The 63,792-nt window shown below is 42.1% G+C and overlaps 4 protein-coding genes across 4 annotated transcripts in view; 3 read left to right on the top strand and 1 right to left on the bottom strand.

Annotated features, from left to right (window-relative positions):
- The window catches only part of fen1 (flap structure-specific endonuclease 1), a 9,428-nt gene extending 9,179 nt beyond the window's left edge, over positions 1–249 (top strand). Inside the window, exon 12 of the mRNA XM_080751585.1 lies at positions 1–249. This exon is cut by the window's left edge and continues 22 nt beyond it. Coding sequence (XP_080607711.1) covers positions 1–59 — 59 coding nt within the window. The 3' untranslated portion in view covers positions 60–249.
- Positions 250–3,072: 2,823 nt separating this feature from the next.
- On the top strand, positions 3,073–8,970 carry LOC308306761 (sialic acid-binding Ig-like lectin 7; the record flags this gene model as incomplete). The annotated part of the gene is made up of 4 exons (XM_080751806.1): positions 3,073–3,394; positions 6,274–6,606; positions 7,153–7,391; positions 8,752–8,970. The coding sequence occupies 4 exons, from the start codon at positions 3,073–3,075 to the stop codon at positions 8,968–8,970; spliced, it is 1,113 nt and encodes a 370-aa protein (XP_080607932.1).
- Positions 8,971–12,056: 3,086 nt separating this feature from the next.
- Positions 12,057–35,183, bottom strand: pck2 (phosphoenolpyruvate carboxykinase 2 (mitochondrial)). Its single transcript, XM_080751479.1, has 11 exons — positions 34,822–35,183; positions 25,854–26,066; positions 22,893–23,077; positions 21,858–21,928; positions 20,302–20,437; positions 19,383–19,570; positions 17,811–17,973; positions 17,132–17,347; positions 16,458–16,595; positions 15,815–15,910; positions 12,057–14,048 (listed from the first exon to the last, which is right to left on the bottom strand). Exons 1-11 carry the CDS (start codon positions 34,851–34,853, stop codon positions 13,579–13,581), a joined length of 1,908 nt encoding a protein of 635 aa, XP_080607605.1. The 5' UTR covers positions 34,854–35,183; the 3' UTR covers positions 12,057–13,578.
- An 8,376-nt stretch (positions 35,184–43,559) lies between these two features.
- On the top strand, positions 43,560–59,645 carry psme1 (proteasome activator subunit 1). Its single transcript, XM_080752141.1, has 11 exons — positions 43,560–43,788; positions 44,444–44,476; positions 44,627–44,689; positions 45,091–45,192; positions 51,075–51,132; positions 51,763–51,860; positions 53,249–53,317; positions 54,768–54,835; positions 57,344–57,398; positions 57,944–58,030; positions 59,395–59,645. Exons 1-11 carry the CDS (start codon positions 43,750–43,752, stop codon positions 59,473–59,475), a joined length of 753 nt encoding a protein of 250 aa, XP_080608267.1. The 5' UTR covers positions 43,560–43,749; the 3' UTR covers positions 59,476–59,645.
- Positions 59,646–63,792: the final 4,147 nt, after the last annotated feature.

Here is a 63,792-nt window from a genome sequence, read left to right as displayed (position 1 = left end):
CAAAGAAGAAGCAAAAGACTGGAGCCACACCAGGAAAATTCAAGGGCAAGGGCAGATAGATGAGAGAAGAGAACGTTTAGAAAGATATTCCAGACAAAAGAGTTGGCTCAGTTTGGCTCTTCGGTGCTCTCCTGTACATGACCACGGGTCTTTGCTTTGTTTTGATTCATGTTGTGTAAAAACAGCAAGACGTCTGTTTATTTGTTTTTATTAATTCAATTGAATTAACTTTTTTTTTGTAAAACATTTGTCTCCATTATCTGCTAAGGAATAAATAAAAGTTGTAAAATTGTAGTCAAAAGCTTATCTGCTCATTTTTAATTGGTACCTGCAATGTCATCAATTAATTGCTATTATTTACTTTCTTTCTATGTTAAACAAAAATCTCTATACAAACAAAAGCCTCAACAGTACATGCACAGCAATTAACATGGACCATCTATACTATAATTTTGCGAATGTCTGAGTGTCTGAGTGTCTGTCACAGCGTTTCTCCTCAGTGGCTGGAGCAATTGATCTGAAATCGCATCACCATTAGCATATGAACACACCTGACATAACTGTGAAGCCCGTTTGTCACTTTCACAAATCATATGCTGTATATTAGCAGCTGGGGGGGAGGGGGGGGAACAGTATCTCTGTAGCCATTAAACGAAACGGGTTTCTTACATTGATGCTCCTACATCATGCAAGCACCAGTTAAAGTTACTTTCCATCCCTCATATACTGTGTGCACAGTGCACATCCCATAACCCACACACTGCACATCATTTTGGAGCTCATATCTTTGAACGGGTAAGGGCTAGTATACTATAATTTTGCGAATGTCTGAGTGTCTGTCACAGCGTTTCTCCTCAGTGGCTGGAGCAATTGATCTGAAATCGCATCACCATTAGCATATGAACACACCTGACATAACTGTGAAGCCCGTTTGTCACTTTCACAAATCATATGCTGTATATTAGCATTTTTATGGTGTAACTACTATCTATTCTGCATCTAGCATGAGGCATATCTATTCTGCATCTAGCATGGGGCAACATGTTTAACCAGCTCTGTGTGTGTGCGTGCGTGCGTGCGTGTGTGTGTGTGTGTGGGGGGGGGGGGGGGTGTTGGCTGGCCCTCTTTCAGATGTTGTCATGTAGGTACACAGTATCTCTGTAGCCTTTAAACGAAACGGGTATTTCTTACATTGATGCTCCTACATATTATCATGCAAGCACCAGAAAGTTACTTTCCATCCCTCATATACTGTGTGTACAGTGCACACCCCATAACCCACACACTGCACATCATTTCGGAGCTCATATCTTTGAACGGGTAAGGACTAGTAAATATAACCTTTTAGATTTACGTTTTATCGGACCGTAGTGGGGGGAAACTGTCTAGTTGGGAAACCGGTTTGGGTTTCAAATCTCATTCAAAAACTCAGTAGTCAGTTTAAAGTTAGTTGTCTTTCTAAAGTCTCACTTCATGAATTCTTTGTGTAGACCTACCATAGCAAACTGATTTGGTTAAAAGCAAGTTATGGGGGGGGGGGGGTTATTAAATGTAAAAACATCCTCACATGGACATGGCTGTTGGTGTGTGGTGATGGTGTAAGTTGAGTTTTAACCTACATCACCGTGGGAAAGTGGAATTTATTCAATGCCACAGGATGTCTTCATTCACAACAGCATTACCAATCTGGTTGGTACATATCCTGTCAGCAGTTTGTGGTGTTTTTCAACAGTTAAAGGTAGGGAAAGTGATTTTCTCTGGTTAAAATACGTGTAAAATAAGTGTTAAAGGCAATATACAAATGTGCCATTTACCATTTACATTGGCTCCATGGCATGCCCTGATCTATTGGGCCTCTCATGGCAAAAGGTGAAAGCTTTCCATATACAGAGTACAATTACCTAATTGTGGGAATATTTGGCCAAGCTTAATCATTTACCCCAAGATCGACTGGTGCATAATTTTCTAAAGTGTGATTCACACACAGCTCTGTCTTCTTCCCCCTGGGTGTTGCCAAAACGGGAAGTTGGTCATCTGGATGTCGCACTCCTGTTGTATTTGAAGCGTTGCATCATTTTCTTATTTGTACTGTAAATCAGTGCTTGCCAAACAAGGCTTTATTTTTAAGTGTTTCTGCTTCATTCTTTTAGTGACAGTGAGAGGCAGGAAAGCCTTGAACTCTATTATTTAGCCTTATTTATGTGGTATTATACACTCTTACCAGGTGAGTTCTGTTCTCTTCTTTAAAGCAATTATTGTAATCCCAGGCTCAAAGCCCGGTCATGATTCAGTAAATATAACATAAATACTGTAACTAACATAAAAACTATAAGATAAATAACAAGTATTATGTTAATTTTCAGGTTTATGGCAGCACTGTATGTGAAAGCCTGTACAGGCTTGTTAATCGTATTCTTTCTGTCCGGTGAGTTTTACATTTTAAATTAAAATTGAAATAGGCTATGTAATACTGATCTTTTACATTTCAACATGATCCTTGCAGCAGCATACTAACAATGTTTCAGTGGTTTTCAGGGGTTCCCAACCCTTGTCGTCAGGGTCACCCCTAGTAGGATGAAATACCAGCATTATGTTTGTAATAAATATAATCTCAACAATATAATCTGTATACAGATCCATCTAAAGAAAATAGAATGTGTGAAAGTTAATTTTCTTCTCTAATATAACTAAAAAATGTAAACTTTCATATATTCTAGGTACATTGCGCATGCAGTAAAATATTAAATACCTTTTTGCTTTAATTTTGAATTTGTATGGCATACAACTCATTTAAAGTGTTAAGTTTCCGCAGTCAGTGATGAACTGCTACTTTTTTATATTCAATTTCCTTTAGAAGGATCTGTATATCCTATTAGCAGTATTGTGTATCGTGGTACACATTTCCAGACTCCTTGTGTTGTACTTTTCATTTTACTTAAAATGATGTCACCCGTTTTTGAGACATAGCTTTATTTTTTACTTCTTTTATTCTGCCACTGAATTTCTCCCACAGGTATACATCTTATCTCATCTCAACAACAGGCTGACCTATTCATTACTACACCAAAGAAGATGGAAGCATTAAGCGGCTCATGTGTCCAAATTCCATGTAACTTCAGCGCCAGAGGGGACGTGATGTTCAACGGCACAGAAAACCCTGTTGGAGTGTGGTTGAAGAATGATCATCCATTGCTTCCACAAAATGTGATCTTCAACGGCAGTCTAACTGATAATCTCTACCAAGGGGAGATTCCTGGAGACCTCCGCCAGAAGAACTGCACCACTATCTTTTACAACTTGACCACCGATCATGCAGATCGTTACTTCTTCAGAGTGGAGAGTAGCCAATTCAGAGCAACAGCAATTGATGATCCTTTTGAGATAACAATTACTGGTAAGAGATTATTTATTACAATTTTATACAATGTTATAACAATACTGGAAAGGCTTTGTTCTATACGTACAGTGCAGATCAAAATATGTATAAGAAAAACAGTTGATAACACTAGTTAGAGAAAGCGTTTTGACCAAAAAAGCACCTTGAAATTTATTTTGGCCAGAAAGCTGAACCTGCTAGAAGAGGAAGTGAACCACTTCATTAACCGCAAACTGTTTCAGTGGAGTTCACCAAAATGTCCCAACAGTTGTACTGTAAAGTGTGGTAATTTAATTAACTCAGAGAGTGTAAAACTTGACCCTTTGACACTTTGTTGTGTGGAAACTCATTGCATTGAATGTTTGAAACAACTTCATGTGAGCATGAAGCAATGGGAGTAATACCATGATGTTACTTGTTACTTTATAAGAGGTTAAACTTAAGACCAGTGCTATGTATTACACGTTTTCTAGAAAGTCTATCATCCAAATACTCAGGCTTGGGCATAACACCATGGGATTGAGTCGGCCAGTGACCTGTAGTGTAAAATCATCTATTCTTAAAGGACACTAGTTCACCCTCAAAATGACCTTTTATCTATTGATTACTCATCCCATGGAGACTTGAATTCATGGATATTATCTAGTTTTTGTCACTTTCCTAAGCCAATAATTTGAGGAGCCTCTTGTCTCGCCCTAGGGAACAAAGCAGGCTCTTTGTGTCTCCATAGGGAACCACTGATGGTCGTCAAATTATTGGCTTAGGGATGCGGAGACAAAAATAAAAGAATATCCATGAATTAAAGTCTCCATGGGTTGAGTAATCGATAGGGATAAAAAGTAATTTTTGGGGGGAACTGTCCCTTTAAACAACACTCTTCCACCTTGTCTTTTGCAGGGGTATTTTATATTTTTTAGCATTCGTCGCATTCCTAAGACAAAAACAAGAATCGACACACAGTCAATTTAAAATCTGGTGGATTGGTGTGTTGAAGTTAGTGTTGGTGTTCTTTCTCATGTATATTTCATAATATTCTAACTTACTGTAGGCTATATGTCTAGGGATGGCCAAATGGAGATTTTTTCTTAACCGATAACCGTCACGCCTTATCAGTTAATTAACCGTTAACCGTTAAGGAAATGTGTTCAAAAATGTGCTATTTTAGCGATTTAAAAAAGGAAAATAGGCCTACACACGTTTTTCCCCATAATAAAGTGCTATATTTACACATTAAAAACCATAACACTGGGAGAAACAAGAATACAAATGTTTTCTAAAAGAAATGTGTTTTTGCAAAGAAACGGATTGAAATGATAAGTCTGTAATGTGATGCGCTGGTCGCCAGGCACGTGCGCACATACAGCAAAAGGGGCTTGAGCCCTTAACTTTTATCCGTATGAAAAGGCCCTTTTAGAAATGTCAGCCCATGCCTCTCTAAAATTCTGTGCACTCCCTGGACCCTGGCTGTTGCCTGACAAAACAGCAGCAACAGCGAGACGCATGTAGCCGCATGTAGCAATAACTTCCAATCGTATGACTTTTGGAATCGTTGAATCGGCTAAACGTGATGTCCATTTCATTCATTTACTTCTCTCACGCCCGTGTTTTGTGTGTGCTGATGCAGCGATCATTGAATTTGCGACTCTGAGCTTTGTTATTTTCGCATAGCCTACTATGTAACCAAGACGACTTTAGCGTTCCTCACGTCATCAATGTAACATTAGAAAGTTGTGTTTTAAGCTCTTCTTAAACAGGATTCAATGTGACGACGCGGGTCTGTTTTGTAAAATCCAATCGACGAGGGAGCATGTTTCCTGATGAACAAGTCAGCGTGTACAGCCAAATCAAGCAAGCAGCGGCAGACTCGCAGTTGTATGAATGCATGGATGTTACACAGGCATTGGTGTCCAGAAATGTGTGACCACAGGGCCTGGCCTGTGAAGTGTGAAGGAATGGTGCTCCCTGCTGGACAAAATATTTCATTACACCAGTCCAGGATTCCATAGTCTGGAGGAGAGGTAAAGTCCCCTGCTATTGGCCCTAATGCAGTACTGTCCACCCATCGTCTGGAGGGCCGCTCCCAATCATGAAACTAGCTCGGTTACCATGTGACATGGACAGCCAATGGGCAAATAGGTCGCCTGAAAGTCTCGCCACAAACTCATCTCTTTAAAGATCTGGTTTCCACCAGATAAAAATGATTATAGTAAATTTACCCCATTGATTCCTGAATGGGGACCCAAATGCATGGGCCTGGATGGGGACCCAAATGCATTTGGGTCAGAATCAATGGGGGTAAATTTAGGGTCAAGGGTCAAGTACATTTACCCCCATTGATTCTCACACAAATGCATTTGGGTCCCCATCCAGGGCCTTGTATTTGGGTCCCCATCCAGGGCCTTGTATTTGGGTCCTCATCCAGCCCATGCATTTGGGTCCCCATTCAGAATCAATGGGGGTAAATTTACTATAATACGTTTTTTGTCTGCGACACAATACAAAAAAATATTATTGAACTCGAGACTCCATGGTGTGACTAATTAATAGACAAAAAGTCATTTTGGGGGTGAACTACTCCTTTAAGGGGTCTTTGCAAATAAAACACTTAGTACTAGTAGACTAGTACTAGTTGGACTCCTAATATGCCTAGTCGTCAAGGTAAATAAGTGTCCTACATATTCTGAAGAAAACCATGGAGACTTGACATTCAGTAATTGGTTCTTATGATCAAACTAAGAATTAGATAATGGTGTGTAAAAAAAAGAAAAGGTTTCCAAGCACAAGATCAAGTCTTTCCCACGGGCACATTTGTCCGTTGACCCCTGGTCTGTTGAAATTATGTTTACTGACTATACAAATCATTGCAACGCATGTACATGTTTTTAAACTTGCCACAGATTCTCCTCCAACCCCCATCACCAACAACAACAACATCTCGACACCACAGCAGAAGGAAGGTGACGTTGCTACCTTCACCTGTTCAGCCATCGCTCCTTGTCCCGCCTACCCACCTGTCCTGCGGTGGAGCCCCCCATGGGATGCTGGCACGCAGACACAGTTAGAGGTGAATAGCACAGACCGCACCGTCACAGCTAGATCGCAGGTGACGCTCACACTCGCAGAAGAGCACGATGGTGTCAACGTCAGCTGTTCAGTTAGCTACCCTGTCAACGGAACGGAAAGCAACTTCAAAACGACAAATAAGACGTTGCTGCGTCTTAATGTTACATGTAAGATATTTTATGATTCTCTTTCTGTCAACACTTAATAATATGTTAATTCAGGGGTCTTCAACAGGGGGTCCGGGACCCTTAGTTGGTCCTCAGAGTTACTACAGGGGGCCCCTCAAATCTTTTGAGTGATAACAACTTTTTTTCTCCTTTTTTTATATTAACCACTTGAACCCTAATGTCCAAAATTTGAGAACTTTAGCCAGATCTACAAGCTCACAACGCCTCGCAGCAGCTATTTTCGGCAAAGAGGTTTGGTGCAGATGGGAAAAAGAGCAGGCTAAGTACAGAATGAAAGGTCAAGTTTATTAAGTGTGGACGATTGAAGTGGTTAAATATCTGAAAACACAAATTTACATGAATCCAAAATACACTGATGATTGTGCTGTCAAACAATGAAACTATATGGACTCTATGATAAGGTTGTGGGGGTCCTTGCTTCATCTCTCTCAACTAAGGGGTCCTTGGCCTGAAAACGTTGAAGACCCCTGTGTTAATTCTATAACCATGTTATCATATTTTTGTTGTGTGGAATAATTCATCTCCCATTCAGCAGAAAATGCCATTTATTCGACTCACATTCCTCTCTCACATCTTCCACAGACTCCCCCAAGCGGACCTCAGCCTCCATCAGTCCTGCTGATGGTCTGGTGTCAGTAGGTAGCTGGGTGAACTTTACCTGCACCAGCACGGCCAAACCACCTGTCCACAGCTTCATCTGGTTCAAGACCAGCAACGACGGACCCACCACCAATGTGTCCGTTGGAGATTTCTACAGCTTAAATGTGAGCTCTGCGGATGACGGCGGTGCTTATCACTGTGAAGCCACGAATGATCTCGGCACTCAGGCTTCAGCAAAGGTTCTTCTGCACATTAAAGGTAAAACCTTGGAGATAGAAGTAGTCTTTGTGAAATGATGGATGAGATTCGGGTTCTATTGTTGGATACAATATGGACAGTATTGGATACAATATGGACAGTATTATATACTGTTTAAAATAGCCTATACAGAAATTGCCATATTGCAGTAAGGTAGGGAAAGGGTTACAAATGTGGCATGGTCTGGTCACAGGACATTTCTCTCCCCATGTCTGTCCATTCAGCAATGCATCATCACAAAGAATGACTCTTTGCTACTCACTTTTTCAGTAACCCACCCGGATGATTACATGTTATCATCTCAAGCTATTATTGGAGGGATCACTGGGATTACTTTAGTGATCTGCCTGGTTGTCTTCATCACCTGGTGAGTGCTTAACATGTTACAATCGGCTCAGAGCCTCAGACTACACATTTCAAATAGAAAGTCCACTTACGTATGTACCAAATGTCCATTCCAGGGCTTGAAAATAAATCATGTAATTATGTTTAAATTTACCCTGGGACTAAATCTTGTCACCAACTTTAAACATAATCAACCAAGAAACACCCTTCATTTAAAAACATACAAAAATGTTCAAAAAGTCTATTTTGGACTAAATCAGTCCTAAATCAGTCCAAATCACTCCTAATACGTGAGCTGGCCATGTTTTTATATAAATAAAAATAATGGGTGTTTCTAATGAATCTAAGGGAAATTCATGATCTTGGTAATGGTTGGGAATAGGATTACATAAATTTCACTGCATGTCGACTCATCCTCTCTCTTTCTGTCCACTCTTTAATCTCAAATGTTTTGTTGTTTTTCCCCCACCTACCGTATAATGTCTTTCAGGTGGTTGCATTCAAGACGTTCAGCTGTACCACAGACACAGGTTAGTAATATATAACAATAATCTGAATAAAACACTTTGCATAAAGAGCATTTATCTAAATAAAGTGTGCTGTGTGACTGTTGAAGTGTGTACAAACTAGTAAGACGCCTCAGGGCGATAAGCGACCTCGTCCTAAAGGAGCGAGGTCGCACCATGTCTTGGCCGTCTGGCCAGTGTATCGGACCAGTTACCCATATATGGAGACTCCTGGTACCATTTATGAAGATACATACTGTATATGGTCAAGAAATAGCAGTTCTACAAGCTCACAACGCGACACGTTTTGAGCTTGTAGATCGGCTAGTTTTTGGCAAAGAGATTTGGTAGAGAGTGAAAAAAAAGACATCAAGTACATACTCACTGCTTTTTTCCTCTTTATGTGTTTCAACAGAGCCAAGTGGTCGGGGAGCCAGCCAATCAGAACACGGATGAGGAGATCCACTACGGCGAGATCGACTTCTCCAAGATGCAGCCTGGCTCACTGCAGGTCAAGCAACCAGAACCTGACACAGAGTACGCAGAGGTCAAAGCAGGACAGCTTGCACCCGCCAGCTCCAGCGTCACAGCTAACGTGCCAAATGATGACTTATATTCCCAAGTCAAGTACTAAGTGAAGATAACATTGTCCGTTATAAAAGTGGTAGACTAATCCAGTGGTTCCCAAATGTTTTACCTCAAGACCCAAAAGAGTACTTGAAAGTTTCCCCAGGACACAAATCAGTGTAAATAGCAGATCTACAAGCTCACAACGCGCCGCTTCGTGTCGTGCGGTGAGCATGTAGATCTGCTATTTTCACTACTTCTTTAAAAATCTTCTTACTTATTTATGGAAATGATTTGATTTTTCTATTTTATTTATGAAATACTTTTGGAAAATGTAGGTATTGTTTTTCACGATTGGTTGGTTAGGTGTGGACGGTATAACACTTAATTAAGCTGTGAAATGTATATTGTATGAAATAATTTAACTGTGTCTGGGTAGGAAGTGACCCTTATCACTTCTGTATACTCAGGGTTTACAGAGATAAGATAACTGAGATCTGAACTTCCGCATCACTTTGCCTGTGAGAGCATCTGAATGGAGTCATGTTCAAAAGAGTTAACTTTTGGGTACCATATCTCATACCCCTGGTCAGGTTTTTAAAACCCATCTGTTTTCTCTGGCTTTAATTGCATTCAGTTGCATCTCATTGCATCGAGTTTACCTAGTTTGTTTTTAACTTTGACATTTTTCTACGTGGTAATGCATATTGTTGGTTGATGTTTTCTTTTGTTTCGTTGTTTTGAATTGTTTTGTTTCATGAATTGTTCAGTTGTTTTACATTTGCTTTCATGCTTTGAAATCGCTTGTGTTTATGTACAGCATGTACACATTTTCTATATAATAATATATTATAATAATAATATATAATTTGATATATTTTGGAACCTATATCCATCTATTTGTATTATTTCAAACCTGAATTATGAAGAACCAACCAACACTGTGTCTGAATTGGAGGTTATTTATTCATTGAACTGTAATAAAATATCTCGACCTCCACGTTATCTCTGTTCAGTCTGCCTTATTGGTCCAGGGACGTGCAGAGAATGTTAAAGAGGCAGGGGCTGACATTTCTAAAAGGGCCTTTTCGGAAATGGCAGACCAACAAGCTCACAACGCGTCACAGCTTGGAGATCGGCTATTTTCAACCCTTGATACCACACTGAACTAAGGATAATCAAGTCAATATTGGAGATGTGGTGTCCAGCATGGATTTCTACACGGAGAGGGCAGAGAGGGAGAGTTTGGATAAGGCAATTCTCTTCAATGATGCCTTCAGGTATGCCATGGAAAGAGGGCATTTGCATTTCTTTCACCATAGTAAAAACTGCATTCATGGTCTGTAGAGGGCACTTTTTTACAGATGGATAAAAGGGCATGGGCTCACGCCCCCTTTGTGGTCTATGTGTGCATGCAGGTGCCTGTATTGGTCCAACATTTTACACATGAGTTGTGTACCAGAATGTTGTGTTTATATCAGAGGTCAATATACTGTGAAAAACATTTATTACCTTTCAGGGGACATATTCTGTCAGTTGTATGGTGTTTATGGTGTTTTTCAACAGTTTGATGCCTCGTGCCAGAAGCAGAATATTCCAGGAATAATACCACAATAAGCCGGCCTTCTCCAGGTCTCTCTCAACACTACTGTTTTGAGATAGTGACTTAGAGCAGTGGTTCTCAACCTGTGGGTCGGGACCCCCAGGGGGGTCCCCAAATTATTTGGGGGGGGTCCCCAGTTGATTAACTTAGTGTGCAACATTGTTTTCTCACTCAACAGTAAACAAAACAATATAACGTTTAAGTGTACAGAGGGTATCTTCACATTTCTAAAGTGACAATTTAAGGCCAAATTAAACATTGGCCAAATTGTCAAATATTAGAGGCAGAAATTGTGAAAATAGACGATCTACTGTAGATTTGCTATTTTCACAATAGGACCTTGTTATAGAATATGTAATGCCTCGACTCTTAGTGCTCGTCAGGATGAGGGGGATCCCCAGTAAAAATGTGATTATTTTGGGGGTCGCAGCCTAAAAGGGTTGAGAACCACTGAGTTAAAGCAGAGATCTAGCGGCCTATCAGCCAATGAGTCACAAAACAGTGGAAAGGAAATTGCAGTCAGCAGGTGTCAACATCCCTGAACACCCCTACAGTCTGCTCCGGTGGCACAACCAGGCCTGTCACAATTGTTACATATAATCTCAATTGCAATTGTTTTGAATAATCATAATCGTTTCCACGTTGATTTTTTTTTTTTACGATTTTCTGATTTGTTTTTTAAAATGGTGGAAATAGACAATCTGCATGCAAGCTCACAACGCCTCGCAACGGTTTGAATTTCTGAACCATTTAGTTGTTTGAGAAAAAGAGGAAATGGAACTTCAAACCCAACCTGTCCCACAGGAGTCCGTTTGTAACAACTGTTGGGACACACACCCAGCTGCACAGTAACATCCTGAGTGTTCATTTAACTCAGAGGTTTTAAAAATCTACCGTAATATATTTCATTTTATTTTCTGTTGAGTTGTAAATTAAAATGTAATTAATTTCATTTCCAACATTATGTGGCGACCAAAAAAAATCTGCGATTCATTTTTCATATAGAAATTTACAAATATATTTATGTAAGTTATTTTAAGCCTAGAATCAAACCATCCAGGATCCTGGTGAATCATGACCATAAAACCTTTGATTCTGTGAAAAAAAGAACACACAGAACCAATACGGTTTTATGGTCATGGATCTCTAGGATCCTGGATGGCTTGATTCTAGGTTTAAAATATTATTATAAATATTCTTGTAAATCTCTATGGGAAATATGAATTCCCGATTTTTTAGTGGCACCAGTAAACCATGCTCACTGCTATGCCCTATAGTAAAGAGAGAGAGCGAGAGATTAACAGCTCTATTTTCGTTCATGCCTCACCCCTTATCCTTAAACTCTTTTGCATTTTTTTTTTACTATTTTGAAAAACATTTTAAAATATTTAAAATAGCTGATCTACAAGCATAACATAAAATGTATAATAAATATATCTCAAAGTGTGTGTGTGTGTGTGTGTGTGTGTGTGTGTGTGTGTGTGTGTGTGCGCGTGCGTGCCTGTTTGTATTAATTCAAACCTTAATATGTATTAAGACCCAACACTGTCTCAATTGGAGGTTATTTATTCATTGCACTGTAATAAAAATCTCGACATTCACATTATCTGCGCTAATGTCAGTCTGCCTTATTGGTCCAACATTTTACCTATGACTCATGTAAACTTTACCAGAAATCATGTGTTTATATCAGAGGTCAATATAAAAAGTGGCAAAAAAAATAATAATTACATGACCATCAACAACGATGGGATTCATCTAAAATATTTTTTAGTGTATTTCCACAACAGAACACTGATAAAATGTTCTTACAGTATTAAGTTGACCAAGCTGAATTCATCGTGAAACAACGAGCACTTCAGAAGACTCCCATCAAATGAATGTTCACAGAACTGTCTGGAGCTTTAATTATTATTAAAGAATCTATCGACAGGTTAAAATATGAAAACAACAGAACTTGGCTGAGAAGACTTTGGGGTGAATCTTGTAAACATTAGGAGCCTAGAGACTGAATAAAGGTCCGTAAGGCACTATTGGACTACATTGATTGTGCTTTAATCCCCTTAGTCATCATGCCAGGTGACAGGTCGTGCTGTTATTATCACTGACCATAGTATAATATAGAGTTCTGCATTCAGTCTGCATTGCAGCAAGGAATAAGACAGGAATCATGTTGGATAATTATCATTTAGCTTAATATAAATCTTGAAATTCATCTTGAAATCTGTTTGGTGCAACAGCTCTGTGGGTTTTGAACAGTTCGTTCATTCATTCCTTCCCTACTACCCCCCGAAACGCCACCTAGATCTATTCCTGCAGTATTGCAGTATCAATGCAAAGTGATGTCTTCATTCCAGATTCACCCACCCTACCCGTTCAGCCTTCCTGGCGTCTGTCAAACACATTAGATAAGTCAGAGCAATCCAGATCAGAGGACTTTGCTACTGTCTTAGAACTGTCTTATGTGAAGTGACAAAAATGTTGTATATGGATATGAATTACTTATACTGATAAAAAGACATCTTAAGTTTAACTTAGGCTTCATCATGCGGTGCTGTTGCTCGCCAAAAAGAACAGATTTTCAATCGAAAAACAGTTATTTTTGTCAAGAGACACCGTTGTGCAACGAAGCATAATTTATGCTTTAGTCCTGGAAGGATTATAGTTCACCCCCCCCAAAAAAATCTTTTACTCACCACATGGAGACTTGAATTCATGGATATTTTTTATTTTTTGTCGCATTCCTAAGCCAATAATTTGAGGACACTCCATGTGTCTCCATAGGGATCAAAGCAGGCTCTTTTTGTGTCTCCATAGGGAACAAAGCAGGCCTCCATAGGGAACCACTGTTGGTCATCAAATTATTGGCTTAGGAGTGCTACAAAACGAGTTCAAGTCTCCATGGGGTGAGTAAAAGTAAAAGCTTTTTTTTGGGAGAACTATCCCTTTAACATTGCATCAGCAGTAGAATCTGGCCTTTCTATCTATCAGTGGTTGCGTTTGTACTTCCTACTTGCTTAACCCTGCATCATTAATGACCCCACTAGACCCTGACGCTCGGTTCAGGTTCTTCTAATCCCGCACCCTGTCCTCCAGTGCCTTGAGCTCAGCCTCCACCGGCGCGGGCAGGTCGGCTCCCACCTGCTGGGTGAAGTACGCCCTCAGCTCCTGGGTCTCTTTCTGCCAGAAGGGCTTGGGCAGGTCGAACAGGGCACCCATATCCACCTTGCCACCCAGGCCCGACGTGTCGATGGCGCCCTCTTGTGGCAGCCAGCCGATCATGCTCTTCTTGGCCGCCTCGTCCTCGCTCTGGGCCCCGCAGCGCTTGAAGATCCACTCCAGCACGCGGGCGTTGTCGCCGAAGCCGGGCCAGAGGAAAGAGCCCGAGGCCGGGTCCTTCCGGAACCAGTTGACGTGGAAGATCTTGGGCAGCTGGGTGGGCGCCTTGCGGTGCTCCATGCTCAGCCAGTGGGCCAGGTAGTCGCCGAAGTTGTAGCCGAAGAACGGGCGCATGGCGAAGGGGTCGTGCATGATCGACTTGCCTGGATGGAAAAGAAACAAGCCTGTGTTATACTAAATAAATAACATATAGAACATACCCTTATGATACAACAAATGCTTATGAAAGGAGACATATCACATTACACAAATAGATGTATTTTGTTAGTGTGGTTGCTATAGGCAACACACTATTGTTCCCCGGTACGAGAATTTGTTAACTTTTGCACGACAGAAAAGTGAAGCTTTTGGTCATGTTTCACACACTGTTGCCACTGTTGTCATGCTTCACATGACATCACAATATATAGTATAAACGATAAGACAGAATTCACTTGCAATTTCCCCAGAATTGCACCTTTCTAGTTGCCTTTAATTTATTTCTTCATGTTTAGCTTATTGCAATTCACTCTATTCAGGCAGTGAATACAGCAGGGCAGGTATTTCAGGGAGGCCACGAAGGCCATGGCTGCCAGACTCATTGCCCCTCCGTTTGGCCTTGTGCCCCTCAGAAAGATGACATGCCCTGAGGCCACAGTGGCCTTAATGCCTCAACTGACTTTACCACTTTCCTCCTCTGTCTCTTACTTGTTAATACAGTATGTAGACACCAGTGTCTTTCCGAGTCTCCATCTTTAAACCAATCCAGTAACTTTGTTTGGTGCAAAAACTTTGTTTTTAAAATAATAACAAAAAAAGGAAGGTTTTGGACAGGAAGGAAGGTTTCCAGTTCCACCCGACAACGACAATATATTACATTTAAAATCATCTTTAAATTCAATTCATTCTTTCAATGGATTCAATGGTGTTTTATTTGATGGCCTTCCTGCCCTGGCATTTGGCCTTTGTGCCTTCAAGAAATGGACAACACCAAAAGACAAGTGGCCTGGAAAACATTCCAGGCCTAACTGTACCCCATTAATAAGATGTGTGAATAACACAGATGAATCAAGATCATCATTTCAGACTCTTAAGCAAAATATCCAGAGTGTACAAAATTGTCTGACAGCTCTGAATATCCGATCTAGACACAATGTATGTCACCAGAAGGAAACTGTGAAAAATAGCTAAAACAGCAGATCTACAATACATTTCATGGTGTGAAGCATTGTGAGCTTGCTCTACTATTTTTTGCTATTTGTCGTATGAAGAAGTATATAAGTAGGTGCCCTGGTGGTGCCTACAGTGCCTGCCCACCACCACGGAGGCTGGGGGTTCCAACTTTGTCGAGCCTCTCTAATTGGCCTGTGTTCCGGGTGAGGGTGATATTTGTCAATACACGTACTCATATGGGCTGGGGCGGTGTGTTTTTGCGGGAGGAGGAGTAGGACTGAGGCTCTACGTCCTCCCAGTGGGGGCTCCTCACTGGCACATTATTATGGATCCCACATCAGTTCTAGGCAAACCCTGCTGTGATTGGCCAGAAGTCGATTTGATTGACAGTTGTCGTTTTTGCAACTATGCCTAAACCTAACCTTAACTCTAACCCTAACCTCAGTAAAACTATACCTGCCAGGGAGCCAATCAAGACACTGAGATGGATCTATCCTAGAACTGATGTGGAATTCATAATCACGCCTCACTGGCTGGTGAGCTAGTAGGTGGCAACACACGTGCTTGAGGGAGGGAGGGGGGGGATTCATTGGCATAATGACTAAATTGGGGGAGAAAAGGGGAGAAAAAAGGGAAACGGAAAAAATCCCTGTATAGGGCTTAAGTGGTTAGGAAAATGTCTCCTTCTGTTTTTGTTTGCAAATCAAACCCTGCTAATAGTCATTTGAACATGACGTAAGTGTGTGTTAGTGTGTACCTTTGTGCTCAGCAGCTGCTGTGGACTCCGACCTCATGGCTGCACCGACAAACACGCCGTGACGCCAGTTAAATGTCTCGTACACCAGAGGGACTCCTGGAAGATAAATGTGTTAGCTATACATATATCATACATCTTCACTGTGTCATTCAGTCACAGCTCGTGTTGTTATAGTTGTGTTACAACATTTACTCTCTAGAACAGAATCAGTAAATCTGAGGGGAAAAACAACCCATTTCTTTCCCACTGCGGCGAGGACTCTGGACACCAGGACCAGGTCACATTTGTCAATATGTGAACTCTGTCTTGTGACGGCGAATACTGATGTCAGTCCATGTTTGACCTCGCTGGTGTTGTCATTGCACTGAGCTTACCCACCATGCTGTACCGAAAGCATATTCTACCGACTGCGGTCGTGCAGTTGTTTAAGTGAACTGAAATGAACTTAACAGTGAAGCAGAGCTTTTAGATCAAGATTTTCCATAGCATGTGGGCAATACACGGTTGAGTGCTCTTCTTGCAGGTTTGTATGATATTCCATCATAGCTACTCACAAGTATATAAGTAATTTTCAAAAATCTCAAAAGATTTCCCCACATTTCCACACAAAGTTTGTTCCACACAAAAATAATTCTCAATTCACCTTCTGGTCTCCTGCCACCAAAGATGATGGCGTCGATGGGAACACCTTCTTCGCTTTCCCACAGGGGGTCGATGATGGGGCACTGGGAGGCCGGGGTGCAAAACCGGGAGTTGGGGTGGGCACATGAGGTAGAGCTGCCTGTGGTAAACCATAGGAAATGAAGGCTTTGTTTATTCTTTGATGGAAAACTCTGTTGCTCAGCTAATATGTGACATTTTCAACACTGAATACTGAAAGCTTCAGTTAATAATATAAAACATTTTGTCAAGCAACATGTCAAAGCGGCAAAGTGAGCAAATACCTCAGCCGTAAGCAAACACTGAGCAATATAACTCTAACTATAAGAAGGGTGGCAGTGTTCACACCAACTATATACAAAAATACAATATTGAAAGATATAGGCCTAGTTATTTTTATATGTATATTTATCGTGCCCAGTGGGAATGCAGCTTAGAGCAGGGATTCTCATAGTGCGTTCCAGGGACTCCTTTGAAAAAGGTGTGGAACAATTATGAAACTTTTAACAACATGTTGGTAAAACATCTTTTGGATGGGGATCCACGGCCAAATAATGTAGGGGCCCTTAATGGAAAAGGTTTGAGAATCACTGGCCTATTGAGCATCAGGGTTCATAATACAGAATACAGTCTACAATCTCTAGAGCCTAAGTTTACCTGGCTTCCATGATTTGCCATGCCAGTCTGTGAGGGTGACTCCACCGCTGGGGAGGTCCAGACCCTCCCACCACACCCCTCCGTCACTGGTCTCGCCAACGTTGGTGAACACTGTGTTTTTCTGGATGGTGGCCATGGCGTACGGGTTGGTCTTGTCGGAGGTTCCCGGGGCGACGCCGAAGAAACCGTTCTCTGGGTTGATGGCCCTCAGTTTTCCTGGAGAAAGGAAACCAATGGCCATAAAGAGAGACGCATTTAGACCTGAGGCCGATTCTCAAAAATGCCTTCTGAATCCAGTTATCTGAAAAACGTATGTTGCTATGTAGCTAAAATCAAACATGACAGATGCTTTCCTGGATTGAATGGGTTAATGGGCCACTGTATGGAACAGTATGAAATGAGTCTTTCCAAATGAGCAATCCTGCACTTCAGTGAAAGAAGGTATTAGGCATATTATGCATAATGAACTTAATAGACTTCAAAGTTCAAACTAACAAAGACCATTATAAACAGGTGTCAAACACTATTTTACTGTGATATACACAATATGAATTGGACAGGGGCATGTCACCAATAATGGACTCTGCCATGATTATGTAAATGTATTTGACGCGACCAGCATGTGTGTGTTTATGTTCATGCTTGTGATCATACAACATGTGTTCCTCTGGCCTCTCACCCTGGCTGTCGAACTTCATCCATGCGATGTCGTCTCCCACGCACTCGACCTTCCAGCCCGGTAGGGAGGGTTTCATCATGGCCAGGTTGGTCTTACCACAGGCGCTGGGGAAGGCCGCTGCTACGTAGCGCTTCACTCCCTGAGGGTTGGTGATGCCTAGGATCTGAGAGAGGACGAGGTGGCGGTGGGAAGAGAATGAGAGGAAATGAAGTTAAGGTGAGAGGGGAGGTTGTGCAAGAAAGAGCAAAAGATCAGAGAGGGCAAGTGAGGAAAAGAGAGCAGAGAGAGATATATGGTGGTGAGTTGTAATAGGTGTGTGGTCCAAAACAACACTATGGTATTAGTTGAAAACTAGACAGAATACATCTACAACCCCGTCTGTACAGAGGCAGAGCTAGCCAATTCCTATATATATACACCACCCATGCCCAACTCTAGGTCTGCGGAGTGTGTAGACAACCACATGCCTGCTCTGAGTGTAATAATGCACAAGTATATTCATGCCATCTACATATTCACTCCAAACAGAACAGGCGCCTCAACCAACCAGCAGATGTCGCTAGAACAGTGACAAGGACACAATCCCCTGTCAGCTTCCAGCTTGTTTGCTGGAACATCCGGCCAAACCGGAGTCTGTGGGTGAGTGCTTTACACTACCTCCACGACACCCAGATGCACTGAAATCTTATCTCATCAGACCAAAACATGACTGAGGGACGTTTCACTTCACTTTGGCTATTTATTACCTCAGCCAAGGAGGAAATGTTTACGCCCCTCTCTCTCCAGCCACATTAGCAGGATATCTTGAGCAGTAATAAAGGGAATTGCAAAACATTTGGTCGAAAGGATGGTCTGAGGCCAAGGAATAACTGATGAACTTTTCACACACTGGACAAAAGGTCGCAGACAGCCGGCCACAAAAATGCTCATAACTTCTGAAGAGATAATGGGACCACCAGGGCTGACTAACTATTCACATAGTTAGAGAATTTATATTCGCCAGAAGGGGACGTGACACCACAAGCTTTGCAACACCTTACAAACTGATACCTTGCCCAGAGGCCTGTGTTTTACTGAGCACATTTTCTAGTAACCGGTATTTATTTTAAGCTTTACAGTAAATGTAGGAAATTGATTGCTGAATTTTTTGTCCAGTAGCTATTACTCTGATGGGAGAGTGCGCCCTGTAATAATCACAAATTACATTACCAGACCTCCCCAGTAATACACTAATCTCACCTGTATCTGTTGATATTATCAAAATACAAAATGCTCTGTAATCAGAACTGACATAAAAAGTACAGAATCGTTGTTCATTCTGCAGTAATGTACAATAATTGCATGCAACATCCTGCACAATTGGTCTTTCATTTGTAGTTAAAATCATGTATTCATTGTAAACATTTCTGACATCATTCCAACATGGAGGGAGGGGGAGTGGTAGTAAAATAGGTATTTTAGATGAATGCATAAGAGCTAATACATGTCCATGAAACAGATTAAATTCTGAAAATGAAAACCACAGAAATATCCACACAGTGAACCTCTCCTCTCCGTCAAACTCATTCTCACCAGCATGTGCTCAGCCAGCCAGCCCTCATCCCTGGCGATGCGGGAGGCGATGCGGAGAGCAAAGCACTTCTTCCCCAAGAGAGAGTTTCCTCCATAGCCACTGCCGAAGGACACGATCTGCCTGGTGTCTGGCAGATGGGAGATGAGCACCTTCTCTGGGTTACAGGGCCAAGAGTTGACCAGGGGAGCTGGGGAGGAGGAGGAGGAGAGAGAGAGAGAGAGAGAGAGAGAGAGAGAGAGAGAGAGAGAGAGAGAGAGAGAGACAGAGAGAGAGAGAGAGAGAGAGAGAGAGAGAGAGAGAGAGAAGTCTGTCATTAACCACCTGAACCTTAGCATTCTTATTCTGGGGGCGAGCCTTAGGCACAAATAGACGAACTACGAGTGCTGTGACGCATTGTGAGCTTGCAGACCAGCTAGTTTCACTGAAGAGGAGGGGACCTAATATAAAACCTTGTATGGGTTAGTCTTTGTAAACAAAAATTGCACAGGGCGGCAGTGGCTCTGGAGGTAGAGCGGCCGCTTGGGAACTGGAAGGTTTCCCAGTTCGATCCCAGGCCCCCCCAGAGTTAATGTCGATTCATATAGCGCCTTGGATAAAGGTACTATATAAATGCACCATTTACCAGGGCAGATATGACAAATAACTTAAATATACACAGAAATAAATGACAATGACCGGTACCAATAATCAAAAGAAATAATATTCTATAGCCAAACTAAACTGTCTAAAAGGTCAGCCACCAGTCTTCGCATCTGGACGAGTTTTGGGCTTTGTAGGCGTACAAAAAATATGAACAGATGAATTTCTAGTCTACAGATGAATGGGAAACGATTCTGACGATTATGCAAAATGATTGCGATTGTCTCAAATAATTGTGACCAGGCCATGATGTAATAATTGTGACAGGCTGAGTGATACCTTTGAGTGGCAGGGGGCTTCCAAGGGAGTGCTGGCAACGGACAAACTCCTCTCCTTCAGCCAGTTTGTTGAGGACGGGAGTACCCATGCGCGTCATGATGCCCATACTGGCCACCACGTACGGAGAGTCTGTCACCTACCAGGAGAAGAACACTACTTTAGAGCCACAAATATCTATTACTTTCCATTTATTTAACCACTTAAAGGGATATTCCACAAACGTAAAAAAGAAAAGAAAGTTTGGTAATTTTATCGTCTACTCATTTTGTGAACACCCTGGACAGATTTTAATTTGCTTGATTCAATCATTTAGATATGTGATATTCATTTTATCAGACACTCCCCATCCAGGGCCCATTCCTATACAAACCCATAACTTCAAACTCCATATTAATCATGATAGATTCATCAAAAACACCCGTCCATTTTTCTGGTGACTCTACACTCCTAATATGTGAGCTGGCCGTGTTTTTTTCGATAACTTTTTTCATTTATTTTTAATAATTCTTTTGGGAAAATGAGAAAAAAATTAATACAATAAAATACATTTTAAAAATAAATGAAAAATGTTATCGAAAAAACACGGCCAGCTCACGTATAAGGAGAGTAGTATGAGTCACCAGAAAAAAGACGCGTGTTTTTGATGAATCTATCATGGTTAAAATGGAGTTTGACATTACAATGGGTTTGTATAGGAAGGGTGAGGGTGTGTGTCTGATAACATGAATATCACATATCTGAACATTGAATCAAGCAAATTAAAATCTCCCCTTAAAGGAGTAGTTCACCACTTTTCAACCTGTCTTCATATAATAGGTCCTCACTAATGTTCATGATAAAATATCACAATTTTTTTCTACTCAGTCCAAGTCTCCTAGGAGAGCTGTGGGAAGTTCAGAATCCATCGTCTTGTGACATCATCATTTTCCAAAAAAAAATGTAATCAATATTTTTGAAAAAAATATTTAGATTTTTATTATCGCGAGAACAATGGCTTCCAGTTTAAAATTGCAACTTTTCAGGAATAGAAAGCCTGCAGTTTCTATAAGCTGGATCGATGATGTCACAAGACGATGGGTTTCTGACCTGCCCACAGCCCTCCTCTGAGAAAAAAAGAAAAGAAAAAAAAGAAAAGAAAAGCTATTTTTGAGTGAGGACCAATTATATGAACATAGGTTGAAAAGTGGTGGAGTGCCCCTTTAACTAGGAACACGCATAGATGTAAAGTATACATTGTACATGTGGCAGAGGAGTAAGTTAGAAATGATCATTTAACATTTTCAATTCAAAAACAATTCACAGTGTTATGGATTATTGTGCAAGTTTATCCACGTTCAACCCGGTGTCTCTATCTTAGGCATGTCATTATCGTCAGCGTTTTTCAAAGATTTCCACACATTTTCAAAAATGTTCAAAATGTTTTGAAAACAGCAAACATTACTATTTTCAGGTGTTGTTATTTTTTTAAGCAATTTCACAATTAGGCAGCCACAGCTAGAAGATATGGCTATTTGGGGGTCACAACATTAATGCAAAGTGATGAGGGCAGCTCTCACCTGGACACCATATTTAGATAGTGTAGAGCCTACAGGACCCATGCTGAAGGGGATGACGTACATGGTCCGACCTGGAGACAGGGTAAAGAGCAGAGGGTCATTAGTGGTTTTCAATCTTTTTCATATGCCAATTCATAGGTACATTATTTATTGAGCATTTGAGCCGTAGACCACCATTTGATGAGCTTTATCCTCTCAGACCCAAAACGTAGAAGATTTTGTTGTCGTTGGATAGGATTTTGTCCGTGATTCCATGCTGTATTGATGTGGTACCATAAGAGAGATAACAGGCTAATGTTGACCAAAATAAAATAAAAAATATAAATTCTCTAATTATTGTGTCTTGTTGTAAATTAAGTAATGCAGATGTTTAAAAATGATTTAACTCTTGAGAGGGTAAAAAGCTCTCAAGAGTTAAAGATATATAAGGGTCCATTTGGTTACCAGCGCTCCATCATTTGGCTGGGCACCACCTGGAACCCCCTCAAGGACCACTGGTGGTCCCGGCAAATGGTGAAAATATATAAATATAAGTGTTGACCCTGATTGTCATTGTGATACCGAAAGAGAAAATAGAGGGGAAATATTGGAATCCTAAAGCACACATCACCTAACGTTCACCTTTTTTTTCTTATGAGGTTTAAGTTTAATACGTTTTTTCTTGTTTTTTTTTTTCTATAAAAAAAGAAAAGCCTGACAGCTGGCCTCACCTATGTATAATTAACCCTTCTCCTACTATGTACATTACAACCTCTATGAGTCTCGGATCTCCATAATCATTATCAAACAGCTGAATATTTGAAAAGTTTAAATTGCCCAAGAGCAGTATTGGTTTTTACTGCATAATATTGCTATTATAAGACTGCATGACACCTGTTGGCTGTGTTCTTCCGGGACTTTTACGAGTGTTAACACCTTATCGACTGAACAGCCAGTGAGTCACAAACAGAAAAAGAGACACTTGATACCCAACTCAGTTGAGGTGATTATGGAAAAACAACATTAAGGCTGTACAGTATGTGTAATCCCCCCCACCTGCCATACAGCCAGGGAAGCGGTCAGCTCTGGCCTTCTGCCAGTCGCTCTCGCTCATCCAGCTGCCCAGCTGGCTTTTCACTCCTCCACTGGGGATGGGGACGGTGTCCCGCTGGTTCTTGGTCACGATCACCGTCTTGCTCTCCACTCGGGCCACGTCTTTGGGGTCTGTGCGGGCCAGCCAGCTGTCAACAAGGAGGGACCATTAAGAATCAGGACAGCAGGCATAGAGACACCCGTGGAGACTACAACTACGACTACTACTAGCTCTTATTTATATGGATGACTTCTGTATTGTACTGTATATGGATATGTCATTTTAGTCTGTTAGTCCTTATTTACAAGCATAACTTCACTATGTTGTTTAGCTCTTAGTGATACTCAAACTCAGGCCACGTCGATCGATCAATCAATAAAAACCTTTAAAAAACGAAAAAAGTTATTATCTTATCTTGAATTACATTACTATAGCATGAATAATCATCCAGGAAGGCAAAATGAGTGCACTCATTTAACGCAGCAGAACCATGGAGCGGAACGCCAAGTCACATGATGGGACTCACCTGCCTGAACCCACTCAGAGCAGCAGAAAAGGTGAGCCTCAGCAAGCCCGAAAAGTCGATACAGAGAACCGGCACTTTAACCCAAAATGGACAGATGCTTTCACTTTCATTTTACCATCTAATGCAAATTCATTAGCACTATGTTTAAAAACAGTGTCAATTGTTCAGATCGACAATATAAGGCACCAATGAAAGACAGAAGTTATCAAGTATCATTAATGTTGTCATTTTATTAACTGACCATTTGCCATTTCTTTAATGTAGCCCACAGGGTCAGCTATTTGAGTATCCCTGCTCTATATCAGCTATTGCCCTCATTAGCCCTTATTTATATGGATGACCTTTCTAGATTTTACAGCTCTATTTACCGCCAGTCCCGTCCCCTCAATGATTTCATTTCTGACCGGCTGCTCCCTCCCGCATAGTACCGCTGTTTATGTGTGAGGAGGAGTTGCTCACAGATAGAGGGACAGTGTTTATATTGCCACAGGAGTCAAGGGACATAATATTATATTATAGGTAGGCTATAGGTTATAATACCAGTAAGACTCCCTAATCGGGAGATAAGCGACCGTAGGTCGCTTATCTCCACAAATAGGGCAAAAATTTGTTTTTCCAAAATCTTCCTGATCCATGTTGATGACATGAGTGTAGACATGCTGTGTAGTGATTTTCGTGATTTTAGGGCAAAATCTGTAGGAGCAGTGTCCAAAAATGTGTTTTAAAAAATCGGCCTGAAGGTGGCGCTATATGGGACAGATTCATGTTGATGGGATGAGTGTAGACATACTGTGTAGCGATTTGCGTGATTTTAGGGCAAAAACTGTAGGAGCAGTGTCCAAAAATGTGTTTTAAAAATCGGCCTGAAGGTGGCGCTAGAAGAGGGCCATGTGAGAAATGAGGGGTGGGGTCTCCGCGTTGCCTTGGCGGACGAATAGGTACCGGCCCCGGCTCTCCCGGACGCTCCTAGCCCGAGTTACGGCATTTTATGTGAGCTGCAGTGGAGGGGGTCCTCCACTGGGGGCGCCACCACTTTTGCATCCGTTCTGGAGCACAGGAGTGGGTGGTCCCCAGGAATTCCCCGTGAGCAGCCCCGTTGGGGTGGTCATTTGGTCATTTTTGCACATTTGGTCATTTTTTACACCTGGGGGTCCCCCAGGGACCTGGGGGTCCCTGAAGCTCCAGGGGTCCTTGGAGGTTGTAGTTTGGCAGGTAAGGAGTGTGTGTGCAAAATTTGGCATGGATGGGGGCAACGGTTGTGGAGATATGAGCAGGGCAAAAGTGTGACGTGTGACGTGTGACGGACGGACGGAGAGACAGACAGACAGACAGACAGACAGACAGACAGACAGTAGTAAATGGTAGTAAATGCGACCTACGGTCGCAATAATATATATTGTGAGTCTCTCTCTCTCTCTCTCTCTCTCTCTCTCTCTCTCTCTCTCTCTCTCTCTTTCGCTCTCTCTCTGCGCCCTGTGCATAATTTTACGCACAGGGCGCACAGAGAGAGAGAGAGAAAGAGAGAGAGAGACGTTTTCCTCTGCATGTAGACATCATAGCTTGCTAAAATATATAAGCTCTATTTATCTGGTTTATTGCAGGATTGTGTGTGTCCTGCCGCTGGTTTTATTTTGCCGGCACATTCCCTGGCTCTACATTGTGGGTTGATGAATTTGTAAACACATGGGGGAGAAGGAGGACGCAGCAGATAGATGTCCTTTGGACAGACGTGGTCTAATGCGATTCCTTGTTGTGGTTGACAACCTGCAGTGTGAGTATGCGGTCTAAAAGTAATTGTCAGGTGTGACAGCTTCGGAACAGCATCTGCATTGCTACTGTAACACAGGAGTGTCCCAGAAAGAGGACTTTCATTAATCTACAAGTTAACCACGGCCATAAACTGAGGTAAATATGTCCCGACAATAAAGATCACCAATAATGATAGCTACAGTAAATACATCTATAATCCTCTCTGGGATGAAAGTTCATTTAATAATACACTTTATGAATTATTCCTTCTTATCTATGTTTTATGACAGCAAGCGTCTGGCACGCCGCAGTCATCTCTGTGTTCACGATGTGAGAGCGTGACAGAGAGGTCGATTGATGTCTGTGTCCTTAACAGGTACTAATAGATGCATGTGCATGGAGATAGGTGGCTGGTGAGAGTCTCGCAAAGCACAGGGTGAAAGTAGAATTGAGTTTATCGTGATTGATACTAGAGTGTATTGTGAATGCCCCAGAAGATTTTATATAATTTTTCTTTTGTTATTATTATTTTTTGTGGTGCTTTATAAATCATGTTGTAAAAAGAGAAGACGGCTTAGTAGGGAGAGAAACTGTAATACAAATGTACAGCGCAAATATAAACTTGATTCTGATTAATTACAGTATTTACCAGTTCTCATATTTGGGCAGCCTCTTGACCATCCCTTCCTTCTCCAGGCCAGCCAGGATGTTTGCCGCTTCCTCCGGCGTCCCCGTCACCACGTGCACACCGGCGGGCTTGCACTCGTCCACCGCCCCCTTGACAAACTCAGCAACAGCAGGGGGCAGAGAGGGGATGGAGGCCAGGGACCGAACCCCGATGCTGGCCCCAACACCACCCCGCCTGGAAGAGAAGAGAAAAGGGTCGATTGTTTAGAACAGTGGTTTTCAAACCTTTTAATTTCAAGTACCCCAATAGACTTTGGGGCGGCCACAGCTGAGTGGTTTGTGAGCCCGCCTGGGGAGTCAGAGCCCCTGGTTGTCCCAAGTACGATGCCAGGCCAGGCCAGTAATGCCGAGGTGTGTCCCTGAGCAAGACTCTTAACCCCTAATTGCTCCCTGAGCGCCGTAGAATCCAATGGCTGCTCACTGCTCCTGGTTGTTAACGATGGGTTAAATGCAGAGGACGAATTTCACCTATGTGTATATATAGGCCAGGGGTTTTCAAAGTGGGTGACGGGGCACCCTTGGGTGCCGCGACGGCAGTCCAGGGGTGCCGCAAGATCATTTGATAATATTTGGAATTCATTTGGACACTTAAAAAAAATATTTTGTATAATTTTAAACTTGAAGTACAAAGTTATTTTCAGTCAGTTCTAACCAAAATGGCTATTATCTCAACGTTTTCCTCGCAACATAATCACTAAAATATTGTCACTGTCAGGCAGAAACCTCGTATCTCCAAGTTTCAAATGTGTACGTGTTTTGGTAAAGCAAAGCCCTGCTTCATCATACAAGACTGTCGCACAAAACTACTGAAAACAGCCGATCTACAAGCACACAAGATCGGCTGTTTTCACTAGTTTAGTACATTTTATAGATGATAAATACAAAACGAACGGTTTTGGACATACAAGGTATGCTATAAGGTGCTGGGAGTGAAAATTATAATGTAGTGGTGCCTCGGAGTAAAAACATATTTATGGGGTGCCCTGAGACAAAAAAGTTTGGGAACCCCTGATATAGGCTACTTATACATAATGTGACAAAAAACACCCCAAGGAGTGCTGGGGATTATTCTAAAAAACCCAATGAGTGGGGACTATTGTATTTTTTAACTCTGAGGGTGTACAAATGGACCCATATGTGTCTATTTGGATTGGAACCCCCTCATTCAAGGACTCTTGAGGGTCCCTGGACCCCACTGAGAACCACAGGGTTAGAAGAATGGTGTGTTCTCATTGTGGGCAACGGCTATACACACTCTGAGGAAATCAGCAGGTATAAAACTTTGTCCTGGGTTTGTGAATAATCCTAAATCACAGATGAAGAAAGAAGGTGCAGAGGAGGAGTATTTTTCTTTGTCTGCAGTTGGGTACCAACATTGGGTGTAGTTCAATTAATTAAGTACAGCAATACATCTGGGATTATGGTCATCAATTATTTCGTCAACATTATGTATTACATATAATTCATGCAACCTAACAATCAAAGTAGCATGGGAACAGAAGATAAAATATCAGAATGATGTATTGGCCTTAGCTGCTATATATATCAGATGCCCGATACTTAACACAACAAAACTAGTAGCATCTTGCAACCAGTTGCAAGAAATTGAAGCGGTCTGAGCTCTGAGTTGACCCGTTGCAGGTCAGAGCAGTTTGGGAATACTGTTGCAAGAGGATGTGAATGGTTGCAAGTAGTTGCAAGTTGCAACTAGTTGCTTTGAGAATCATTGGTGGACTGGGCTTTAAACTACAATAACCATAAAGGGGTCTTCAACGTTTTCAGGCCAAGGACCCCTTAGTTGAGAGAGAGATGAAGCAGGGAACACAACCTTTTCATAGATTTCAGATTTCATAGTTAGTTTCATCATTTGACAGCACAATCATCAGTGTATTTTGGATTCATGTCAGTGTGTTTTCAGATATTTAACCACTTGAACTTAAAGGGGAAGACCACCCATTTTCAATATTGAACTATGTCATTAATATAACTTAGAGGAGTTGGGTGGAAATAGAAAAAAGGTCCCCCTACCTTCTGTGTTGCCTAGAACTGGAGGATTGATTTTGGGGTTTGTATTGTAAAGTACAGCGGTGTGATGTCATCAAGTTGTACTTTACAATACAAACCCCAAAATCAATCCTCCAGTTCTAGGCAACACAGTCAGAAGGGGGGGAACTTTTTTTCTATTTCCACACAACTCCTCTAAGGTATATTAATGACATAGTTCAATATTGAAAATGGGTGGTCTTCCCCTTTAATAAACTTGACCTTTCACTCTGTAATTGGTCTGCTCTTTTTCCCCTCTACACCAAACGTCTTTGCCGAAAACGTCTTTGCCGAAAATAGCCGATCTGCCGATCTGCAAGCTCACAATGCCTCGCAGTGCGAGGCGTTGTGAGCTTGCAGATCTGCTATTTTTGGCTAATGTTCTCACAATATGGACGCTAGGGTTCAATTGGTTAATATGAAAAAAGAAAAAAAGTAAGATTTGGAGGATCCCCTGTAGTAACTCTAAGGACCCCCTAGGGGTCTCGGCCCCCTGTTGAAGACCCCTGCCATAAAGTATCTGTCCAGCACAATGGGGACTGGAGTTCGACTTCCATCGAACACAATTCGATGGGGTCAAAATCCAGGAGACTCCTGGGAAATCCAGGAGCATTGACAAGCCTGCGATAAGGTGAATGAGGTTGAACGGGATAAACGACTAAGCTCAGACAGTATCTGTGCAGACAGACTGGAACTGCTTTACAACTAATTTAGGACGACTGGAGGCGTTATTGGAAATGACACCCGAGCTCCAGGGAAACCCCGCCCACCGAAGCTTTTGATTGGCTGAAGCGGAGCTAGGGAGCGCTCCATTGTAGTCGCTTGGACAGGGCGTTTATCGTGGAATATAACGATTGCATTCACCACGGCTTCGTAACTCGCGCGGCCGGCCCTGGCCCGCTCCAAGGTCCGCTGGCCTGCGCGCCGCTTGCAGTGTCGTGGACAATCGAGCGGCTCCGCCTGGAGCTCGGGTGTCATTTCCAATAACGCCGACTGGAGGGATAAACCATAATCATCTGAGGACTAGTTATTCTTGTCAGATTTATTTCCTATCAAGGGATTCTTTATCATAACAGTGTTAGCATTTCTAATCTGATTTTAACAACTGAAAGTGAAAACCCTATACTTCGTTGACCGGGTGTGGCGTCCCCATAGAGTTATAATAAGTAGGGCGTCCCCCAGGGAATAATACCAAGTCTGCTTCCTGTTTCTCTTTACAGCAAATCTCTTTGCACATAAGAGCCAATCTACCGTACAAGTAGATTGTAAATGAAGGGTTTCTTACCTATATGAGCTACAACATTTATTTCATATTCAGAATATTTTCTCTTTTGCTTGTCTTGTGTGCCCAGACTGATGCCTCCCTCAGTTTTCAAATGGTTCCGTCATACAGTCTAGAGAACGGAAGCTCTGATAAAAATCATCTAAGCATGGAAATGCCAACTCCCGTTACTCAGATGTGTAGTTCCAGACTCGCATAGCATTCAGAGATTGTGGAATAGTTGTCTGGCTATGCGAGCAGCGAGACTACTCTTTTGCAAACAAGTTGATAACTTATATCTGGCTAGTAATCCAGGTGGCACAGGGGTACATTTCCTGCCCAGGCCTCAACCACTCAGCTATCTGTGCCAGTGCCCCTGGAAAGGTGCATGCAGCGACTCCTAAGGGTTGGACGGGCCACCACTCAGCAGGGATTGAAACTGAGATGGATAAAATGTTCCCCCACATGCATAACCTGTTTGTTTCCTGTTTCAATATGCTGCCCCACCAATCAGGTGTAGCAATTGGGAAGCTGAACTGGATACTGAAACAGGTATGACACACTTTCGGTATATACCGGGACTAGAGTTGCAACACAGAGCCCACAGTATAGTGGAGGAGATATGGGGTTATCTACACCCCCCCCCCCCCCCCCCGCCCCCCCCCCGAATACATTTCTCACCACTTTATTCATTATTCATAACCTCACAGAAGTAACCAAAAGACAAAACAAAATGCCAGTCAACGCCCCATGAATTTTTGGAAGTCCAAAGCTGTAACTACGGGGCGGGGCGTTCATGTGACAGCAGGGACAGTGAGCGACATGCCTGCCGTTGCCCTGCGTTTACCCTGGGGTCGACGGTGACCTGAGACCTCAGCAATAAGCTCACTCACATAATGACAGAGGAGATGGCCAGCGCCTATTGTTTGTTAACAGCGCATGGTATTTACAACGCCAAGCCACTGAAGAGGGTTTCAACTGCGCACGCTGTTTAAAACAGAAGCCCTGTGTGTGTGATCCCTTTCTCTGCCTTCCAATAGTCTGCTGCTGTAACAAAAGGCACCGGTGCAGAGTGATGACTGGCTTAACATGAAATACTGTGTGTGTGTGTGTGTGTGTGTGTGTGTGTGTGTGTGTGTGTGTGTGTGTGTGTGTGTGTGTGTGTGTGTGTGTGTGTGTGTGTGTGTGTGTGTGTGTGTGTGTGTGCCTGCGTGCGTGCAAAAATCACCTCGGTTAAGGCCGGTTCTTGTAAAGGAGCGCTTGTTTTTGGTGGAGACGACGGAGGCACGCTGTCTCAAGCGGACTTGATCCACGTGAGACACCGCCGAGCGAGCTAAATCGAGCGAGTCGCCATGTCGAGCTTTGCGAAGTCCGCTTGAGCTGACTCAGCGCCGTTCGAGTTGTAATCCAGGGGGCCAGCATATTAAAACTTCGTCCCCCTGACTTTCGGGACCTCCGCGCAGTCCAAGTGAACGCAGCGGAGCGCTCCCTACCTCTGGTTCAGCTAATCACAAGCTTCCGCCATCGGGTCTTGCTTTAACCAAGGTGCTTTTTTGATACACACATGCATACAATACATGTACTGCTATCTCTGTGAGAACCTTAATGTACTCACAAGGAGAGCAAGATGAGTAAAATAACATCAACGGAGGACACTTTGCTGGTACGTTTTAGGCTTAGGACAAGGGTTTAGGGTTATAGCTACTGTAAGTTGAGGTATAGTGATACAAAAATGTGTGTGCGTGGTGGGGTCACTCTGCTACTGGTAACCTCAGATGGAATCTTCATCAACTTTCACTTCCACACAATAGTAAACATATAGGCAGCAGTATAGTAATACTGTCATTTGTAGGAGATGTGCTGATTTCTGGACAATTCAGCAGCCTTGATCATCACAAAAAAGCTTTTTCAACTTCACATTCAAACATAAATATTATAAAATAAAATATCTGCTCAAATCTATATATTATTTTAATAATTGCTGATACTGATATGATGACCGATAAATTGTGCATTCCAAGTAATTTTCTTTATAATTTGATTGATTGATTGAATACTTTATTAGAACTTTGCATATGAAAAGCACAGTACAGTACAGTACAGTACAGTACAGTACAGTACAGTACAGTACAGTACAGTACAGTACAGTACAGATACAAGGTATACTAATAGGATGTATATACAAGAAAGCACTATGGCTTGTTTACATTGGGGTCCGTATTTCAGTCACACTGCACTTCACGTAGAAGTTGGTGGTTCATTACGACCAGCAACACAAATCACACTTTTCTACTTGAGCGGTCGGTTGAAAGAGAGTGAGACAGTTGCTCTGAAAACCGCCTGCACAGTGCACACAGCTCCCAATTGGCAGCACTGAGGGTGTCATTCATTGTACATCATGTGCATGTGCATGGAGTGGACACATGCATGCACACACATTTTGGTCAGCGAGCAAGTACAAAGGCTACGTGCATAGCCAAGCCTATAAGACCACAGTGAGAAGATAACTTGTAACTTGAAGGGGGGGAGAGAGGGCGAGATGCCAAGAACAACTGCCCAACCTCAAGGTTCAGACTACTATAGAACATGGAACTTTAACCTGTTCCTTTACCACACATTAACCCTGGTATCCCTACGTTGGGCATGTCTTCATTATAGTGAAGGTTTAACGATACGCACATAGACAGTGGGTGCTGCATTAAGAACTATCTATCTATTTTTCTTTATTTCACATATTTTGAAGTAACCTGCACACAGAATTGTTGCCGAATTGTTGTTGTTCAGACTTCTTAATTAAACAAAACATTATGATTCAATCCATGTAGGATATTCATCAGGGTGAATATAACCATTCGACCAGCACAAATCAAAACATTGCCATTTCATTATAGGCACCATAAGATCTACAAGCCCATGACACATTGCAATGCGATGCATTGAGAGCTTGTAGTTCTGCTATTTTCTGCAAAGAGATTTGGCGTAGACAAGGGGGGAAAGGAATGGGCTTGGAAAGACCCCTGTGGGGCTTCGGTCAACTGTGGCAGATAGGGTTTAAGTATTAACCAACAAATCCAAAGACACATCATTTGATTGTACATGTCACAATTCAAAATGAGGATACTTCCACCACAAATAGATCAATATGCCTTTGCTCAAAGATAACTAGCCCCTCCTCGTTATCACCAAAGAGAATGAACCAAGCATGGCCCCTGTGTGTTCGATCACATTACAAATCACCATAACCATGTGTACAGTGCTCAGAGTTAAAGCTCTAATCTGATTAGAAAGTGAAATCAGATAAGGTCAGCTTTCAAGAGTGAATCAATAAACACAAAACTGTCCTTGCTTGTCTACAGGAGTAGAGCCTGAGTACTGCCTGGTGCGACAAATGGACCCAAATAGGAAACAAACAAGTGTGCGGAGAGTAGCTCCTCTGTTCCTCATTCTATTATGCAATTCTTCAGAGACCTCATCTTCCCCTGATGACCTTTGATGCCCAAGGGCTCCGCTCATTCTTTCGCTCCTCTCTCCCTCTCTTTTTTTCTCTCCCTCCCCCATCCTGTTCAGCTCATCTCTCCACGGCCTCGCACCATCCCCCGAATCTGTTGAACCATTGCACATGCACAAGTTAAACATGGTTCCATTTAGCGTAGTGGCGAAGCTCCTAATTTATGGAGGCCTGTAAAAGCTTGCTCTGTGCTAAAACACTGAGCAAACCTTTGTGCGGCAGCACACTGCATTGTTTTAACCACTTTCAAACTGACATCCCTATTTTTGGACATGTCATTAGAGATCTAAAATCTAAAATCTCACCCCAAAGAAATTCAAGAATAGAATAGAGACAAGCTATAAGCTCATGATGCGTCTCAGTGCGACACAGCGTTTAACTTATAGATCAGCAATTCTTTTAATAATTTTTAAAACCATATACTCCATATACCATATATAATTTTGAATAGAGTGTGGTTATAACTGTCCTATTCCCCTGAAGAGAGGGAGGACATACAGTATGTATGGGATTTTGAACAAGACACATGAGTACACTGCAGACTGGGGATCTTATCGAGAACGGAGCACCTGAGTGGATGGATGCATGGCGAGAGAGGAGATAAACCATGGGAATGTATCAGTTCTCATAACCCCCTCCCCTGCTGTCGCTTGGCTCCGGGTAGTGCAGAGCGCTGTTCCTTTTCCCCCAGTACAATCAAACACACCTCTGACTCAGCAGGCCAATCCACATGCTCCACAAGCACACACACCCACACTCCACGTCGGTCAATAGTTTCACAGGGCATAGTCGACCCTACACACATGAAGCAAGCTATAACAGCACGTAGGTATAGGGACTTACTGTACATCGCATGCACATCTTGCATATAGCCTATACTGTGACTTACATCGGGGCCTAGACATGCCATGCCTGTGGTGAGTACAGGGGGGGGGGGGGGGGGTACATGGGATGCTCTTTAGGAGCAATGACACACATGGGACATGTTAGGACCCATTATAAGTTATAATCGGAAAAGTCCTTGTGCCCAAGTAAAAAATGGCTCGAGCACAAATACAATAAATTAATAATAGACTTTCTGATCTGTAATCCTCTTAAATCAAATCTATATTGTACGTGTACGACCATGTCACTAAGTTATTTTCAGCGAGCACCATTATCTAAGCATAAATATAAAGTAGTCGTCTCATGCATTCTCTGTGAAATGGTCAAATGACTGACATGCATTCCCCTATGGCAAGCATAAGCACCCACACACACAATGCTGCGGAGTGCTCACAGTATGTACAGTACTCCTCAGTCCCTGTGTGATACACAACCTAAGGAAGAGAGTAGTGAAGAACAGGAAATGTGGAGATTTGGACATAATTAGGACAAGCAACATTTTGACACATACAACTCTGAGAGTGGTTGGTGGTATAGGCTGTTGTGTTGTGCTGTGTCAGTGTCATTGGCAGCTCTGCTCCTGTTCTCAGAATATGTTGACAGTTATGTTAACAGCTGAGAAAATCCCAACTGGGTATGTTACGACCCCTTCTTGGGCGGGGATCACGACATAATCTATCCCACACCTACTAAATTAATGTATTGATATAGCCAATTAATCAAATATTGCCAATGTGGAAAAGAAAGGATAGGTGTGTAGTAGTGTACCCTTAATAACTGTGTACTAAACACATATTATGAATAGAATATGTATTTAGGAATAGTGCCAATGGTCATATTAATTAATCTTGAAATATCTGGTCAAAGGTAGCTTATCTGCATAGCCATTGTACTGTTAAAATATTTGTCCTATCTAATAGTGTAGCCAAATAATCTGTGCGTTTAGACCTTACAGTTGCACTGAGACTGCCATTGTCACTCCAACAACAATATCGCCTATTCAGCGACACTGACTGGTAGAAATGTGATCACATCACACTGACTGACTGAAAGTTTCTGAAACGATGCAAGATTCAGCAAGAGCAATTCAAATATCCAGAAGAGTAGGCTACAGTACACCATGTACTGAGTAGACTATAATAGATGCAATGTACACACCCCTTCCAGAGATACAACATAATTACATAATAAACATGTATACAGTATATAGTCTATAAATTAAGATACACTCACCTTCGTATTACTCCTAGTAACAGGCACGACATCTTTGGCAGCTAATTAAAAAAAATCTAGCTAATTAAATAGGTTATAATACTCTGATACACATATATAACTAAAGGAAAACAGAGAGGAGGATCGAGTTGTGGCTACAACACCAGATCACAACTCATGTGTGCGACTGGTGTGCGCGGTGTTGAAGTTTAGTTTACAGAGAGAGACCCTTGTACTCTCAACACGTGTACACCGTCCACCCCCCCTTGATGCAACAGGTAGTGTTGTAGCTACAGGAGGAGGAGGCATTAATATCATGCACACAACAACATCCCTGAGCGATCAATGACGGTCAATGCCGGTGTTCCCTCCACATGTAGGCTGAACTAAACTTCCTGAAGTTCGTTGCGATGATCAGATGCTGCATCGAACGTCGGATCTTCTTGCATAAAGACAGACCGATTCAGCGACGAGGAGGTGTCGGAGATCTAACCATGTAAACGGCGACTGTGGGAGTATGGGTGGTCATTTTTCGTCCCCTTTCTGCTCCGATCGCCAGACCAGCCAGACCAGTGTGGTTGCGACTCCTCTCTTCTGCAAACACGGGACGGGACACGGACACTGACACACATGTACAGACCGCCCCTGCTGGCTGTGGCTGATGCAAGTTCCCCCTGTTCCTACTAGTCTTCCTACAAGTTTTGGTCCACTAGTAGTTGGCCTACTTGGGGAGCCGGTATTATGTGATAATAAAGGGGTAATTAACGAACAGACCATGCCACACATGGATCTGGATGTCAAGTGAGTGAATAGGCTGGCTACTCAATTCATACAATATTTATTCAAATGACAGGTCCCCAATGCAAACACACATAACATCTTTCTTGTGGTCTTTCTTGATCCTTTTAGTTGACCGTGTACCATATTGAACTGTAGCCTACTGTCCTGTACCTTTTCCTATGCAAACCTCTAATAAAGTTGATCAATCAATCAAACAAACAAAAGGGCAATACAACTTTGGGGTTACCTTCTGTTAGTCTAGAATTAGCAGAAATCTGAGAAATGTAAGGTTCTTTAGAGGATATCTCTGATATCAGTGGGTCAGTGATTGTAGGACTATAGGAGCTAGGCTATAATGAGGCTATTAATTAGACTACAGTGCAACTGATCTGTTATTTAAGAGGACATTTGAGGGATCACTGCTGGATTTATAGGTCTGTCTGTAGTATGCTAATAGCATACAACATACATTTTCATTTGTAATATAATAGGCCTAACATGATATACTGTATACACTGTATCTGTCTGTTTGTAGGTCAGTGGTTTATATCAAACTTTTTCATGTACACCCAAGGACACCCAAATTCATTGACCTCGGACCAACAAGATTTGTGTGGGGATAGAATGTCATGCACAAACATTCCAAACATTTTGTGATCCTGTAGATCCAATAGCCAATATACTGTATATCGGTGCCATGCCTGTTGTGAGTACAGGGGGGAAGTGCATGGGTCATGGGAAATTATAACATAGCCCGGGTAACAAATTCATTCATTATTTTAACTTGGACTTTCTATTTAATTCACAACACTTCTGCCCTGTGGAACAGTATAGGTACTGTCGTAGAGTTTATGTTATCATGATTGATTAAGTTACGTCAATAACAGTAGTAGATATTATATTATCATGATTGATTATGAGTGACGTTAGTAAGAGTAGATTATGCTGTATCATGCATTGAAGACAACATGGTGTACTGTAAGATGTTTTCCTAGGTTGATAGATATTGTTTATGTTACAGCTTGTCCTTGCAATGCCATGTATAACTAGGGTTTGATTTCCTTTGCTGTGGCAGAATCTCGGTACCACAGGCCTGTGGTACTTCGTTCTATGTACACAATCACTTGTACTATCCATTGTATTAAACCACCACCACCACCTTATGCTTTTGTCTCTATTTACGTCTTACTGACAGAACGTGAATTCCACCACAGTACTGTTCCACAAGGCCCAATCCACTGTTTTCAAAACGATTTCAATGTGCTTCAGGCTATGATGAAGCAATGAGAAGTGTTGCAAGTTCCTGCCTTGGAAACTGTGGCATATAGTAGCCTGAACAATTTTGCACAGATGCATGCTCACCTACACATTCTCATCTATAAAACTCACACATCTAAACTACTAATACACACACAAACATTAATTTGGGGTGATAAATAATCAGAATCAGAATGTGTATTGATATGTTGTTCACATAATTATGAGGAATTTGTCTTGGGGCATTGCTCTTACATGGCTCAGACAGGTGACAGCAGTATGGGCATTGCGAACAGTATTGCACATAAGCTACTGTATGTGATATTTCACATCGCACAGACCATATACACATAATGGTTAAATGTTATTGTATTTACAGATATTGACATTGCACACATTAGATATTGCACATATTAGGCTATGGCTATATATATATTGTACACCCTTAGTTGCACACAGGAAAGAACAAGGAGAGGTGTGTGCAGCACTGGCGCTTACAACAATGATAATTACAGGGGGAGAGAGAGGCAGAGGTGACAGTCCAAAGTCTCTCTGGTTAGACTCCAGACCTCATGCTCTGATCTCTGATATGACATGCAGAGTCAGCAGCCAACCATGCATGTGGATTACATAAACACATGCACACAAATAAAAACACGTCCACAAACCATGCATGCATGTGTGAGAACACACATATGCTCATGCACAAAAGCACGCATGCATGCATGCACACACAAGCACACATGCACGCGCACGCACGCACGCACGCACGCACGCACGCACGCACGCACGCACGCACGCACACACACACACACACACACACACACACACACACACACACACACACACACACACACACAGGCCAATTCCCACATTTGATTTGATTAAAATGCATCCACTGGTTATCAAAACGACATTCAGAAACACTATCTGCATGCACTGGCAGAGAAAGACTCATTATTCACAGTGATAAGCCACGGCAGGCACAAATAGTTGTGGCAGTTGTGAATATTTAAAGAAACCTAAGTGAACCAGAAGAACCACGTCACGTCCACATCATTTAACAATGTCACCTGCTTCATTAATATTAAGTAATGGGCTTTGTAGAGATAGATAGATAGAATAGTCCCCCAGGTTAAGAGTCTTGCTCAGGGACACACATCGACATTGCTGACTTGGTCTGGAATCGTACCTGGGACAACCAGGCTCCCCAGGCGATCTCACTAACCACTCAGCAATGGCCACCCATATTTTATTATCTACTGTCAGTCTGGGTGTGTTCTGCAATGTCATGTTGCTCTGGTGTAATGTGCTGTTTACTCACATTCAACCCACATGTGTGCATCGCCACAGCACTTTGTACCAAAGAGGTTTCCTTGAATGAACCTTAAATAAAGCTATCTGTCATCGGGGGGATTATTGTTGTTGTTTTCATAACTGTTTGCTAGAGGTCAAGAAGCTGATAGTGAATCTGCATCTGTCTGTCAGGACCCATTGTAGTAGCTCACTCCTGCTTTTTGTGATGTAATATTCAGTGGAGAAACATGCTTGGAGAGAGAAAAAAGATGTGTTTGGTGTTATTGCAAGGACATATCGACAGACATGTTGTGACCTACAGTCTATGGTTGTGACATAAGCACACATTGACAGAAGGCAGGAGGAAAACAGATCTGCATATTTAGTGCAATGTGGCAGTGCAATGGGGCAGTCTGTAACCTAATGAGGCTAAAAAAGGTAGAACATGCTTAAATGACACACAGCCAAATTTCCTTCTTGATGAAAAACTACAGACCCAGGACCTGAAATGTTTAGCTTTCCTTAATACCAATAGTGAATTTGAATGGTCTCATTAAAATAACCACTTATCCTACATCAGTATACAGTAGTCCTTTTTCCCAGGAGTTCTACGAACACTTTAACTGCAACAACACACATCACCTGAAGCTTAAGGTGGACTGAAGTTGTGGAGTCAATCGACTTCACCCACTCTAGCCGCAAGGCATGGCGGACAATCAACCAGCTGACAGGCAGAACATCATCGGCCCCCAAGTGCACAGTAACAGCAAATGCCATCGCGTCCCAGCTCCTTAAGAACGGCTGCTTCCCAGGTGCACATAAGAACTTTGCCCGCACAACATCACACAGGGCAGCCAGTGTGGATGCCAACAAGTCAGGAGACTTCACTACAGCTGAGCTCCAGGTGGCCATGAGGAAACTCAAACAAGGGAAGGCACCAGGCCATGATTACATCCACCCCGAGTTTGTGACACATCCGCATGGCTCTGCTTGTTCTACTCTGCATGCTTCCGCAGATGCAAGCTCCTGAAGATCTGGCGCCGTGTCATAGCCCTTCCAAAGCCAAATAAACCCACTGAGGACCTTAAATCCTTCAGACCCATATCACTGCTCTGCGTCCCATTCAAGATCTTGGAGAGAATGATCCATAGCCGCATCGAGCCAGTGGTGGACCCATAACTCCCAAGGGAACAGGCTAGTTTCCGTCGCGGGCGGTCAACGGTCAACCAGGTGACACTGCTCACCCAAGATATTGAGGACAGCTTTCAGTGAAAAGAGAAGGCTGGAGTAGTGTTGCTGGATCTTATCTTACAGCTGCCTATGACACCGTCTGGCACCGTGGCCTCCACCTAAAGCTCCTAAAGACCATTCCCGACCAGCATAATGGTGAAGTTCATCATGGAGATGCTTACAAACCGCAGCTTCACCTTAAAGACCAGTGATGGGCAATGCTGCAGGCTCAGGAGGCTTAGGAATGGCGTTCCGCAGGGGTCTGTCCTCACACCGATGTTGTTCAATATTTACATCCACGATCTGCCGGAGATGGAAGCTGGCCTAAACCAGGATATGGGAATCCTGGCAGACTACCTGAGCAAGTGGCGCCTACAGCTCAGCATTGGCAAGACAGTGTCACCATCTGAACAACAGAGAAGCTAGAAGGGAACTTGATGTCTCTGTCAACAACAAGCGTCTGGAGTTCCAGCAAGACCCGCGTTACCTTGGCGTACGTCTGGACAGGTCACTCTCCTTCAAACAACCCCTTGAGGAAGTGATGGCCAAAGTAACATCAAGGTTCTCACTAATCCGACGTCTCGCCGGTACTAGCTGAGGTGCATCGGCTAATGTGCTCAGAATCTCAACGCAAGCCCTAGTGTTCTACGCAGCTGAATACTGTGCTCCAGCCTGGTGCAGAAGCCCACACGCCAGGAAGGTTGACGTTCCACCTGCCAGTACTAGCAGGAATCGCCCCGGCCGGCCTTCGACGAGAGGCTGCTACCCTCGCCCTCGCAAGGAAAGCCCAACGACATGACTGGCATATCCTGCACAACATCACCACACCAGTGCTGCCTCTAAATAGACTTAAGTCCTGCCACCCGTACAGCAGGGCGACTCAAGATCTGCTCAGGGCCACCCCTGAGGACCTGTCTACAGAGGCATGGTTGGCGGCAACCTGGAAGCGGGAGTGGGAGTCGTCCGGGCCAACACGCATCCACTGTTACATCCAGGACCTGGGAGGTGGCATCAAAAGAACTGTGGTCGGACGCTTCAAAGCGTCCATGCAAACGTGGGGCTTGGCGGACGGAGCAGCATGTGAGTGTGGGGAGCCGGAGCAGACCGCTGACCACATAATCACAAGGCACAATTCCTTGGCACAATATCACATCACACCTGTTTTAGCACCTCTGCACTGGCTGCCAATTGACTTCAGAATACAGTTTAAAATCCTACTTATCACATGTAAGGCCAGGATGGGCCTCGCCCCTGCCTACATCTCGGACCTAGTGTCTAACTATGTGCTACTACAGTACGTACACTGAGATCTGCAAATAAAGCACTCCTGGACATTCCAGCAGGTCAATTTAACACTAAAGGATAGCCTTTGCGTTTAGAGCCCGACCCTTTGAAATGCCCTGCCCCTGGAGATCCGGCTAGCTGAGTCGGTCCCCCGTTTTAAATCACTCCTCAAAACCCATTTCTAGAGATTAGCTTTTAATCCCTAATCCCTGTAATTATGATTTTTATGTATTTCCACTGGTCTTCTACCATTATTTAAGTTAAGTATGTATTTCTCTGTATTGTTTTCTGCATTGTTTTTAACCTTTTTAACCTTCTGTGTGTGTATGTTTTGTTCTTTGTCCTTTTTTGCTGTTTTGTGTACTCTGTAAGGCACTTTGTAACCCAGTTTTGAAAGGTCTGTTTGTCTGTCAGTCAGTGTCTCTCCATTTTCTTTCTCCATCTCATCTGCTCATTTTAGATCTGTGACCTTTGCCCAGAATATTTCTCAACAAATAGCCAGAAAGGAATAACACAGACACATTTAAGAGAGTGATTACTCACTCAATCAAAGCAGATAATAATTGATGGTCTGCAATAATTGATGGTCATTCATTGCAAACATGACCTTTGACTTTTGGAACAAACAAGATTGGTAAAACATTTCCAAAGTTAAACTTTTGCACTTGCAGCTCTACTATCACAGTACATTCAATTTCCTTTTGCCATGTATAACTCATTACAATGAACGGAGATGACAAGTGATTGACCAAAAATGTCGGATTGATGGAATGGATCACATCTCTAGTATGGTTCATCTCTAGATTTGATAGATTACGATGTTGCATTTCCCTGACTGATTGATTAATTGGTTGATTTCGATTTTTATTGTAAAAAAATGCATTAATGAACGTATTTCTAGGGCTATGTAAAAAGGATAAAACAGAAAAAAAGCTCAAAAGCTCATTTCCATTGTGGTCATCATTGATAACATGTATTGCAATGAAATAGTCCATGTTGATACAATATGATAAAACTGTAGGCCCATGCAGGACAGGGGGTCTGGGCCTATGATCTGTAAATACTGTTTCTCTACTTGAATATTCTTCAATAAATTGTCAACGCTTAACCCTGACTGGATATTAATATTTTCCATAATAACTGTAGGCTACATTACGATTGATGTGTACAGTGTGATTGATTTCGGATTTTGTTTACAAAGGGTGGTTTCAAGGGCGTTGTACACTTATTTGTCTTAGACTTTAGCCAGTGAGCCCAACTACCCAGGTGACAAAAGGCAGATAAGAGTATTATGGAAACAATAGTGGTAATATAAATAAATAAATAAATGCATGTATGTATGTATGTATGTATGTATGTATGTAGGCCCTGTATGTATGTAGGTCTATGTAGCCTATGTGTATATATGTATGTATGTATGTATGTATGTATGTATGTATTTTAAACTTAATTAGGCACTTGATAAGATATTCACAGTTCTTCAGTTTTTCTCGGTTTTGGATTAAATCCATACAAGAATATACTAGACATATTTTTATAGGCTACTCTGAAGCACTTTCACGCAGTAATCAATGTGTGAACTGTGTGAACTTAAGTGTACTTTACAAATACCTTTTCTTATTATTATTATTAGCCTACTACTACTACTACTACTACTACTACTACTACTACTACTACTCTACTACCAGTAAGACTCCCTAATCGGGAGATAAGCGACCGTAGGTCGCTTATCTCCACAAATAGGGCAAAAAATAGTTTTTCCTAAATCTTCCTGGTCCATGTTGATGACATGAGTGTAGACATGCTGTGTAGTGAGTTTCGTGATTTTAGGGCAAAATCTGTAGGAGTTACGGCATTTTATGTGAGCTGCAGTGGAGGGGGTCCTCCACTGGGGGCGCCACCACTTTTGCATCCGTTCTGGAGCAGCAGGAGTGGGTGGTCCCCAGGAATTCCCCGTGAGCAGCCCCGTTGGGGTGGTCATTTGGTCATTTTTGCACATGTGGTCATTTTTTACACCTGGGGGTCCCCCAGGGACCTGGGGGTCCCTGGAGCTCCGGGGGTCCTTGGAGGTTGTAGTTTGGCAGGTAAGGAGTGTGTGTGCAAAATGTGGCATGGATGGGGGCAACGGTTGTGCAGATAGGAGCAGGGCAAAATTACACCTGGGGGTCCCCCAGGGACCCCCAGGTGCGGGGGTCCTTGGAGGTTGTAGTTTGGCAGGTAAGGAGTGTGTGTGCAAGTGAGCAGCCCCGTCGGGGTGGTCATTTGGTCATTTTTGCACATTTGGTCATTTTTTACATCTGGGGGTCCCCCAGGGACCTGGGGGTCCCTGGAGCTCCGGGGGTCCTTGGAGGTTGTAGTTTGGCAGGCAAGGAGCGTGTGTGCAAAATTTGGCATGGATCGGGGCAACGGTTGCGGAGATATGAGCAGGGCAAGAGTGTGACGTGTGAGGTGTGACAGAGACGGAGGGACGGACTTACACTTTGTGGAGGTTTATCGTGCCATTGTACTGAAGAGGTTGCTAGAAGCCCAAGAGATGCCAGTTATAACTTTGACCCTTATGAACATAATGCCAAAAGAACACGTGTGTAAAAACACAACAAGGAGAAGCACCCCACCTACAGTACATAGTTAGAACTGCAGCAGGTTTGTAAGCGTTGAAAATCTCCTCGTGCATGAAATCAAAACAACCAGGGAAGATACTAGTTATTTGCACAGCCTCGTTTAAAAAGAAATAACTGTTGTGGAATAATAACAATCAAGTTATCATCATGCATAGCTGAATGAGTTCCCTGGGCCTGAATTTGTTGGTATTTTATTTATGACTGAATGGCGTTCACGACTAGTCGACTACGCTAGTTAACGAGAATAAAACATTGACTACTAATCCCACAATGCACCAGACATCACCCAAAGGTGGAAAGTACGGAACTTCTTGAGCCTAGCCTACTTTGCTTTCATTTTCTTTTCACGTTTTATGCTGAATAACTGCGAGCACTTACTGTGTCGTCGTGCATTACATAACATTTAAGAGAAAGGTTTATCTTTCTTGCATTGTTCCAAAAGATACATTTTGTTTTGGTTATCCACACATCCAAACACGAGATGGCTTCCTTAGATATTCGTCCGGAATCGAAGAAGCAGGTGAGTCTGGTTGATTGATTCATGACATGTCCAGTGGTGTAGTAACTATTACATTTACTTACTACTGTACTTAAAGTACAATTTTGAGTTATTTCTACTTTACTTGAGTATTTCAAATTTCCAATACTTCTACTCCACTACATCTCGGATCCAAATATTGTACTTTTACTTACTACATTTATATTTAAACAGTTAGCTACTAGTTACTTTGCAGATATAAATTATAATATTGTAACAAACAAAACCACTTCAGCCCTATTTTATACCTTGGCTATTTTCAAACGTTTTGTACTTTTACTTTTGGTACTACATTGTTATGCCACTGCTTTCATACTTTACTCAAGTACTAGTAACAGAGTATTTCTATTTTGCAGTATTGATACTTTTATGTAAAAACATTTAGTAGCCTACTTTTTCCCCTACTGCATTTGAACCCCTGGTGTATCTATCAGTCCTTTGAAACGGTAGCTCTGTTGTGATAAGCGTGTTTATAAGAAGAAGAGTCATAAGAGGTCAGGCTACCCAGGCGTCTGAACTTGATCTCTCCTTATCAGATCAGACTGTCTGTTATCCAATCCTTTATTGTGCGAGTAAGCCTGGTTGATTTTCATGCACGTGTTGACTATGATATTATCATCTTCATGTTATTTTACAGTTCGATGACTTCAGCCAGAGCCTTACCAAAGAGGTAATTTGGCTATTCATTTGAGAGTATCTATATTTGTATGTTTGTCTGTCCATCCATGTTGCCTGTATAAGTGATAAATGACCTGTGACAAATTAATCCCTTCTTGATTCTTGATTTGTCTATCATTTTTATGGTTTGTTTCCATAACAGGCACAAGCTCTGGTTTCAACTTTTTTCCCTCAGAAGATTGAAGAGGTTGAAATGCTGTTGAAGGTTGTTGCACTTTCATCACACTGCTCATGATCCACCTGTTAACCGTTGTCAGCCAAGCCAGTAATGTAGTAAAACAACACTTATTTTACTGCTAGTATCCAATAAGAACCTTATCTCCATTTTGGGAGATTCTAATGAGTCCTGCACACTGTCTTCACTTACAATCAATAAATATTTCGGTCTCTTCAGACCTTCATCAGGCAAAAGAAGAGACCGAAACGTTTATTGATTGTAAGTGAAGACAGTGTGCGGTACTCCTTCTCTCCTCTCAGTATCTATTACACTGTTCCAACGCACTTGTCCTAGTAGGTGTGCAAGAGGACTTCTCTTCTAAGGGAGATTCTAATGAAACAGTTTTTAGGAATAAACACAAGACGCTGACGATATTTTCCCGCCCACAGACGTCCTTCACCATTGAAAACCTGGCATCCATTAAGGCTCCACTGGACATCCCGTTACCAGACCCGGCTAAAGAAGAAGCCAAGCGCAAGAAGAAGGAGGAGGTAAGCCTCATAATCATCACGTCATCGGTAGTTTAATATGACCTTTTTATTTGAAAACGGTTCCATATACACAAAACAATGTTGGTTTTTATAAAGAGTAGGCCTATATTTAAATCAAGGGTGCGAGCATGACTCCAACTTGTATCATACTAAAGTTTCTTACACTGTGTGTACGTTCTGGAAGGTTAACTTTACAATACATTTCTCAAAGAGAACAAGGCACTTTTATTTTTATATATTAAGTAGGCATGGTATGCCTTCGACACCAGAGCGCTGCGCACAATAGAGGGGATAAAATGGCAGGATCGAGTCTCTAACATCACGCTGCGGGAGCGCACCAAACAGCCCCCCGCATCCCTTATGGCAGCTCAGCGGCGGTTGCGATGGTATGGCCACATCAAAAGACTCCCCCCTGATCACCCTACATACGCTATCCTCCACTTCGATCCAAAAGCCGCTGGTTGGAAACGCCCCTGCGGTGCACCACGCACTCGCTGGATTGATGCCATCACCAGGGACCTGCACCAAATGGGCCTGTCATTGGATGATGCTGAGCCCCTAGCACTGGATCGACCCAAATGGAGAAGATTGGTGAAACTGATTGGCTCTACGCATGGCGACGTCCCCGCCGCCGAGCAAGAGACCTGATGATGATGATGGTATGCCTTCATCAGCGTTGTCTGCTGCGGGCAATGGACGTGTCTCATTTATAGTGTCTGTAGGAAAGACAACTTCCTCTGTATGTGTAGATAACAACTTCCAACCAACTTGTACAATAAAGCGCAAACAAAATACAATTCATATACAGCAAAATCCATTATACACCTCCGAGTCCTAAATACACACCGGTATATGTACATAAAGTGACTTATCACGTTATCAGTTCAAATACTAGAAATACTGTTCCTTCGAAACAGTGTGGGCTCGATTCCAACCCAACAAATAGGATACTTTAAGGTACTGTAAGGTACAGTACCCTACAGTATTGTACTGTACCTTACTGTACTGTACTGTACTGTACTGTACTCTACTGTACTGTACCTTACTGTACTTTACTGTACCTTACTGTACTGTACTCTACCTTACTGTACTATACTATACTGTACTCTACTGTACCGTACTGTACCTTACTGTACTGTACTCTACTGTACCTTACTATACTGTACTTTACTGTACTCTACTGTACTTTACTGTACTCTACTGTACTTTACTGTACTTTATTCTACTTTACTGTACTTTATTGTACTTTACTGTACTCTACTGTACTTTACTGTACTCTACTGTACCTTACTGTATTGTTTTGTACTTTACTGTACCTTACTGTACTTTACTGTACTCTACTGTAACTTACTGTACTTTACTGTACTCTACTGTACTGTACCTTACTGTACTTTACTGTACTCTACTGTACCCTACTGTACTGTACCTTACTGTACTGTACTTTACTGTACTCTACTGTACCTTACTGTAGTGTACCTTACTGTACTATACTATACTGTACTCTACTGTACCGTACTGTACCTTACTGTACTGTACTCTACTGTACCTTACTATACTGTACTTTACTGTACTCTACTGTAATTTACGTTACTCTACTGTACTTTACTGTACTCCACTGTACCTTACTGTACTTTATTGTACTTTACTGTACTTTATTGTACTTTACTGTACCTTACTGTACTTTACTGTACTCTACTGAACCTAACTGTACTTTTACTGTACTCTACTGAACCTTACTGTACATATTCTATGTGTTCTAGAGGTGTATATTGAGTGCATATACTGTAGGTTAACAATCCCAGATCACATCTGTCCTCCACTATGTCTATAACCAAGGCGTTCTTCTATGTGGCCACTCCAGACTGAGGAGTGGAGCATGACTTTTATTGTGTTTGTGGATCTGATTTGAAAATGCATCGGTTGTGATATCTCCCTGAAAACCAACAACAACCACTAATACGGCTGATTGTCCCTGCGGGTTCTAGGATATATACTGTAAATCCCATTGCCCGGGATCCTAAAACCTTATTCTTTTTAAGAACAATTTCTAAAACACTACAAAACATGTCTCAAAGACAAATACAAGCAAACGTCTTCACAGTAACACAGTAACAGTTGTGTGTGTGTGTGTGTGTGTGTGTGTGTGTGTGTGTGTGTGTGTGTGTGTGTGTGTGTGTGTGTGTGTGTGTGTGTGTGTGTGTGTGTGTGTGTGTGTGTGTGTGTGTGTGTGTGTGTGTGTGTGTGTGTGCGTGCGTGCGTGCGTGCGTGCGTGCGTGTGCACATTGTAGATCAACTTCATAGCAGTATTAAGTGGTCCATCTATGTTTTTTATTAATAATAAAATCTGCAAAGTAACAAGTAACTGAGGCTGTCAAATGCTGTATTTATAGTAGAGTATATGTAACAAAAATGGAAAGTAGAGTAAAAGTACCTCAAAATTGTACTGTAGGTACAAGTACTTGTATATACTTGAGTAAATGTACTTAGTTACTTTGCAGCACCACAGAACAGCCAATGACAGACAGGCCTTTAATCACAGCTGTCTCAATCAGTAGAGTGGAGAGGGACATTTATAGATATTTGTAGTTTTAACTCAGAATATATACATCACAAAGCTTAGATATTTGGATCAAATCAGAGAGCAGACCTGTGTGAACGCAATGATATAGATAGCATATCTGAAGTGTGAACACTGCAGCCACAGCGCCTTAACATAAACATGGGTCTATTATCCTTCTCTCCACTCACTAAACCCATTGGAAATGCATTGGGTGCTTAAAGTTAAACATTTTTATTTTTTTATATTTATACTACAAAACATTTCAAAACCAAAAATACAAGCACACGTGTCCTCAGTAAGCTGAACACATAAAAATTTGAATGGTGTTGAAAGGTGTAAGCGTTTAAGAGATGAATCGCGCCAAAGTTTTGAGGAGATACTGACTATAAACTAGAAATACTGTTCCTTCGAAACAGTGTGGGCTCGATTCCAACCCAACAAATAGGATACTTTAAGGTACTGTAAGGTACAGTACCCTACAGTATTGTACTGTACCTTACTATACTGTACTGCACCTTACTGTACTGTACTGTACTGTACTGTAACTTACTGTACTTTACTGTACTCTACTGTACTTTACCTTACTGTACTTTACTGTACTCTACTGTAACTTACTGTACTTTACTGTACTCTACTGTACCTTACTGTAATGTACTTTACTGTACTCTACTGTACCTTACTGTACTGTACTGTACCTTACTGTACTGTACCTTACTGTACTGTACTTAACTGTACTCTACTGTACCTTACTGTACTATACTGTACTGTACTCTACTATGCCGTACTGTAACTTACTGTACTGTACTCTACTGTACCTTACTATACTGTACTTTACTGTACTCTACTGTACCTTACTGTACTCTACTGTACTTTACTGTACTCTACTGTACCTTACTGTACTGTATTGTACTTTACTGTACTGTACTTTACTGTACACTACTGTATCTTGCTGTACCTTACTGTGCTGTACGTTACTGTACTTTACTGTACTTTACTGTACACTACTGTACTGTACTGTACCTTACAGTACTGTACTTTACTGTACTCTGCTGTACCTTACTGTACTTTACTGTACTCTACTGTAACTTACTGTACCTTACTGTACTGTACTTTACTCTACTCTACTGTACTGTACCTTACTGTACTTTACTGTACTCTACTGTACCTTACTGTACTGTACCTTACTGTACTGTACTTTACTGTACTCTACTGTACCTTACTGTACTATACTGTACTCTACTGTGCCGTACTGTACCTTACTGTACTGTACTCTACTGTACCTTACTATACTGTACTTTACTGTACTCTACTGTACCTTACTGTACTCTACTGTACTTTACTGTACTCTACTGTACCTTACTGTACTGTATTGTACTTTACTGTACCTTACTGTACTGTACTCTACTGTACCTTTCTGTACTGTACCTTTCTGTACCTTACTGTACTTTACTGTACTCTACTGAACCTTACTGTACTTTTACTGTACTCTACTGAACCTTACTGTACTGTACATATTCTATGTGTTCTAGATCTACATTTTTGATTCTGTGTTTGGGAACCAGCAACTGTCAAATGGACTCCAACTGTAGTGGAGTATATTGAGTGCATATACTGTAGGCTAACAATCCCAGATCACATCTGTCCTCCACTATGTCTATAACCAAGGCGTTCTTCTATGTGGCCACTCCAGACTGAGGAGTGGAGCATGGCTTTTATTGTGTTTGTGGATCTGACTTGGAAATGCATTGGTTTTGATATCTCCCTGACAACCAACAACAACCACTAATATGGCTGACTGTCCCTGCGGGCTCTAGGATATATGGCTATGGGATTTACATCCCATCGCCCGGACTTGATTCTTGATCACAGCTGTGTAATCAGTAGAGTGGAGAGGGACATTTATTTATAGTTTTAACTATAACTATAGTTTTATACATCACACAGCTTAGATATTTGGATCAAATCAGAGAGCAGACCTGTGTGAACGCATTGATATAAATAGCATATCTGAAGTGTGAATATTGCAGCCACAGCGCCTTAATATAAACATGGGTCCCTTTCCTCACTAAACCCATTGGAAATGCATTGGGTGCTTAAAGTTAAACATTTTTATTTTTTTATAATTATACTACAAAACATTTCAAAAAGAAAAATACACGCACACTTGTCCTCAGTAAGCTGAACACATAAAAATTTGAATGGTGTTGAAAGGTGTAAGCGTTTAAGAGATGAAGCGCGCCAAAGTTTTGAGGATACTGACTAGTATAGTATAGAAATAAATAATGAAGATAACATACGTGTGCTCGCCTTCCAGGCGAGCCCACAATAATGAAGATAACATACGTGTGCTCGCCTTCCAGGCGAGCCCACAATTATTATTATTTCAAGTTCCTTTGAGACTCCTTCCTAGTAAGTAAATAAACAGTTGACTGGTTGTTGACAAGGGCTTAGATATTCTTTTTTTAAATTAATGTTATAATAATAACTACATGGCCAAATTTGCCATGACACAATTAAGCAACAATTCACAACAGGCCATGGTTGTCATTACATTACTGTATATCACAGCTAAGGGGCATTGTTCAACCCCTTCAAGAGGATATAATGGCTGGTTCTGATACTGAGTGAGTTTTTACTCTTATAAAACATTTGATTTAGATTTTGTCTCCATTGAGTGAGTCCCCTACTAAATGCCACATAGACTATTTATATTTCAAAGTATTCCTGGTACTCCGTAAGCGTCATCATAGCTTGAAATATATCCACATTGGTGACCTTTTAATTTGTTCATATTAGTGAAATGTGCTTTGTTTGAATTAATTTGTGTGCTTGAAGTGTGATTTTGAGCAATAGATAATGATAATGGACAATATTTGGACTTATATCATGGCCAGGGAGCCACACAATGCAGAAGACATCACTTTAAAGGGCATACATAAATGTAACCAGCTGGATTTGAATCCTGTTCACCAAACACCCTCAGCCAAAGGTCAAGGCCAAGAGAATTCTGCATCTTGGGCTTCCCTGCTACATAAAGATCATAACTAGTGCAGTTCAAATATTGACGTTAACAAGGCAGGGTTCTAAGTTCCCTGCTTACAACCAAAAACTTAACCCAAAACCTAACACTAACCCTAAGGTAAATGGGAAACATAGAACCCGCCCACCCGGGAAACGTACTGTTCCTAATGACTTTATTCTGGGCATGTTATACTAGGCAAACATTTAACGATGAGATTTGGTGTAGAAGAAAAGGAGGGGACATCGGTCAACAAAGTATACAGTAGGTTTTAAGTTCTGACTTAATGTCTCTGTTTAACAGAGGGAGGCAAAAGAGGGCAAGAAAGACAAGGACAGCGATAAAGAAGATGAGGACAAAGGTAACTGAACAGATATGAAAATACAAGGTGTTTTTTAATGTATTTATTCATATCCTATGTGGTGGTTATGACTTATGAAGCACTGCATGGCTGTTTCTTCATCAAACAAGGGGACCCCTGTTGATATGTCCCATGTGATTGCCGTTTCCTGCAAACGGTGGTTTTCATCTCTGGGCAGAAAACAGTGCATGCCTTGGTTTTTGCGATATACACCCCAAGGGTATAACTCACAAATGCATATTTCACAAATTTCTCAAAGATACAGACAATTATAAACCAGATGCCTGATGCTCAGTTTATGTTATGAAACATAGAAGGAAGGAAAAGCTCCTAACAGGAGAGGAAAATCCACTTTATATAGTAAATATGCCAGCTTCCGGCTCATCAATATACTTGATCTTTTGACCTAAAAATAAATGTATCTTAATAAAAGGAATTGAATGCTATACTTCCACTTTATGATAATTATAGCTAGAAAAATGTAATTTGAGACAATGAAAGCCTAGGGTGGGCACTGTACAGCTACTACACCTGATGATTGGATTAAAGTGTAAGTTTCATAATCAGCTTATTACCGCTCGGCTCAATTAATCTATGTTGGGGATGGCGTGGGTTTGATTGCTCCTCCAGGCCCCCCATGTGGTCCTGTCTGCTGCAATGAGCGTGTGGAGAGTCTTCTGAAAGAGGTCAAGCCACAGATCCACACGCTGAAGGAGAAGCTCAACACGGTGAGTCTGTTGTTTGTCTCTAGAACCCCATTCACTTACTGTAAATTTAGACCGGGTACGCATTATTGTGTATTATTATTTTATGCTTTAACTATTTAAAAATAGCAGATCTACAAGCTCGCAGCGCGGCACTCTGCGAGCTTGTAGATCTGCTATTTTTGAAAAACCAAACAATTGAATTTTGACCCCATTTTGACCCGATTCTATCAGTGTCTTCTAAATCCTTTTTTGAAAAACACATGTTTCTACGTCAGTGGTTCTCAAACTCTTTCATGTCATGGCCCCCGTCTCAAAATATTTTGCACCAGGGACCCTCCAGAAGCAAATATTTGAGTTACAAATTAGATATTCAAAGATTTGCACGAATTGTCATGATTTTTCAACAATAGCAGATCTACAAGCTCGCAGCGTGGCAGATTAACCTTTATTTAACAAGTATATAACATGTACAAGGAATTTATTTGGCTTATAAATGACACATTTACGCAGTATTAACATGCAGTACATGGTGGGGCTATACTGTACTACTTTAGATGATGTTATCTTTAAATAAAGCATTTATTAACATTTAAATACAGTATGATTCCAGACATCTCCAACACTTTAAAGATCAATCAATGTTTGAATATATTCTCACAATCTCATAAACTGCCATTAATCCTGTTTGTACCGTAGATTGAACCTTTTATTTATGACCGGTTAATTCGAACAGACCTGTTAACTGTTCTGCTGCCGTTGACAATCCTCACCGTCATTGAAAGGGTTAAAACCATGGTGCTGTTGACAGTGAGGACTGTCAATCTTACTGTATATACAGTAAAGGTATGATTACTTACTGTACGTCGCTCCCGTCGCGCCCGCATCGGTAATGTCCGCGATTTGTTTACGACGCACGTCGGGCGTGCACGCGAAGTGAACGTCCTCCATAGTAAATCCATTGAGAGGCCCATAAAGAGCCCATTTACTCCAAAAGAGACATTGTACAGTATACATGGCCTGTATAAGGTACACAAATACACTCGGCTGGGCGCAGCCATGTTTCTCTTCTGGGCTCACACTGTCATGTGACTAGATGACGTAATCGTTGCCGTCAAGTGATAATCCAAAAAAACAAAAAACAACCCCCTTCCGGCCCTTCAAAATAATAGCGGCGGCCTACGGAGGAAACGGCGCGGCACCAAGGCACCAAGCAAACTTCAGATTAAAAGGCAGTAAGTTGAACAACATGTACAGTATATACAGAACCTGTACATCTACAGCCCACCACATAACCAAGGTCTGATTCCCCCTTCCAGAGTGTTGTCCTTCTCTCTGCACACTGTCTCAGTAACAAACCGGTCCGGAATGCCTAAAAATAAGTATGTTTGCCCTTTTCTCTGTTACTGAAGGTCTCTATGTGGGTGCAGCTCAACATTCCTAAAATTGAAGATGGTGATAATTTTGGAGTGGCTGTACAGGTGAGTGATTGATTGGAGATGCTGACTTGGTGAAAGCAAAGAACTTCCCATTCATATTTTAACATATAATTAAAGGTTAAGTAAGACAAATAAATTACAACTTCTCAAGATATTATCTTGAGTAAGTACTGTAAGTGACGCCTGGGCCTGAGGCCCACTTTAATGCTCTTAAAAAAAATAAAAAATGAGAAAACTTTGAAAATGCCTTGTTGAAATGTGCTATACATAAACGTGCCTTGTCTTGTCTTGGCATAGAGTATAATATTTTACAATTAAAAAGGAAATATTCACACATCCACTTTGTTCAGGACAGTGACAACTGAAGCAATCATGAAAAAAGTATTTCATGGTCAATCTGGACCGTGGGGGAAAAGAAAGGGATCATCAGTAGTGGATGCACTTGGTAAGGGGATGGCTGCAGCCTTACAGGGTTCCTCCATGCCTTCTCTGGAGCTGACAGGACATTATGATTTTGCTGTTGGCACTGGTCATCAAATCAATGATGATGAGGAAGATGGAGACCCAGTTCAATTGACATGGTTACAAACATCTGTGTCATGGAAGATGCCAGAACTAATTGGCATCATCAAGACTTATGTCATTAGTGATTATTTTGTTTTTAATAATTATACTTTTTAATCATTTATTGTTTTCGTATATATTTTATGTTCACTATGCAGAGTCTTTCTCTTTGGACAAATTATATCCATTTCCATTTGACTCTCTAGGAACCCCACAATAAAATCTAAATCAAAATATATCACCCAACAAAAATCACCCAAGCTAAAATTATGACCACCACAATTTGACGGATAGACCCCCTGAAACGTAGGCCTGGCTTATTATCTCACCATGGAGTTATTGTTATTGTAACGGTTGGAATGGATTCAGCACCCCCACAAACCCCTAGAACTAGACATCCCACAAGCTCATATTTCACACCAGGCCTTCTCAACTTTGATTGGCTCCCACAAAGTTTCCCATGAGGAGTTTATTTTGCTATAATGTGTCTTTGCAAAAAGTGTTGGAAACAAAGCAGAGTGGTAGCAGATGGTGCTCGTATATTGGTATCATAAATTATTATTATATTACCTATTGTAAAGCCTTGATTATACTACAAGGATACATCTTTCCTCCATGTTTGTTTTCAAGTTCAAGCTCATGAAAAATTGTGTGTGCACTGCAGAGACTGCCACTCAAGATAAACGTTTTATTTTTATTTTTAAACTTTACTGCAGTGGAATAATGATTGAGCCACCCTGCAACCTCCTCCAGTCGGTAATGAGTGCGGAATTGTGCAGGAAAAAAGCTCTGCATTGTGAACAGACTCTTACTGTTGATGTGGGCTGATACAAGTTCCACTTTGATCCCACATCATCAGTGAATCAGAAGCTCGGTTTTCTAGTACTTTGTGTGTTTGGCTGTTTTAAAGTCTCTGTGTGTCCAACAGGAAAAAGTGTTTGAGCTTCTGACCAACACACGCACCAAGATCGAGGGATTCCAGACTCAAATCTCAAAGTAAGAGGCCACATTGAGTGGAGTAATTTGGTTGCGACCGTAGGTCGCACTTACTATCAAAACCTGCACAAACTGTCAGTCTGTCTGTCTGTCTGTCCGTCTGTCTGTCACACCTCACACGTCACACTATTGCCCTGCTCATATCTCCGCAACCGTTGCCCCGATCCATGCCAAATTTTGCACACACGCTCCTTGGCTGCCAAACTACAACCTCCAAGGACCCCCGGAGCTCCTGGGGGACCCCCAGATGTAAAAAATGACCAAATGTGCAAAAATGACCAAATGACCACCCCAACGGGGCTGCTCACGGGGAATTCCCGGGGACCACCGACTCCTGGTGCTCCAGAACGGATGCAAAAGTGGTGGCGCCCCCAGTGGAGGACCCCCTCCACTGCAGCTCACATTAAATGCCGTAACTCGGGCTAGGAGGGTCCGGGAGAGCCGGGGCCGGTACCTATTCGTCCGCCAAGGCAACGCGGACACCCCACCCCTCATTTCTCACATGGCCCTCTTCTAGCGCCACCATGAGGCCGATTTTTAAAACACATTTTTGGACACTGCTCCTACAGTTTTTGCCCTAAAATCACGCAAATCGCTACACAGTATGTCTACACTCATCCCATCACCATGAATCTGTCCCATATAGCGCCACCTTCAGGCCGATTTTTAAAAACACATTTTTGCACACTGCTCCTACAGATTTTGCCCTAAAATCACGAAAATCACTACACAGCATGTCTATACTCATGTTATCAACATGGATCAGGAAGATTTTGGAAAAACAAATTTTTGCCCTCTCCCGATTAGGGAGTCTTACTGGTATTTGAGGGTTATGAGGGTTGATTGCGACCGTAGGTCGCATTTACTATCAAACCCTGCACAAAGTGTAAGTCCGTCAGTCAGTCTGTCTGTCACACCTCACACGTCACACTCTTGCCCTGCTCATATCTCCGCAACCGTTGCCCCGATCCATGCCAAATTTTGCACACACGCTCCTTGGCTGCCAAACTACAACCTCCAAGGACCCCCGGAGCTCCTGGGGGACCCCCAGATGTAAAAAATGACCAAATGTGCAAAAATGACCAAATGACCACCCCAACGGGGCTGCTCACGGGGAATTCCCGGGGACCACCGACTCCTGGTGCTCCAGAACGGATGCAAAAGTGGTGGCGCCCCCAGTGGAGGACCCCCTCCACTGCAGCTCACATTAAATGCCGTAACTCGGGCTAGGAGGGTCCGGGAGAGCCGGGGCCGGTACCTATTCGTCCGCCAAGGCAACGCGGACACCCCACCCCTCATTTCTCACATGGCCCTCTTCTAGCGCCACCATGAGGCCGATTTTTAAAACACATTTTTGGACACTGCTCCTACAGTTTTTGCCCTAAAATCACGCAAATCGCTACACAGTATGTCTACACTCATCCCATCACCATGAATCTGTCCCATATAGCGCCACCTTCAGGCCGATTTTTAAAAACACATTTTTGCACACTGCTCCTACAGATTTTGCCCTAAAATCACGAAAATCACTACACAGCATGTCTATACTCATGTTATCAACATGGATCAGGAAGATTTTGGAAAAACAAATTTTTGCCCTCTCCCGATTAGGGAGTCTTACTGGTATTTGAGGGTTATGAGGGTTGATTGCGACCGTAGGTCGCATTTACTATCAAACCCTGCACAAAGTGTAAGTCCGTCAGTCAGTCTGTCTGTCACACCTCACACGTCACACTCTTGCCCTGCTCATATCTCCGCAACCGTTGCCCCGATCCATGCCAAATTTTGCACACACACTCCTTACCTGCCAAACTACAACCTCCAAGGACCCCCAGAGCTCCAGGGACCCCCAGGTCCCTGGGGGACCCCCAGATGTAAAAAATGACCAAATGTGCTAAACTGACCAAATGACCACCCCAACGGGGCTGCTCACGGGGAATTCCCGGGGACCACCGACTCCTGGTGCTCCAGAACGGATGCAAAAGTGGTGGCGCCCCCAGTGGAGGACCCCCTAAATGCAGCTCACATAAAATGCCGTAACTCCGGCTAGGAGCGACCGGGACAGCCGGGGCTATTCGTCCGCCTTGCCGGCGCGGAGACCCCACCCCTCATTTCTCACATGGCCCTCTTCTAGCGCCACCATGAGGCCGATTCTTGCAAAACACATTTTTGGACACTGCTCCTACAATTTTTGCCCTAAAATCACGCAAATCGGTACACAGTATGTCTACACTCATCCCATCAACATGAATCTCTCCCATATAGCGCCACCTCCAGGCCGATTTTTAAAAACACATTTTTGGACACTGCTCCTACAGATTTTGCCCTAAAATCACTACACAGTATGTCTACACTCATGTCATCAACATGGATCAGGAAGATTTTGGCAAAACACATTTTTGCCCTATTTGTGGAGATAAGTGACCTACGGTCGCTTATCTCCCGATTAGGGAGTCTTACTGGTTCTTTGTTTTAATAATGGTTGTTCTTTTTGTTGTTGTTGATCAGATACTACAGTGAGAGAGGAGATGCTGTGGCCAAGGCCGCCAAAGAACCCCATGTGGTCAGTGTTCCATACTCTGTGTGTGTGTGTGTGTGTGTGTGTGTGAGCGTTGATAAGAGTATCACATGGTGCTAATTATAGCTTCAAGAGAGCATTTCTGTGTGTGTGTGTGTGTGTGTGTGTGTGTGTGTGTGTGTGTGTGTGTGTGTGTGTGTGTGTGTGTGTGTGTGTGTGTGTGTGTGTGTGTGTGTGTGTGTGCGTGTTTATGCATGTGTGTGCTGTATATGCACACACGACATTCACCATCTATTCGATGTGCATGTGTATTTGTTTGCACACACTCTGGTGTGTCCCATCTAGAGAATATTTACTTGTTTTTCTATATTTGCTTCCATGAATGTACTGAAACAAATCACTACTGTATATACTTTTGCTGTTTGATGTAGTATTGATCATTTTTCAATCTTTGTATAAAATAAATGCATTACAAAATGTAAATATATTTATTTCAGCTGTATTGAAGAACATGACTAGTTACATGTGTATTTAAAAACATGATTATTTTATTGAATGACTGTTTGCCATGCTTGTATTTTTCATTTTAGGGAGACTACAGACAGTTGGTACATGAACTGGATCAGTACCAGTACTCTGAGCTTCGTCTTGTAGTCCTGGAGATCCGCAACACATACGTAAGACATACATGTTCACCTTACATATCACGTTCCATTGCAACGTTTATCTTCTATGTGTACTACTATAGTATCACTTGCATAAAGATCATCTAAAATGTTAAGCTTTAAGTACATGAACCATAGTGTGCCTAATCTTCTGGGCACGACATAATAGGCGAACATCCTGCGAAAATGGCAGATATTTAAGCTCACAATGCGCCACGGTGCAACGCATTGCGAGCTTGTAGATCGGCTATTGTCAGCGAAGACATTTGGTGTACAGGGAAAAAAGGAGCGGGCCAACGATAGAACCTTGGGGGACACCGGTCAATGGAGTATATACGTAGGGTTTACGTTTTTCACTGTCAAAGCTTGCACAGATGCAACACTACACTGATGATGTGACTGTATTCAGCAGGGAACCTGACCAGCTATAGATGTTTGGAATTGGAATCATGTGATCCACCACAAGTGTGCTTGTAGATCGTCTATTTTCACTATTTTAAATCATGTTTTTAAATGATAAATACAAAGGGAACGGTTTTGGACATACAAGGTTTCCACCCGACAACGACGATATACAGTATATATATAGTACATTTTGTGAAATGGATGGCGGAAGCCGCTCGATTTGAATAATTGGCCTAATTGCTGTGACAACATGCTGATTGATTGGTGTGCCAATCTTCTGTCCATTAATCACAATTATGCCTCCATCTGCTCCCTATTATTTTCCTGGTGTTTTGATGCTGCTAATGTACAATTATCAGTGTAGGCTGTGATGAAAGGACTGGCACCCATCCTCCTCCTTGCAGTATCACTCTCTCTCCATCTCGTTGTCTGTTGCAGGCAGTGTTGATTTTGACGGCAAATTTTGATGTTGTTTTAGTCATAGTCTTTTGAATATAATTCTACTTTTAGTCAACTAGGCCTAAATATCATAAGATGTTTGTCGACTAAATCTACAATTGATTTTGTCAACTAAAATGTATTTTGGCGGGCCTTTGATGGTATCATAATTCCTGATTTTACACTTGGTTGCATGCTGAAGATGACCGTTGCGACGTGTTGTGAGGTTGTAGATCTGCTATTTTCAGACTACAACCAAGCATAAAATGTATTTTTAGTTGTACTGGATCTCCTCTCTACTAGTCCCTCCCTGACATTTTAGTCTAGTTTTTATTCGTTGACGAAATTGTCAATATCTTTAGTCTTAGTCATCGTAGCTTTTCATAGTTTTAGTCAACAAAATCAACACTTGTTGCAGGCTACATCTCTCTCTTGTTATTTTATTTTAATCTATTTCTCTATTTATATCTTGTCTTCCTCTCAGTCTATGCTTCTGTGTAATATATAGTTTGTTGTTTTTTGCTGTCTTGAAGGCTGTGCTCCATGACATCATTAACAAGAACTTTGACAAGATAAAGAAGCCGAGAGGGGACTGCAAGGCTCTTATCTACTGAGGCACACACACACCTCCAACTGACACACAGTACGGTTCTTTCATACAAATACAAAGCATGACACCCTTAGCAAATGACACAACAAAATCCTTCTGTGAACCTTTTCATTTTTGCCTTACCGTTTGACTCTTAACATTCACGATCAGATTACAAAATAAAGCACTGTCAAACATGAATGCTGTTTGCAAGTGTTTTCTTTTTGTGTGTGTCCAATATAGGATTCCAAAGGCCTGCTTCAGGCTAATAATTAAATAATTGTGGAAGAGTCAGCCTACATATTTTCTTTTTTAATCATCTAATCTATTTATGCTAAAACAAACAAATATGGAGTGGAATTTGCAGTGGGGCTACTGGCATCACAATGATAATGGAAGGATTATGGAAAATATATTTGACTAACACTTTAAATATCTCAGTCAACTGTGATGCTTGTTGTACTATAGCCATATGTTGAGGGTCTTGTGTATTATCTAAGACCCTCAAAGTTCAGAGAGTTCACCTCTTCCCAGCCTGAGCCTGCACTCTACACTAGGGTCAAATGGCTGTAAAGAAGTTGTGATAGTCTATCCCAAATATATCAGTATATATATACCACTGACTATTGCCGATGATGGAGAGGTTATATAGCTTTATGAAATGAGAGCCACTCTTGCCGATTTCGTAAGAGACTCGTCACCAATTGCAAGATATTTAAAAGTTATTTGGGGCCATGATGATAACCCCTTCTTCCCACTATAGACTAAGGATTTATATTGTTTGTGTTATTGTTTACAACCACAATTATTCACGTGTGGAAAGACTGCGGTTCCACTAGTTTTACTAGTAGGCTAGTGTAGGCTTAGAAGCCTTTTCAGAAGTTAATTTAATGTTTTCCATTTAATCATTTCCTTTATCCTCATCTAATCTTGCGCTAATGCAATTAACTTCTGAAAAGTTAATTTAATGTTTTCCATTTAATAATTTCCTTTATCGTCATCTTGCGCTAATGCACGCAACTGTTTTCGCCAGGTTTTAAGGTCTTATTTTAGTTGTTTCTCATAAGCTTGCCCATCGGCCCCCACCGTTGCGCTCTGGTTCATCAGGAAAACCGCGGTCGCTCACCAGCCACAACACAATTCTACAAGGTTGAATCCAGGAGTTTGAGGTCATGCAATCTCAGTAGCTATAACTGCCCTCTGCCCTCCCAGATCCATTTGTTACCCAGACATTAATCACACCAAACCAATATATTGTCCATATTCTCCAGAGAATTCACCCTTTGTCAAGTCCCGCCCATTGTCCTGCCCCTCTATACACCCATTGGTTGCTGTGTCTTGGTGGGACACTAGGTGGGACACTCCATCCACTACCATTTTAATTCAGTTGCTTTGTGTTGTTATTCTGTTGTGTTCAATTCTAATTTCAAACTTGGTTTCAATAAAATGGAGTGGCAGCTGAAGTTGGCCACACCCACAGCTGCAGTTGAATGGTAAAAAAATAATATTATGATGTCATTATATCATTGTATTTCAACTGGGCCTTTTGAATCCGAGGCTTTCAGCTTTCAGGAAGTAACCAATAATACACAGGGAAGACATCTTTACCTATTATACTGTAGGTGTGGGCCGTGGTGTGGACCCCCAGGTGTGGACCTGGGGGTCTATTAGACTAATTAGAGTAATGTTAACTCCATAGACACATACAAAACAGAACAAGTACAAAAATATGGCACCACCTCTTTAAGTTTCTTGTGATTTCGTACATATTTGAAGGGGAAAATACATTTACAATTTTGAATTCATAAAAATATATTTTATTTTACAGCATGTCAACTGTTAGTGGACGGCAGGACAATTTTAATGTGAAATGTGAAAGTATACCGTACAATGCAGCACCACAGGCAGGTAGAAAGTCCCCTGTTACTGAACAAACATTCTAGTCTAAGATACTAGGTCTAGTCTTTAACCTTATACCTAAACATCTCAATACAACCATTTTAACCCTAGCAAACGTAAGCATCTCCTAGTCCACAAGTACACAACCATTGTAACCTTGAATCTTATCTTAACCATCTAATGTCAACCTGAACATAACCATCTCCTAATAATTATTCTCTTTATTTTTTAAGATATTTTTGTGCCTTTATTTATAGTTTGATAGTGTAGACAGACAGGAAACAGGGGAGAGAGATGGGGAGAGATGGTAAAGATGTTTGGGAATGGGACTCAAACCCGTGACGCATTGTCAGACTGCTTATGTGCCTAGGTGCATAGACCGCTGGACCACGGCCCAGGCCGAAATGCAACAATTTTAATCATATAACTTAATCATACCTAACCTAAGCAGGGCTTACGTAATGGAAAAGCAGAAGACTGTTGGTCTCGTGGGAGACCCGGGGTTCAAGTCCCAGGTAGGGCATTAAAGCTGCAGCTGTACTATCCTGACTTTGTGCAGAGTTTTTGCAAAAGCGAAGCCTGTCTCTTTATTTTATGAACTGTAATCCTGAAAGTCATAATGCCCCTATATCCCACAAGTATATTGTGGGAAGCGTATTGCATTGCAGTCTGTATTATTATTACTCTACTGGCAATCTGGCTAGCCGTAGTCAAAGAAAGGGGGAAAACAGCGCCCTCTCTGTTTTGTTCCTTTTCATTTGTAGCACTACATCTGTTCTTGAGAGATCACTCTTCTGGTAATCTCTCAAGAACAGATGAAGTGCTGCGCTACAAAACAGACAGAGCGTTGTTTTCCCCTTTTCTTTGACGATGCGTTCCCAGATTGCTCTTCAGGTTGTTTGTCCTCCTCCTCATCATCAACATCATCATCTGTGTCGATGAGAAGGCCCTCCCCAGGCAAACCGGGACAGCCCCAGCTGGGCTTGAGGCGGTACCATCCCTGATAGAGTCCCCTCCACCCCAGGCAACCCAGAGCTCCCCCGAGCTGCTGGGAGGGGAACTGCGGGAAGTGTGCGAGCTGACACAGCAGCAGGAACATCCACAAAGACAGCAGGAATGCACAGAGAAGGAACAGCGCCCTCAAGGGACCACCTGCCAGCGACCTCTGCGTGGCCTTCTCCCGGGCCAAAAGAGGCCCGAAAACGGACAGCTCCTCGACGAGCAAGAGGCAACACAGGCAGAGGACGAGGCTGTCTTCTGACACCTCGTAGCCACGCCACACCATGCCTGCTCTGAGACAGGAGGCTTTGGTCTGGTCCTCATGCAGAAGCAGTAGAGGCGACGACCCTGAAGACATGGCCCCCAGAGTAGGACCCCGTGCCTGGTCAGCTGCCATGGGCTCATAGCAGCTCCCTGATGCATTCTCCATTAGACTCAGGAGCCTTCGGCAGCCCCACCACAGAGCTCCCGCAGATGCGATCCGAGAGACGTGGCGAAGGGAGAGAGATGGGGAGCGGCGAGCAGAGTAGGAGGCGAGAAGGACGAAGGAGCCGGCCAGGACGCAGGTCCAGCCCCAAGCTGACGGGAGGAACTTCCTGGGAAGATGGTTTTGAAACAGATTGTGAAATTGCAGTATTGATTGATTGATTGAACATTTTATTAGACAGAAATGAAAAACAGCACGAGTACAGTCAAAACACTTAGTCTTAAAAGATTACAACAAAAAGGTCCTTGTGGTTTTGTTTCCATTGGGGTCCTAAGTATTAAATTCATCATTTAAAGTATCACCAAAAACATTCAATATCATCAAGTATAAAAACAGTGATCACTTCTCGCCTGTCTAAGGGAGAAGTGATAACTACCTCCCCCTTTGGCCTCCTGAAAGGTGGATTTTCAGGGCTGTTTTAAAGGAAGCTACCAATAAGTCTCATACTACAATGCAAATTATTTCTCAGTGAAGTAATGAGTCATTCATTATTTGTTTTTATGTTAGTTATACTGTATATGGTGCAGTCATGGTGCAACATATACAGTAGCAACCTTTTAACAGCTGAGTGTAAATGGACCCCTACAAGTCTTTTTGTGACCCCATAAATGTATGGAGGGTGAAACGCCCCCTTCTCCCATGCAGCTGTACTGCATACATCCTACAGGACAGACTGTAGGATCAGTTACTGATTGAGGGGTACGTATGTGAGTGCTGTGCTCAAGCAACTGCAGATCACTCAAAGGCTAATCTCTAAGAACAGACTCTCTGATGAGAGAAGGAAAAGGAACTGTTTTTGGACGATGGCAGGCCAGATCACTCAAAGGCTAATAATACAGTATGTTCCAGAGAGATGCATGATTGCGTTGCTGCAGTGATGTTAGGCAGCTATATCTCTACAGTATGTGTTCTTAATCTTTTCCAGAATGTATTTATTATAGGCTACATGAGATGAGG

The sequence above is a fragment of the Nannobrachium achirus genome (genome assembly GCF_963921795.1).
Source record: "Nannobrachium achirus genome assembly, chromosome: 21".
In the NCBI taxonomy this organism is placed as follows: Eukaryota; Metazoa; Chordata; class Actinopteri; order Myctophiformes; family Myctophidae; genus Nannobrachium; species Nannobrachium achirus.
This window is presented reverse-complemented; position numbering and strand designations above follow the sequence as displayed.

Excerpts from the sequence above, each read along its gene's own strand:
- pck2 (XM_080751479.1), bottom strand. The coding sequence starts at position 34,853 with ATGTCGTGCCTGTTACTAGGAGTAATACGAAG. Across the intron at positions 26,067-34,821 it reads TTACTAGGAGTAATACGAAG|GCGGGGTGGTGTTGGGGCCA; the intron begins GTGAGTGTATCT and ends CTTCTCTTCCAG. Across the intron at positions 19,571-20,301 it reads AAGCCCCCTGCCACTCAAAG|CTCCCCTGGTCAACTCTTGG; the intron begins GTATCACTCAGC and ends CCTCCTCCCCAG.
- psme1 (XM_080752141.1), top strand. The coding sequence starts at position 43,750 with ATGGCTTCCTTAGATATTCGTCCGGAATCGAAGAAGCAG. Across the intron at positions 54,836-57,343 it reads TTCCAGACTCAAATCTCAAA|ATACTACAGTGAGAGAGGAG; the intron begins GTAAGAGGCCAC and ends GTTGTTGATCAG. Across the intron at positions 57,399-57,943 it reads CCGCCAAAGAACCCCATGTG|GGAGACTACAGACAGTTGGT; the intron begins GTCAGTGTTCCA and ends TTTTCATTTTAG.